The sequence below is a fragment of the Arvicola amphibius genome, chromosome 13, assembly GCF_903992535.2.
Source record: "Arvicola amphibius chromosome 13, mArvAmp1.2, whole genome shotgun sequence".
Taxonomy (NCBI): domain Eukaryota; kingdom Metazoa; phylum Chordata; class Mammalia; order Rodentia; family Cricetidae; genus Arvicola; species Arvicola amphibius.
The window spans coordinates 60,607,614-60,677,148 of NC_052059.1; the positions used below are offsets into that span (position 1 = coordinate 60,607,614).

Sequence of the window (69,535 nt, forward strand, 5' to 3'; positions counted from 1 at the left end):
AAGAGTAACAGGAATACTTTAATGGTTAAAGAGGGGAAACTTACACTATAAGAATGGGAGTTCCAAAATCCGATAGGTCAGGAGGGCACCACGCAGAGAGAGCATGCACCAGCACCTCCCGGTTTTTTCTTTTTCCTTTTTCCTTTGGTTTTTCAAGGCTGGGTTTCTCTGTATAGCCCTGGCTGGCCTGTAAACTCATTCTGTGAACCAGGGTGGCCTCAAGTCAGAGCTCCTCCTGCCTCTGCCTCCCGAGTGCTGGCATTAAAGGTGTGCACCACCACTGCCTGGTTTTTTTTTTATTATTTTTTATTTTTTAGTGATTTATCCATTATTTTATGTGCTCTGCTGTTTTACCTGTGTATCTGCGTGAGGGCATCAGATCCCCTGTAACTGGAAAAGTTGTGAACTGCCCTGTAGGTGCAGAGAATTGAACCCTAGGGTCCCTGGAAAAGCAGCAAGTGCTCTTAACCAGTGAGCCATCTCTCCAGCACTGAAACCTAGTCTTTAAATAAAAATAAATTTAGGCGGGGCTGGAGAGATGACTCAGAGGTTAAGAGCACTGTCTGCTCTTCCAAAGGTCCTGAGTTCAATTCCCAGCAACCACATGGTGGCTCACAGCCATCTGTAATGGGGTCTGGTGCCCTCTTCTGGCCTGCAGGTATACACACAGACAGAATATTGTATACATAATAAATAATTAAATATTAAAAATAAAAAAAATAAATAAATTTAGGCCAGGCAGTGGTGGTGCATGCCTTTCTTTAATCCCAGCACTCGGGAGGCAGAGGCAGGTGGATCTCTCTGAGTTTGAGGCCAGCCTGATCTACAAGAATTAGTTTAAGGACAGACCCCAAAGATACAGAGAAATCCTGCCTCAGGGGGGAAAAAGATTAAAAAAACAAAAACAAAACAGGTTGGAGAGATGGCTCAGCGTTTAAGAGCACTGCCTGCTCTTCCAAAGGTCCTGAGTTCAATTCCCAGCAACCACATGGTGGCTCACAACCATCTGTAAAGAGATTTTGTGCCCTCTTCTGGCCTGCAGGCACACATGCAAACAGAATACTGAGAATACTGCATACATAATAAATAAATCTTAAAAAAAAAAAACAAAACAGCTGGGTAGTGGTGGCATACATCTTTGATCTCAGCACTCCTGAGGCAGAGGGAATTGGATCTCTGAGTTTGAGGCCAGCCTGGTCGACACAGCAAGTTCCAGGATAGCCAGGACTGTTTTACAGAGGAGAAACCCTGTTTTTGAAAAGCCAAAAATAAACAATTAGATAAATAGAGCCTGTGATGCTTGCTCATGCCTTAAATTCCAGCACTTGGGAGACAGAGGCAGGTGGATCTCCATGAGTTTGAGGCCAGTCTGGTCTACAAGGTGAGTTCTAGGATAGCCAGGGATGTTATACAGAGAAATCCTGTCTCAAAAAAAAGGAGGGGGGGACTGGAGAGAAGGATCAGGAGTTAAGAGCACTGACTGTTCTTCCAATGGACCTGGGTTCAGTTCCCAGCACCCACATGGCAGCTCACAACTGTCTGTAACTCCAGTTCCAGGGAATCCGATATGCATGGCAAAACAACACATAATAAACAAAGATAAATTGACTCAGGTGGGGTACACATCTTTAATCTCAGCACTCGGGAAGCAGAGGGAGTTGGATCTGAGTTTGAGGCCAGCCTGGTCTTCAGCTAGGGCCGAATAGACCCTGTCTTGAAAAAACAAAAAACAATAAATATTTTGTTCTTTTTTTTTTTTTTTTTTCAAGACAAGGTTTCTCTGTGATTCCCTGGCTGTCCTGGTACTCTGTAGACCACACTGGCCTAACTCACAGAAGCTCACCTGCCTCTGCAGTGCTGGGATTAAAGTCCAGCATTGCCACCACCTGGCTATAAATCAATCTGTGCAGAGTCCTGTAGGAGAGAAAAGGAAAACCTGTAGACCTGTGTGTGCCCTTCTGAAACACCTATTATTCTAACCCAGGTCTGTGGTACAAAGCCCATTTAGTGAAGGTCCACTGTTAGGTTTTCTGGAAAGAGATTAGGAGGGAAGGAAAGTTTGTTAGTGTCTATGAGGTTAGAGATGGGGTTCAGGTTAAGAGCACTTGCTATTCCTGCAGAGGAACCTGGCTCCGTTTCCAGCACCCACATCAAACGGTTTACAGCTTACTCCATTTTAGTGAATACAGTGCCTCTAGTGTTGAGGGTACCTGATCTCACATGCACATACCTACACCTACATACACAGTTAAGAAATGCTAGCCAAGGAGCTGGAGAGATGGCTCAGAGGTTAAGAGCATTGCCTGCTCTTCCAAAGGTCCTGAGTTCAATTCCCAGCAACCACATGGTGACTCCCAACCATCTGTAATGAGATCTGGAGCCCTCCTCTGGCATGCAAGCATACATGCAGGCAGAACAGTACACATAATAAATAAATAAATTTCTAAATAAAATGTACCTGGGTGGTGGTGGTACATGCCTTTAATCCCAGCACTCGGGAGGCAGAGGCAGGCAGATCTCTGTGAGTTTGAGGCCAGCCTGGTTTACAAGAGCTAGTTCCAAGACAGACTCCAATGCTACAGAGAAATCCTATCTCAAAAACCAATAATAATAATAATAAAATGTTAGCCAAGTGGGATCATGCACTCATTTTATCAAAGAACTTGGGAAGCTGAGACAGGTGGATCTCTCAGCCTATATGGAGAGACCCTACCAGAATCAATCTGACCAGACTTTAATCTCGACACTTGGGAGGCAGGGGCAGGCAGATATCTGAGATCGAGGGCAGCCTGGTCTACACAGTGAGTTCCAGGGCTACATGGAAAAATCCTGTTTTGAAAAGAAGCACACAGGGCTGGAGAGTTGACTCAGCAGCTAACAGAACTGCCTGCTTTTTCAGAAGTCCTGACTTCAAGTCCCAGAAACCACACTGTTTCCAATGATGGGATCTGCTGTCCTCTTCTGTCTGGTGCCCACTTCTGTCATTCAGTCATATATGCAAATGAAGTACTCATATACATACATAAATAAATCTTAGAAAACAAAACGGAAATAAAAGTAAATATAATTTCTTAAATTGTTAGTTTCGGAGCTGGAGAGATGGCTCAGTAGTAAAGAGCACTGGTTGCTCTTTCTGAGGACCTGGGTTCAATTCCCAGCACTCCCCATAGTGGTTCACAACCATCTGAAGTACCAGTTCCAGGAGACCCAACTTCCTCTGACCTCTGCCAGCCCTAGGCACACCTGGCTGTACACATACATATATGTAGGAAAGATAGTCATATACATAAATCTAGAAACAATGAAAGATTGCTGCTCCCTACGCCGTCAGTAGCCCCCTTGTACACTTGTCTGTTCTCGCTGGGGGAGATGCCGCTGTTGAGTGCATGCACCAGGTCAGGGACTCTCCAGACTCCTTCCTAATACAAAGGGCCTGACAAAGGAAGATGGAAAAGAAATTGCCGTAATAACTGAAAGATTGATTTCTCGTGGCAGTTCACATTTCCAAGAGACAGGCTCTTGAAGGGAAGGCTGACATTTTTCCTCCCTCCACATATAGCTCAGTATCACCAAAATCTGAGTCCTCTGGGTTAGTCTGGGGTCTAAGCAGGATCAAAAAAAAAAAAAAAAAAAAAAAAAAAAAGCAAGCAAGCACTCCTGGAGATCTGTGCACTTTCGCTTGCTTGTGAGCAGTGCAGGGTAAAGACTGGAAGTGCCTTATGGCAGCTCCACATCACGCAGGCAGGGGCTGTGGGGGTAGAGAGTGCTGCAGGGGACCATGGAGGAGGTGGGGCCTCACAGTTACTGAGTGTTCCCTGGTAGGCAAGACCGAAAGGTCAATGTCTCTTGATATCCTCAGCTAGCAAATGAGAAAACCGTCAAAGCCATTTGGGGAAAGGAAAGTCACATCCTCTGAGGGGCAGTAAAACAACTGATTGATTCTGGCCCACAGAATCCACGTGGCATGCTGGGAGGAATTAAGAGGTGAGATGAAACCTGGAGCCATTATGTCCCCGTCTCCTAGCACTTAAGAGGTAGAGGCAGGATTAGGAGTTCAAGGCTGTCCTTGTCCATGGAGCAAGTTTGAGGCAACCCTGGGTTACAGGAGGCCCTGTCTCAGAAACAGTGGCAGCAAAAAAAGGTCGCATGGAGAAGAAGCCTGAAGTGAGGCGGGGCAGACAAAGGGGGCTATGGAGGGAAAATGGGGACAGTTGTGAGGGGAGTAAGGAGGGGCTGTTCCTCTTGTGCCCAGAGAGACGAGAGTACTGGGTCAGTCACAATCTATTTTAGTAATGGGTGATATTAGGTGGCTTTGATTTTTTTCCCCTCTTATTTTGCTCTTTTCTTACAAGTTTCCCCTCCTGCCAGGGCCATAATACCAGAATAAATATGACTAGCAAGCACTGACCGTATGATACAAGGACTTTATGATTTAAAATATACACATCCTGCCAGGTGGTGGTGGCGCACACCTTTAATCCCAGTACTCGGGAGGCAGAGGCAGGCGGATCTCTGAGTTCGAGGCCAGCCTGGTCTACAAGAGCTAGTTCCAGGACAGGCTCTAGAAACTACATGGAAACCCTGTCTCGAGAAACAAAACAAATTGGAATATATATATATATATATATATATATATATATATATATATATATTCCACTGCTTTGTGTTTGTTTCTTACTTGTTTTAAAAAAGTTCTGCTTTCCTCAGGGAGCCAGAATCATATTGGGAAAGCTCAAGTATAGTAGGCAAGAAGAAAGTGCAAACCCAGCAACCAGAACCACCCCAGGGGCAGCTGCTCCTCCTCCCTGACCCAGGCTGCTCCTCTTGTTTCCTCCTCATCCCTCATGACTCCACCAGGCCAGGCCTCAAAACCATGTTCTGGCTTCCAGGGGCTATGCCCTACCGAAGCTTATCTGCTTAGCATTTGTTAGTGGGTCAGGCAGAAGAAATTCTACTCACATCAGCTTCTTGGCTTATTTAACTCAACTCATTTCTCCCAGAAGCTTTTGCTTTGAGTTAGGTGCTTGACCTGACTCGGTGCTCAACCCTGCCTCGTTCCGGGTAATCTGTCACTAGACATGAATTGCTGACCTAGTTTATTTAAAAGAAAGAAGACAGTCATGTGTTCAAGGCCAGAGAGATGGCTCCCGGATGGTGGTTTACAAGCATCACATCCCAGTCTCGGGGGATAGGATGCCCCTTTCTCCCCACCTCCCATCCCAAAATAAAATAATTCTTTTTCTTTTTTTTTAAAGTATCCATGGATTCAGTCTCATCAGATTCCCCCCCCGCCCCAGGCTACTCACCTTTACTTGATTTCCCCTTTCTGCTCTGCTTTCTTGCTTTCCAAGTTTTGGGGATCTGGGAGATGCTCATTGGGTGCTTGGAACCAAGGCTGATGACCTGAGTTGGAGCCTCCTGGAACACACATGGTAGAAAGGGAGAACTGACTCCCGCAAGTTGTTCTCTGACCTCCACACCAGCTGTATATCACACTCTCACACAATAAACAAAAACTAATTTGTGTGTGTGTGTGTGTGTGTGTGCGTGAGTGTGTGCGCGCATGTGTTTAGGTCAGAGGGCAACTTGTAGGATTTAGTGTGTGTGGGCTCCTAAGCCATAGTGCGCATGTGGAAGTGTGTCAGAGGACAGCTGGGGGAGTCCCTCCTTCACTGTCTGGGTGCTGGAATTATCCGGTGCCTTTACCTGCTGAGCCATCTCTCCACGCCATCCCTCTCTCTAACTGAAAAAAAAAATCCACTTTGGGGAGTGTAGCTTAGTTGGAGAATGTGTGCTTATTTAGCATGAGCAAGGCTATGAGAAAGAAAAAAAAACAATAAAAGTAGTAGTTTAGTCCACAGAATGTGTTTGTTTGTTTAGTGTGTGTGAGCCCATGTACTGGTGCAGAGTGTAAACATGCAGGCGGACATACATGTGAAGCCAGAGATCGGCCTCAGCAGCCATCCCCTGGAAGCTGGCCACCCGCTTCTCTCACTAGTATCGCATAGATCAGGTTCCTAGGGCTGGCCAGCAAGACTTAGCGATCTGCCACCTCTACCTCCACAAGGCTGCGGTTCTGTGTACAAAGCCATGCCCAGCCTTGTGTGTGGGTGCCAAGGATGGAACTCAGGTCATCTGGCTTAAGCAGCAAGCTCTCCACTAAGTGATCTGTTTCCCCAGCCCCACTCCACAAAGTTTCAATAAGAAACAGTCAATAAGCAAGCACTGCAGGTAGATCTTAACAAGAGGCGGTCACCACTCGCTGTGAGGCACCCAGACAGCCACTATCACAGAGGAAATAATGGAGGGTGGAAAAGGACGCTAGACCTAGGGACACATCAGAGATAAGGAAAGGAAAGTAACAGAGTAACGTGGACAGAGCAAAGATGGAGAGACACACTGGCTGGCAGAGCTGGACACAGGGTTTTGGGGGAGGGAGGGGGTAAGAAGACTGAGGAGGGCAGCAGAGAGTGGACGCTAATGCACTGTGAAACATGTTCCCCTGGAGACAGATACATTATAGCCACACATAGTGACATGCCTCTGTGTGTGCTGCCCCGTACTGTCACAGTCGTTTACACTCTGTGAGAAGCTGTGTCAACATTGCTCCTGCCAAGTGGAAAGGTTTCTCTGTGTAACAGCTATGGCTGGCCATCCTGGAACTTGCTCTGTAGACCAGGCTGGCCTAGAACTCAGAGCTCCACCTGCCTCTGTCTCCCGGGTGCTGGGATTAAGGGTGTGCACCACCACCGCCAGGCTAGTTGTTGTTTTTGAAGCACGGACTCATTGTATAACCCTGACTGTCCCGGAACTCCCCAGTAGGCCAGCCTGACCTTGGACTCATAGAAATCCACCTGCCTCTGCAGCCTGAGTGCTGGAATTTAAGTCACGTGTTATTTTGCTTGGCCCATTTGGATACTTTTGAACAGTTTATTGGGATGTTCAAATGCCTTTTCTCCTAATGCCTCAGTGTCTCATGGCCAAACATAGCACACACATAACTAAGCCCTTTTTTTTTCTTTTTTTATCTTTTAATGCTTTTATTTTTAAATTTATTTTTATTTTATGTGCATTGGTGTTTTGCCAGCATGTAAGTCTGTGTGGTGTTGGGTTCCCTATAACTGAAGTTATAGACAGCTGCAAGCTGCCATTTAAGTGCTGGGAATTGAACCTGGCTCCTCTCTGGAAGAGCAGTCAGTGCTCTTAACCTATGAGCTATCTCTCCAGTCCCCATATTTTTATTTTTTATGTCTGTGGTTGTTTTGCCTGCAAGTACATCTGTGTACCACGTGTGTGCCTGATGTGCACAAATGCTAGAAGGTGCTGGCTGGCCTGGAACTGGAGTTACAGGTGATTGTAATCTGCGATATAGGTGCTGGGTATCAGCCCTGGGTCCTCTGGAAGAGCAGCCTGTGCTCTTAACCAATGAGTCATCTCTCCGGTCTTCCCTGGTAGCCAGGCTGATTTAGAATTCAATATGTCGTCCAGATTGGCCTCGACAATCTGGGTGACAGTAAACCTGTCATTCTCCCAAGTGCTGGGATTACAACATTGAGCCACCATACCTAACTTCCCCTTTTCTGATATAAACTCATAGGTCAGGGGTTCAAGTGAGGTGGGGAAGACAGGAAGTCCCAGGAAGACTGAGAAAGGCCTTGGGTTCAGATACTAAAGAAAATAAATAGGTATAAGCTGGACTTGACGTTATCCTTGGGGACTAAGATGGAGGGGATACCAGGTGTGGTGGCTCACACCTTTAAACCCAGCACTTGGGGGCGGGGCAGAGGTAGGTGGACCTCTGAGTTCAAGGCCAGCCTCGTCTACCGAGCTAGTTCCAGAACAGCCAAGGATCCACAGTGAAACCTTTTCTCAAAACAAAACAAAAAAACAACAACAACCAAAAGAATTTAGTGCCCAGTGGAGGAGATCGCTTGCTCAGTTCGTGAAGGCCGCCAAACCTGCATCAAACCTGCAGACATGGCTTTTATCCTCTAGACCCACAAGGTGGAGAGAACCGACTCCTGCAATTGTCTCCTTACTGTCACACAGGCGCTGCGGCACGCGAGAGCCCCCACAGTAAATATCCGTGTTTTACGTTTTACGTGTGTGTGTGTGTGTGTGTGTGTGTGTGTGTGTGTGTGTGTTGCGAGCGGTTTAGAACAAGAAGGTGCGGTGAGACCAGTTTATGGGCTGCTTAAAATCCAGGTTTAAGCAAGGGTCTACATGCAGGAAAACATTTCGGTTTCTTCAGAATATGGTGTTAGCCCAGTAGGGGACCGAATCTAGCTCGGGCTGTTCAAAAACAAGCCCCAAAGTGTAAAGCCCGGTGTAAGGCTACTTTGCCTTTCACTTAGACAGCGTTACACTCATCAGTGATCACGTCGAGGTGGGCTGCTAGGCAACATGTGTGACCCAGAGACATTGCCCTGGGAAACCAAGGGTTGAGGCCCAGGCCCCCCCCCCCCCCGACCCTGACGCTCAATCCCAGTCTAGAAGGTCACAGGTAAGGAGCTACTTGGCCGAGTTTGGCAAAGTCAGAAGGCGCTCAGTCACAGGGCTGTTCTTCTGGGTCAGGTTTTACAGGGAAAAAGCGAGACACGAAAGGTGAAGGGTGAGAAAGGGTAGGACACAGCGCAGCGCGGCCAGATCCGCCAGCCAGCGGCCCGCGGGGGCCCCCCGGGCGGACGCCTCGGGCGCGGCGCGTGTGCTTGCGGGCGGGGCGGCCGGCGGCCAATCCGGGCGGGCGTCCGGGAAGGGGCGGGGCTTGCGAGCTCCGGCTCCGCGAGTCCTCCTCTTTTGCACACACACGAATACAAAGAGCCATACGACCTTCGGGTATCCTTTTTCCATTTTTTTTTCTCCTTCATCTTGCGTGTGTTTTCAGATTTTTTTAAAAATAGAGATCTGTGGCAGTGCTGGGGTGAGGAAACTGTTGCTAAGGGGAATCTGCTCTTTTCCCCATTTCTTTTTCTATCTCTCTTTCTCTTTCTTTTTCCTGGTCAAGGTTTAAAAATATACCAAGTTGAGAAGCAGGATGGTCGTGTGCAACCGTTTCCAGACAAATTTACAGAGAATTTTTTTTCTTTTTGCTATCACATTTTAAGGACTGGTAAATTTTGTGCTTGAAGGATTTTAAATTTTAGTCGCTTGGGGAAGTATAGATTTGTTTTTAATCGGGCTAAAGGGATAATGTAAATTTCTACCACAGGCAACAGAGAGATTTGAGGCGCCCTCACAAAGCCGTTCGGCATGCGTTTTACACACACTCCCTCAGAACCAAAACCAATTGGCGAGGATGTGGCAAGTGTGCAAAACCAATAGATTTAATATACTGGGATATTATAATTGGGACACTCTTTTCCCTGGAGAGAAGGGAAAGCCCTCTGACGGTGTATCTCGCACACAGAATTTCATGAGGACGTGTGTGTGTCTGTGTGTGTGTGTGTGTGTGTGCATGTATTTAAAGCAAACCACTTCCTATAGATTATTTTTTGTGTATATGTAAAGTATGTGTATATGTGCCATATCAGATTTTATTTTTCAAGTGTTTTCCTTTGGTTTTATGTGTGTAAAGCAAACCCTACGATGTAATATTTTTTTCCTCTTGTGTTTCCAAATGTAATCAAAACAGGATTTCATATGCCAAGTAAAGCTTAGAGGAAATCCTGCTCTTGGCTTTCTTAAGAACTTCCATCCTATTGGAATTTACCTTATTTTCTGCTCCTTTTTTGCTCAGATTAGTGAATAATTAAATAATTGCCCCAAAGCATGCAGTCAGCCTGCTTGGCAGATGATGGTAGGGAAGTTATTCGATCTGTAAAGTTATTCCAGCCCCCTGCAATGGCTTGTAAGTGCTTTTGCCTTCTTACTGCTTTCTCGTTCTTAAATGTACAGCTGTGTATATTTTGGCCTCTGCCAGTAGTTTTGGAGAGAGATGTTCAAAGAGGAATTTTCTGGCTTTTTAACAAAGTGGACTTTTATTGGTTGGGATTTGTTTGAAAAAACTCCAGAGGTAGGAAAGTGGGGGTGAAAATTGTCTAGTTCAGTTATCGAACTGTTTGGGGCAGGGGGGCCAGAGGAGTCAAACAAAACATAGGAGGGATAAAGAAAAATGCAACGCAATTTTGTGTTCTGTAAATGCGAAGCTTCCCCCATATCTCGCAAGTTTCGGGAAAGAGTGCGTTAAAGTCCTATTTCCCTGGGGCAGAGCCTCCCCTTCCTATAGCTGTGTAGTGTGACGGTCTAATAGGGAGTTATACAGGATATACCTGTGTTCAGTCTGTATTTGAAGATTGTGTGAAAACATTAGTGTATGCGGAGAGATCAGGGAACGTCACAAATGTAACCGGGAGAGTCAAGTCCAAGTTCTCACTACAAGACCTCTTAGCTAAGTGTTGTATGCACAGTCTTTAAAGACACCGAAACAACACCTGCAGTAAAATTGGTACCAGGTCTTAAATTCATAAGGAAAATGGCTCTGCTTGGATTCTATAGACTTTCTATTTATACTATGTGCATTTTTATTTCCCAACAAGACCTTCCACAAGTTTAGACTTGCATTTCCTTGAAATGTAAAAGATTCTATGGACCTTAATGACCACAGCAACATGATAATTTTTATGCTTATCTTTTAAAGTCTCAGGCACCACGGCAGGCTGTCACCTATCACGTAGTTCCTTAAGAGTAGTTGCCAGGCAGCTTAGACATTCGGATCTTGCAGCCTAGGCTCATCGCCTAGGAATCCCACCCTCCCGTGGATTGGCTTGTTTGGTTTGACACTTTTACCAAAGCAAAGCAAATCTATAGATTTTGCTGAGAATCTAACAGTAAAAGATGCAAACTGAACTAAGGAGGAAGGAAATGCTACTTTGCAACTATTATCTGAGAGATGTGTAACTAAGGCAGGCAGGAACCCAAAATCAGCCCGGCCAAATGTATGAAAACACTTTGCGGCCTCCGTACTTCGGTCGTGTACACACAACTGTAGAGCAGCGCGTAGCAAAAGCGAGTAAACAGCCAAAATGGCGCCTGGCGTCCTTGAAAAAGCCTCTTGAACGTGTTCCTCCCTGAGAAGGCCCCTCCCTTCCCGGATAGTTGAGTGACAGGGAACTGGCGCCAATAGCGTCCTTGGTCCTACACCCCTTCGGTTCAATGGCCTATCAGCGCGAGCCGGAGGGCGAGCAGGGCGGTGCCCCCACTCGTGTGCGCGCGCCGGCGGGTACACGGACGCCGCCTTCTCGCGCGCCTGCGGCACACGGGTGGAGCGGTCCTGGAAGCGTGGAGCTGGGCTCCGGGTGGGCTGGGCTGTCCTTGAGGTCCACTCGTGAGTCCCCCGAGGGCGGGCAGACCCCGGCCTGGAGCTGCGCTGCCTCCCTGGGAATGCTTCGCAGCCCCTGCGCCACCTTTGACTGATCACCAACATTTACCGAAGGCGCTGCGTGCACGAGATAAAAGCCCTGGGAGTTAGTTTTACATTTTTCCGTTTCTCCACAAATACAGTAAAGTCCTCAATGTCAGGTATATTCTAGGGAGACGGAAATCTTAATCTTACCTCGCTGCACTTTAGCCTGTTAATTTTTTTTTAAAGACTGCCATATTGACTTGAAAACTCTTTTGACAAATAGAGCATAGTGTCTGTAACTCTAGCTCTCTAGATTCTAGTGCAGGATTGCCACGGTTTTGAGGCCAGCCTGCTCTGCGTAGTTCCAGGCCAGTAAAAGCTGGAGAGTTGACTCAGCCGCTGTATAGGACTCTGGTTCAGTTCCCAGCACCCCACATGGTATTCATAGGCATCTGTAACTCCAGTCCCACGGGAGCCAGTGCCCGCTTCTGACTTCCTTGGGCACCAAGCATGGCTGTGGTGTACTTACGTGAACATAGGCAAATATTTATTTTTAAAAAATCTTCTAAAAAATTTAAGGAAAAAGGAATTACATGCTGAATTCTGTCACAAAAGAATGGAGGGGAAAGGCACCCCCCACTCCACCCTACCCCCCACAAACTCCTCTGGAGGAGAGAAGAGAGTGCAGTTTTCAGATTACACGGAAGGCTTTAGTCTAAGAGCCGAGGCTCTGCCTGGCCTCTGTTTTGTGCCTGGTAATGAGGTCTTAGATATCTTGTAGATCATTAGACCCTTTTGTTTGCTTGTTTTTCGAGACAAGGTTTCTTTGTGTACTCCTGGCTTTCCTGAAACTACCTCTGTAGACCAGGCTGGCCCTCTGCTTCCAGAGTACAGGGATTAAAGGTTTGTGCCATCACCACCTGGCCTAGACTGGTCACTCTTAAATTATAGGGAAAGTGGATTTTATGGCAACTGCTCATTTGCGGGTGTTATGTGGTAACTCGTTTCTGATAGGAACGGGTTTTAAGAAGACCATTTTGTTCCTCGAAATGGAGGCAGCAGGGCTGACCAGCTGAGGAGGAGCTTTAAGTGATGAGTTTCTTTTTATTCCTAAGAGTGAAGATTATGATAGGAATTGCCTATCACACTTAAGAAAGTTCATTTCTATCCTGACCCTGAATGAGTCAAAGGCGCATTGTAAGAACATATGTCCGAAGAATACCAAATCATACCCAGCTATTAAATAGTGAGAAACCTTTTATTTTTCATAGTTTGGAGGTAAACTCAATCATGTAGAAAATTCAAACTCGGAAAGAGAAGAAAGCAAGCAGAGGAACGGCCAAAAATATGATATATTTAGTCTGAACAAAGATGCACGTGGCTTGGGAGGAAAGAGATAGTTCAGATTATGGATGGCCTCTCCCTGAACTTTTGTACGTAAAGGTGAAATTTTCATTTTTTGTGGGTTTTTTGGTGTTGGTGGTTATTGTTGCTGCTGTCTTTAGTATATGTGTGTTTTTGTTTGTTTTGTTTTTGTTTTTTTTAGACGGGCTCTCTCTGTGTAGCCCTGGCTGTCCCGGAACTCGCTCTGCAGTTCCTCAAACTCACAGAGATCCACCTGCCTCTGCCTCCTGAGTGGTCAGATTAAAGGTGTGCTGTGTGTGTTACTTTTGCTTTGGACTGCGGCTGTTCTGCTCCGCATTCAAGGCTGGTCATACCATGGCTGTTCTTCTGCCTTAGCCTCCCCAGTGCTGAAACTACAAGGACTCACCGAGCCCAGCTCAGTTCCTTTTTTCCCAATCCCAGTTTTTGCATCTTTGCCTGTTTTATTTGTATGGAGATTATAACAGGGCCTGAAGAGATGGCCCGGAGGTTAAGAGCACTGTACTTTTCTAGAAGACCTAAGTTCACATCCCAGCACCTGTGTCAGGCGGTTCACAACTAATTGCAGCTTCAGTTCTTGGTCCCAGTGTCCTCTCCCGCCGGAAGGGTACCATCCTCAACACACACATGTACACACAAATAAATAATTTAAAAAGTTTAAAAAAGATTGCTCATAGCCGGGCGGTGGTGGCGCACGCCTTTAATCCCAGCACTCGGGAGGCAGAGGCAGGAGAATCTCTGTGAGTTCGAGGCCAGCCTGGTCTACAAGAGCTAGTTCCAGGACAGGCTCTGAAAAAACTGCAGAGAAACCCTGTCTCGAAAAACCAAAAAAAAAAAAAAAAAAAAAGATTGCTCATATAATAAATACCTACATAGATCTATAACATACTGACACAGGGTCAGTACCCCACAAATAGCAGCTTAATGATATTATAGTTATTGTTCCTACCACCGAGATCAACCCTAACTCTAATTTGCTTGTTCTGGAGGTTGTTCTTTTCTTTTTTTTTAATTTTTTTTTGTGGTTTATTTAACTTTATTTTATGTGCATTGGTGTGAAGGTGTCAGATCCCCTACAATTGGATCTTCAGACAGTTGTGAGCTGCCATATGGATGCTGGGAATTGAACCCGGGTCCTCTGGAAGAGGCAGTCAGTGCTCTTAACCACTGAGCCATCTCCCCAGCCCCTGTTATTGAGACAGAGTTTCAATATATATCCTTAGTTGGCCTGGAACTAGCTATGTAGATGAGGCTAGCCTCTGCCTCCTGAATACTGACTGGGATCCAGGACATCTTGTCACCATGCCCAAGATGAATTTGTTTGAACTCTTATTGATTCTTTGTGGGTTTCACGTCACACACTCGGAGCTCACTTATCTCTGTCCCCTCGAACCTGCCCTCCCCGATCCCGAAATCAAAACCAAGTTTAAAAGAAAAGCTAGAAACAAAACCGAAAAGAAGGAGACTCTTGTCGTGAAAGCTTAGTGTGGCCCGTTGAGACACAGGTCACCCTTTAGCACCAGGGCACCATACTGTTAGTAAAGGAGTGACAGGAATCAAGAAAAGGAGGAAATAGGTCTTCATTTTCTTCTGTGGTCTTTTCTTCTTTCCAGGTGTCCTCCCTTTTCCGTTACCTCGGTTGTAGCGGGGGTTTGGAGATGTCCTTGCTTGGGTGCAAGAAGAATGCTTTGGATCCTCTGAACCTGTACTCATCAGAGTCTTTGCTCTGCTTCTCTTTCAGTGAAGGCTGTGGTTGGAAAGCACGGGACCCGCCAACAGAAGGCTGAGGAGGAGCAACCATGGACTTTGAGTCTCTTCATCCACTAGCTTCCACAGATCCCACAGTCTGGAGCCCCAGCCCTGCTGACCACCTTCCATGAGAAGGGAAAGTGAATCTCGAGGCCATTGCTTACCTGGTGAAGGCCAGTTCTCAGGAACGCTTGTGAGGCCGTCCGGCAGTGTACACCCGGTTATCTGGAACACTTGTGAGGCCGTCCGGCAGTGTGCACCCGGCTATCTGGAACGCTTGTGAAGCCATCCGGCAGTGTGCACCCGGCTATCTGGAACACTTGTGAGGCCGTCCGGCAGTGTGCACCCGGCTATCTGGAACACTTGTGAAGCCGTCCGGCAGTGTGCACCCGGCTATCTGGAACGCTTGTGAAGCCTTCCGGCAGTGTGCACCTGGTTATCTGGAACGCTTGTGAGGCCGTCCGGCACTGTGCACCCGCTTATCCGGAACCCTGGTAAAGCTGTCCAGCCGAGTGCACCCAGTTATCTGCATCCGTCAGCTATGTCCTTCAGCGCCACCATTCTCTTCACCCCGCCCAGTGGCAGCGAAGGCAGATGCTGCTGCTGTGCCTGTAAGAGTGAGACTAGCCAGGGCAGCTCGGGTTCTCAGGGTGGGAATCCTCCTGCCAGCACCCCTATCACAGTGACAGGACACGGCCTGGCGGTTCAGAGCACTGAACAGCTCCTGCATATTATCTACCAGCGGGTGGACAAGGCAGTGGGTCTGGCTGAGGCAGCCCTGGGTCTTGCTCGCGCCAACAACGAGTTGTTAAAACAGCTCCAGGAAGAAGTGGGTGAGCTACGGCAGGGGAAAGTGTGCTCCGCCGATGAAGATGGGGAGAGCCGGGCCCACAGTCCACCACCCGAGGAGCCTGGACTGCTCAAGGGGAGTCCGGGGGAAGCCTGCAAGACACTCTCTGCCATGGAGGAGGAGTGTGACAGCGTGGGCAGTGGCGTGCAGGTGGTGATCGAGGAGCTGCGGCAGCTGGGGGCTGCCTCCACCGTGGGGCAGGGGCCTTTGGGCTTCTTCGCAGCCCCCCAGAGAGATCTGCGGCTCCCGGGATGCGCTCTGGCTGCGGTAGAGGGAGCCCCTCTGCTCAACCCTGTAAGTAACCCTCTTCCCCCAGCCCCCTCCTGTGGTTGATCTGCCTGTGGGGATAATGAATCGTATGCCCTCCTCTCTTTCACATTTTAGCCCATTCTTTCACCTGTATCCGTGATAAAACAGAAGAGCGCCCACCACGTTTCCCCCACTTTCAGGGATATCATACCCTGCACTCTTGTGTTCGCCCTGAGCGTTTTTGGCAGGAGGCCGTTTTTTTGGTGCCGGTAGTGACGTGGCGCTTCCCACCTTTTCAACTGCTCCAACATGGCATCTTTTCCACAGCAGTCTCGGCTGCTCCACCAGCTCCGCCTTTCCTGGCGAGAATGCCTGCCATGCACAGACGGCTCGTTCATATTTTATCACGGCCTTCATTTTGCCAAGAAGGGCTGCAGAGCAGAGATGTGGAGAGGAAGAAGGGCAAGGGCGGAGCGCGCTGTGGTGTGGGGGTGGGGGAATAAGGATACTAAAGGCAGGTAAAGGGAAGACATGGAAATGTGGGGTTTGAAGAAGGAGGAGGAGGAAAAAGTAAGGAAGGAGCATAAAAGATAGGTAGATCTAGCCGGGCGGTGGTGGCGCACGCCATTAATCCCAGCACTCGGGAGGCAGAGGCAGGAGGATCTCTGAGTTCGAGGCCAGCCTGATCTACAAGAGCTAGTTCCAGGACAGGCTCTAGAAACTACAGGGAAACCCTGTCTCGAAAAACCAAAAAAAAAAAAAAAGGAAGAGAAAGAAAGGAAGGAAGAAAAGAAAGAAAGGTAGATCTAAGATCTAAGAGAAATGCTGGTGGCTTCAGAGATGGCTCTGCAGTTAAGAGCACTGGCTGAGGTCCTGAGTTCAGTTCCCAGCAACCACAGGGTGATTCACAACCATCTATAATAGGATCTGATACCTTCTTCTGGCATGCAGGCATAAATACAGAGCACTCATACCTAAAAAAAATGCACTCATGCTGGGCGGTGGTGACACAAGCCTTTAATCCCAGCAGAGCTCTGTGAGTTCAAGGACAGCCTGGTCTACAGAGCTAGTTCCAGGACAGGCTCTATATGCACTCGTACCTAAAAAATATAAATAAAATAAATAAAAAGGTAGATCTAATACTAGCAGTGATGGCATGGTGGCGGACACCTCTAATCCCAGCACTCTGGAGGCAGAGGCAGGTGGATCTCTGTGAGTTGTAGGCTACCCTGGTCTCCAACGTGAGACAGGACTATTACACAGAAAAACCCTGTCTTGAAAAACAAAATAAATAAAATAAAAGTAAAATAAAATAAAAATGGAAAGAAAAAAGAAAGGTAGATCTATGTGGGAAGAGGAGGTACTGCTTATTTGATGATGCTGATGCTGACAGTGATCGACAGAATCTCACTCTCTAGCCCAGGCTGGCCTAGAACTCACTTAGTCCCCGCTCTTCTCAGATTTGGGACAGTTCTTCCACCTCAGCCTCCCAAGTGCTGGCATGACAGGTGGAAGGAAGCCAGCATGCCTGCTTCCAAGAGAGTTTTATCTAGGGACAGATAGAGCGAAGGGTAGGCAGAATACTGGGGTGGTGGCACACACCTTTAGTTGCTTTTCAAGACTTAGTTTTTTAATTTTTAATTACACGTCTGGGGGGCAGTGTGGACGTGAGTGCAGGCGCAGGGGGAGGCCAGAAGGGGGAGCTAGAGTTACAGAATGCTAACTAGCCCCTCAGTGTGGGTGTTGAGAGCAAACCCAGGTCCTAAATACTGAGTCAGCTCTCTAGCCCCCTCTAATCCCTTACTTTTTTGTTTGTTTGTTGTTTTTATTTTTTGAGTTTCTCTGTGTACTCCTGGCTGTCCTAGCTCTGTAGACCAGACTGGCCTTGAAGTCAGATATCCACCTGCCTCTGCCTCCTCCTAAGTGCTGGGATCAAAGGTGTGTACCACCACCACCACCACCACCACCACCTCCACCACCACCACCACCACCACCACCACCACCTCCACCACCACCACCACCACCACCACCACCACCACCACCACCACCACCACAGGCTTAATAGCTTGCTTTTAATACCATCACCCAGAAGGTAGAGGCAGATGAATCTCTGTGAGCTGAAGACCATCAGGATGTATATGGTGAGTTCCAAGTCAACCAGGACCATGGAACCCTGTCTCAAAAAAACAAAGAAACAAAAACAAAAACAGAAAAGACTAGGAACATAGAGGTGGGGTGTGGCAGTGACAGGAGGGTCATCATGAGTCTGTGGCCAGCCTGGGTCATAATAAGTTCCAGGCCTGCCTAACTAAATGTAGAGATACTGTCCCCTCAAAAGAAAAATAAAACAAAATAAAAATTAGCTGAGGGGAGTCTGGGGTGATGGCTCAGTGGTTAAGAATGCTTACTGCTTTTCCAAAGGACCTGAGTTCAGTTCCCAGCATTCTTGTCAGGTGGCTCATAAGAGTCAGCTCCAAGGGATCCGATGTCTCTGGCCTCCTGAGACCTGTGCTTACATGTTCATATCCACACACAGACATACACACATACACATAATTAAAAATAATAAAAACATGTCTTTTAAGAAGGTTGGGGCAGCCAGGCGGTGGTGGTGCTCGTCTTTAATCCCAGCATTTGGGAGGCAGAGACAGGAAGATCTCTGTGAGTTCGAGGCTAGCTTGGTCTACAAGAGCTAGTTTCAGGTCAGGCTTCAAAGCTACAGAGAAACCCTGTCTCAAAATAAAATAATAATAATATTAATAATAATAATAATAATAATAAGAAGAAGAAGACGAAGAAGAAGGAGGAGGTTGGGTCAGAGGGTCAGAGAGTAGAGGAGGATGGAAATCGAGCATATTCTGGGCAGAAAAAAGAGAGAAATTACACAGCACTATTTCAGTTTTTCAGTGCTCAGGGGCCGTCTGAAGAAGGAAAGCCTGACTACATAATAGAACTGCAGAAAGACACCCAGAGAAGAGAAGGAGACCCAAGGATGGCAGAGATCACAGAGATAGGGAATTACAGATGCACTACACTCAACAGCCAGAGGGGAGTCTTCAGCTCTCCCCTACTCCCTGTCTGCCCTCTCTTCCCTTTTGGCCAACACTGTAACAATACCCAGTAAAGAGAAAAGATCCAAACACACAGTGTGAACGAGAGGGTGGGAAGTCCCAGCCCATCTGCTGACTCTGAGGAACGAGCATCCAGACCTCTTCCCTAGACACTAGCCTATCATAGCAATTGGCTGTCGCTCTTCTAAAGGCTTCTCTTTGTAGTCACGGTCACTATTCCTCACTCTGCCTGCCTGGCCTGGGCCTGAGACAGGAAACAGGAGGACACCCGGGCCAGGCAGTGCTCTGCACTGGGGATGCTTTCAGGCAGGAAAGGCTTCCAAGCTGACAGGCTGGAATTAGCTTTTAGATTTCACAGTAGGGAGAGCAGCTCACAGGTCTGTAAATCTCAGCTGCCTCCTCCGCATCTTTCTGTACGTGTGTGCTTCCCCCACTCTCACTGTTTTGTTTTCTTGGCTGCAAAATCCCCGCTCCTCTCCTTCTCCCCGTCTGCTCCCGCCCTCCACCCTCCTCTTCCTTGCCCTGTGTGTCCTTCACCACAGCACGGGCTTCAGCAGAATGCTAAGGCAGAGACTGTGGGGTGTGGCCTGGTCCAGACCAGCCCCTCCATGGAGCTAGAGGGTAGGGGAGGTGTCTGTTGTGTGGGTGACCTCCCCTCTAGGGGTTCTTCACTTTGCAGTTCCCTGCTTTGCTCTCATCTTTCCTCTCATTTCCCCTTTTTATTGTGGTTACTGTTCAGTTTTCTTGGCTCTCCTGGAACTGCTCTGTAGCCCAGACTGGCCCTGTACTACTCAGAGATCCACCTGCCTCTGCATGTGCCACCACTGCCCCCCGAGATACATTTCTTATATTCAAGAATATGCCATAAGTAACTGTTCACAGAGAAGGCCAAAGCATGCCTCGTTCATGGAAGCTGTTTTGTGATAACAACCCAACAGTACAGGTCCTGTTCACATAAGAACAATCAGCTCAGGGCTAGAGAAATGATTCAGGAGCCAAAAGCACTGGCTGCCCTTCCAGAGGACCCAGGCTCAAATCCTTAGCACCCACGTGGTGGTTCACAACCATCTGTAACTCCAGTTCCAGGAATCCAACACCCACTTCTGGCCTCCACAGGCACTGGATGTATGTCTGCGTGCACAGACATACACGCAGGCAAAACACCCAACACGGGGAAAGGAATGATTTGCCGACTTGCCTGATGTTCTCATAGACTCCAGGGAAAAAAGCCGTTGACATGACAGACAGTTGACCTGGCCTCCTCTACTTTGTGTGCTACTCTTGGCCGAGAATGGTGGTTAAGCGGGTCCCCCTCTGCCTGGCTGTTAATAGACTGTTCTTGTTCTTAGATGGCGGACGATTATGTAGCCTCTGAGGGTGCAATACAACGAGTGTTGGTCCCTGCTTATGCCAAACAGCTTTCACCAGCCACACAACTGGCTATCCAGAGGGCATCCTCAGAGACAGGACCAGAAAGTGGAGCCAAGCTCCCGGGAACCCGCCCCGAGGATATACTTGGTTCAGCAGCCCTGGACAACGCCCTGGAAGAGTCGGGCCCCGGCAGCACTGGGGAACTGAGCCGTTCTATGGGATTTATCAGCTCCCCATGCAGGATCCGTGGGACTGGGCAGAAAAACTCCAGGCGCAAGCGTGATCTGGTGCTCTCCGTAAGTGAGCTCAGTTTCAATCATTTTTTTTCTTTAGTTTGAAAGAGTGGGTTGACTTTAAGCCTCCAAATAGAATGAATAGTGTCCTAAATCCTACTGGAATGGGAGAGGATAAAAAGAGACATTATCCCATAACCTTGAGCATGGGCAGAGCCTTTTCCATTGCCTTTAGGCTTGTCTAGAGAGAATGGTGTCTCCCCTTTAAAGAGAAGAGAATTATCTCCTAGTGTTCTCATAGTCCTGATGGGAAGATCTTAAAAGACTGAGCAGACTGACCACCAAAGGCTCACATTTTAGCCAGTGTGCAGGGTAAGTAATGAAGGACATCTTCTGTGGGAAAGCTAGATTGTCCTGAAGCAGTGTCAAGCCCCACAGAGGCACTGAGCCACCAAGCTTAGTGCCGTCTGTCCAGTCACAGAGCTATTGGCAGGACGAAGGGACTGGCTAGGAAGACTGCCTGCTATTTTGTTGGAGAGGCCAAGAGTCCCATGAAGAACTAACTGATAGGGCAGTGGTTCTCACCGGGAGGAGCTGCCCTCCGGGACAGGTATAACCAGTAGCCACTTTTTAGACTGTTATCGCCGGTCGGTAGGCAGAGCGAGAATGCTTATATCCAATGGGTAGAGGCCAGGCACTCTACGGCATGTTCCACAATGTACCTTTCAACATGTCAATAGTGCAGAGACTGGGAGACCTCTTCTGCATGAGTATAGTCTCTTGGATCAGCTGTGAGCGCAAGAGCTTTGTGGGGCTTGGGGGCTTTGTTTTGTTTGTTTGAAACAGGATCTTGTGACCCTCAGACTTGCCTCAAAGTCACTACACACAGCTGAGGCTGGCCTTGAACTCACAAGTGCTGGCTGGAATTATAAACATATACACCACTCTATTCACCACACTCTTGAGTTTATTCACTTATTTATTTAGAAGTAGTTGGAGTTGTTAAGTATTAATCAATTAATAAGAGGTAGGGGCTCATTACATTAGCCCTAGTTGACCTGTAACTTGCTCTGTATACCAGGCTGGCCTCAAACTCAGAGATCTACCTGCCTCTGCCTCCCTAGTGCTGGAATTAAAGGTGTGCGCCACTGCCACCTGTCAAAACTGGATCTTAATTAATGTTTTTCAATTGTATCTGTATGTGTGTGTGTGTATACCACATGTGTGCAGGAGTCTTCAGAGGCCTGAAGGTGGTATATTCCCTGGAGCCAGAGGTATATGCTGTTGCGAGTATCCCAGTGTGAGTGTAGGAATTGAACCTGGGTCCTCTGGAAGAGCAGCAAGGGATTTTAACTACTGAGCCTTATCTCCAGCCCTTCTTAATGCATTAAAAAAAGGAAAGAAGGCAGGCAGTGGTGGTGTATACCTTTAATCCCATCACTCAGGAGACAGAGGCAGGTGGATCTCTGTGAGTTCGAGGCCAGCCTGGTCTACAAGAGCTAGTTCCAGGACAGGGTCCAAAGATACAGAGAAATCCTTCCTCAAAAAACGAACAAACAAAAAGATTTATTTTTTTGTGCATGCATGTGTGCATTGCGTGTGTGTATATGTGCTCTGCGTGTGTTTATGTATTCTCAGAGGCCAATAGAGGATTCCTTGGAGCCACAGTTGGAGGCAGTTGTGAGTCACCTGACCTGGATGCTGGGAACTGAACTTGGTCCTCTGAAAAAGCAGCAAGCTCTTTAGTTTAGGTTTTGAGTACTAGTGTTAGGAGAAAGGAAGGTACTCAGGAAGACACACTTGGAGAACTCCTGTAATCCCAGCCCTTGGGAAGCCAAGGCAGGAGAATACTGAGTCCGAAACCAGCCCAGGCTGCAAGGTTAGTTTGCAGCCAGCCCTGGCACAATAGTAAGGAAGGCTATTTCAGAAAAATAAAGGAAAACAGATTATTGAGCAAGACTACTGGCTTGCAAGGGAATAATGGTTATAGGGCCTTACAGTGGTAATCTTGAGCTCTGGAAGGAGCCCAAGAGCTCACTGATCTGTTGGGATGCCTGTGGATGCTGCAAGGGACCCTGTGGACCCCAGGGACCAGACCAGTATCCTTGACTCTTTGGAATGGTGCAGATGCCAGCCACCCTAAGAGAAGACTTATTTTTAGCTCACTCAGGAGATAGATGAGCCAGCAGCCTTTACAGTCTTAACACCGACTGTCTCTACTGTCTAGTACTTTCCCTTTGTACTTCAAGCCTGGTTGGATTTTTTTATCACCTGATCTCTTCCAACCTCCTTGTCTTAGAAGATAGGTGACTCCTTTTCTTTCTTTGAGAAGTTACACTTCTCACTTTCTGTGAAATTGTTCACCTATTCCTTTGTGAGTGCGTACATTTGAACTTCAGTTTTTTAAAGATTTCTTCCTTCCTTTCTTTCTTTCTTTCTTTCTTTTTTTCTTCTTTCTTTTTCCTTTGATTTTTCAAGACAGAGTCTCTCTGTGAAACAGTCCTAGCTTTCCTGGAACTCGCTTTGTAGACTAGACTGGCCTCGAACTCACAGAGATCCAACTGCCTCTGCCTCCCGAGTGCTGGGGATTAAAGGTGTGCTCCACCTGGCAAGATTTACTTCTTATTTTTATGTGGTTAAGTATTTTACCTTTGTATATGTATGTGCACCGTGTATGAGCCTGGTGCCCACAAAAACCAAAAGAAGAGAGCTGGATTCCCAGGTCTGGACTTGTGGGTGCTGGGGAATCCAGGTCCTCAGCCAGTGTTTTCAATTCTCTCTAGCCTCCTCCCACCTTTTTTTGGCTTTTTCGAGATGGTTTCCCTGTGTATCAGTCCTAGCTGTCCTGGAACTAGCTCTTGTAGACCAGGCTGGCCTCGAATTCACAGGGATTCACCTGCCTCTGCCTCCCGAGTGCTGGGATTAAAGGCATGCTCACCACCACCCAGCGTGCCAACCACTGCCCAGCGACCCCACCCCTTTTTTCAAGATTAATTTTTTTTAAGATTTATTTATTGATTATGTATACAGCATTCTGCCTCCATGTATGCCCGCACACCAGAGGAGGGCGCCAGATCTCATTACAGATGGTTGCGAGCCACCATGTCGTTGCTGGGAATTGAACTCAGGAACTCTGGAAGAGCAGTTAGTGCTCTTAACCACTGAGTCATCTCTCCAGCCCTCAAGATTTATTTATTTATTATGTATATATGTATTCGGGTTCTGCCCGAAGAGGGCACCAGCTCTCATTATAGATCATTTGTGAGCCACCGTGTGGTGGCTGGGAATTGAACTCAGGGCCTCTGGAAAAAGCAGCCAGTGCTCTTAACCGCTGAGCCGTCTCTCCAGCCCCTTCAGCCTCTTTTTTTATTTTTTTATTTATTTTTTATTATTATTTATTTATTTATTTATTTATTTATTTTGGTTTTTCAAGACAGGGTTTCTCTGCAGCTTTTTCTGTTTCACGCAGTCTAGGCTGACTCCTGACCCTCTGTGTTGTTGAAGCTGCCCCTTCCTCCCAAGTGCTGGGATTATAAGTATGTGCTATCATGCTTGGTTCATAGAGTGCTAGGCATGGAGCCCGGGAGTTCATACATGCTAGGCAAGCGCCCTATGAACTGAGCTGCATTCCTGTTTACAGTCCCATTAGAGAGAGGGAGAGCTGTAGTATGTCGTTTATGATGGGGAAGCACGTTTGTCACAGAGAATCTGCGGCTGTCAGAGGATAACTCTGGGGTCAGTTCTCTCTAATTTTCACAGGTTCCAGGAATCAAACTCAGGTTTCGGGGCTTATGTGGCAGATGCTCTTACCCACTCAGCTACCTTGCTGGCCTCTGGTTTTGTTTGTTTTTAAATGTTTTATTTCATTATTCTAGACTTTATTTTATGTATGTGGATATGGGTGGGTGTATGTCTGAGCACCACATACATAGTGTTCATGGAAATCAGAAGAGTGTGTTAGATTCCCTGGTACTGGAATTATAGATGGTTATGAGCCACCATGTGTGTGCTGGGAACTGAACTTAAATCCCCGGGAAGGGCAACAAGTGTTCCTATCTGATGAGCCATCTCTCCCTCTAGCCCCCTTTTTTGTCTTTTTGATCCAGGCTGGCCTGTGGCTCACTATGTAGTTCAGACTGGCCTCAGATTTGTGGTGCTGAGATTACATTCCTGAGCCACCATGCTTGGCTTCTAAGTGGTAAAAACAAAACTATGTGGAACTTAAGGCTAATAGAGCACCAGTGCTCTTCCTAAGCTGGAGGCTGGAGCCACTGAAAGCTGATGGTGCTTTCCTATGTGAGCTCTCAAGATGGGGAGAGGCTATGGGTTTCTGAAACTACGGGGGTTATCAGTTTTCATAATTGCCACTGACTTCAGGGGCTTGGGCTGAAAACATAATCAGAACAAAACTAGATGTACCAGAAGTAAATATAAATTTGAAACAGAACAAAACTAGATGTACCAGAAGTAAATATAAATTTGAAACCTTTCATTAAAACTCAAAGTGTTAGGCTGGAGAGATGGCTCAGAGGTTAAGACACTGGCTGCTCTTCCAGAGGAACAGAGTTCAATTCCCAACAACCACATGGTGGCTCACAGCCATCTATAATGAAAGCTGTGTATACATAATAAATAAATAAATAAATCTTAGCCGGGTGGTGGTGGCGCACGCCTTTAATCCCAGCACTCGGGAGGCAGAGGCAGGCGGATCTCTGAGTTCAAGGCCAGCCTGGTCTACAAGAGCTAGTTCCAGGACAGGTTCTAGAAACTACAGGGAAAAAAACAAAATTAATCAATCAATCAATCAATCTTTAAGAAAAGGAACAACTCAAAGTGTCACTGGGCAGTGGTTAATTCCAGAACTCGGGAGGCAGAGGCAGGCGGATCTCTGAGTTCAAGGGCAGTCTGTTCTACAGAGAGTTTCAGGACAGCCAGGGCTACACAGAGAAACCCTGTCTGGAAGAAACAAAAACAAAAACAAAGAACAACTAAAAATGTTGAAAACGCCAGTTGCAGCATGAACCCTATGACTTGGTGAGAGATGTGGGGTGACTAAGGAAGGTAATCTTCAGATTTATTCCCAAGCACAGAGCTGCACTCTGGGAAGTAACACTCTCTCTGGCTTGGTCCCAGTGGATGGCTTAGCCTCGGTTCTGGTGCTCCTTTGCAGGCAGACACAGACTATCCCAGAGCCCATGCCTGATCCCCAGGACTGAGGCTGTTTAGTCCAGACCAGAAGTGAGACGGTCTCTCACTATGCAGTCCTGGCTGCCCTGGAATTCTGTATGAGCAAACTCACAGAGATCTTCCTGCTTCTCCCTCTCGTGTGCTGAGATTAAAAGCATGTACCACCATGCTGGGTACAATAAAACTAAATTTAAAAACGTACTTATTTTTATGTGTATGGGTGTTTTGCCTGCATGTGTCTATACAGCATGCACATGCCATGGAGGACAGAAAGGGCCTCAGAACTTCTTGAACTGGGGTCAAGGACAGTTGTGAGTTGCCATGTGGGTGCTGGGAATCAAACCCAGGGCCTCTGGATGTGCAGCCAGTGCTCTTAACCACTGAGCCATTTCTCCATCCTCCATTAAAACTCTTTAACTAAAAATGTTCATTTGAGGGTCAAGCACGTCTTTAATCCCAGCACTCAGGAGGCAGAAGCAGGCGGATCTCTGTGAGTTTGAGACCCTTCAGAGTGAGTTCCAGGACAGCCAGGGATATATATGTAGAGAGATCCTGTCTCAAAAAAGCAAAACAAAAATATGCCATAGGACTCACTGTGGTAGTGTGAGGGAAGCAGAGACAAATGAGTTTGGGCCTAGCCTAGACTACATAGAGAGTTCCAAGCCAACCAGGGCTACATAATCAGATCCCTGCTCCCCCCAAATGTTCGGAACAGTTAGAATAAACTGGCTCAGAAAGGAGACAGATACCTGGGAGATGGCTCAGGGTTAAGAAGGTGTGGGTTGGATTCCTAATACCCACATGGCTCACAAACATCTATAACAATAAATCCAGGAGATCTGTTCTCTCTTCTGACCTCTGTGGGCTCCTGCATACATGCAATGCACATATGTATATTCAGGCACATACACACAAACATGTACAATTAAGTCAAGTCATGCATTTTTTGAAAGCAAGGGAATAGATGTGTATGAGGAAAAGTAACAGCTGCTTGGTGCCGTGGAAGGAAGTGCTGGCTGTCTCCAGGGCGCTTCCAGGTGCCATGGAAGGAAGGAAGGAAGTGCTGGCTGTCTCCAGAGCACTTTCCAGTTTCCATTTCTGTTGTTTTCAAGTCTCATGTGTGCACTTCCCAGACTTGTGAGAATTTTTTTTTTTTTTTTTTTTTTTTTTTTTTTTGGTTTTTCAAGACAGGGTTTCTCTGCAGCTTTTTTAGAGCCTGTCCTGGACCTAGCACTTGTAGACCAGGCTGGCCTCGAACTCACAGAGATCTGCTTGCCTCTGCCTCCCGAGTGCTGGGATTAAAGGCGTGCGCCACCACCGCCCGGCACTTGTGAGAATTTTTAATTTTCTTTCCGGACTGTCCTGAAACTTGCCCTGAGGACCAGGTTGGCCTCAAACTCAGATAGTCACCTGCCTTCTGAATTCTGAGGTTAGGAGAGATGGCTCAGTGGTTAAGAGCACTAACTGCTCTGAGTTCAATTCCCAGCAACCACATAGTGGCTTACAACCATCTGTAATGAGATCTGGTGCCCTCTTCTGGCCTGCAGGCAAACATGCAGACAGAACACTATACATAATAAATAAACCTTAAAAAAATAAAGGCATGTGCCAACACACATGAATACTGGGTCATCAACTTTAATAGATAATTTCAGAATACACTTATATTCAAAGAAACACAGATAGCTGGGACACAGGTAGCTGGGTGTGGTGGCACATCTCTATAATCCCAGCATTCAGGTAACAAAGGCACAAAGAGCAGGAGTTTAGGACCACACAGGAAATTTGAAGTCAGCTTGGGGTACATAACACTTTGGTTAAAAAGAAAAGCTAAAATTATACAGCCTTAGATAGCTCTTTATCAAGAAAGGACATATTAAAAAAAATAGTGCTGTGGCAGTTTGAATGTACTCGGTTCCCGTAATCTCATAGGGAGTGGCACTATTAGGAGGTGTGGATTTGTTGAAGCAGGTATGGCCTTGTTGGAGGAAGTGCATCATTGTTGGGGCCGGCTTTGAGGTTTCCTAGTTGACTTCCTGTTGCCTTCTGATCAAGATGTCACCAAAATCATGTCTGCCATGCTCTGTGCTATGATGATAATGAACTAAACCTCTGAAACTGTAGGGAGCCACCACAATTAAAAGTCGCCGTGGTCCTGGTGTCTCTTCACAGCAATAAAAACTTAACCAAGACAAATGCCGGGTGGTGGTGGCACACGCCTTTAATCTTATCACTTGGGAGTCACAGGCGGGCAGATCTCTGTGAGTTCGAGGCCAGCCTGGTCTACTCAGAGTGAGTTTCAGAACAGCCAGGGTTACACAGAGAAATCCTGCCTTGAAAAACAAACAAACAAATAAACCCCCAAAACAATGGTGCCTAGGAACTAGAAATGGTATGATTGGGACAGAGAAGAACCCACACACGGGGATGATGCTTTTTTACCCTAGGGACCAGAGGAAAGTTTTCCTGTCTACTCCTGACCTGATTCTTTCTCCCTCCCCTAGAAACTGGTCCACAATGTGCATAACCACATCACCAATGACAAGAGATTCAATGGATCTGAAAGGTATGGGCTCTCGAACCCGTGCTTGGCTGAGAGGGAAGTGGGCTTGGGGGTGGGTGCTGGCTTCTGTCAGGCCAAGGAGTTCACAACAAAGCTTATTCATTCTAGGCGTGTCTGGTTCCTCTGGCTCCTCAAAACTTGTCTGCCTTATTTTTTTCCCTCCTCTGTGACAGCATTAAGTCCTCTTGGAATATTTCAGTAGTGAAATTCCTTTTGGAAAAGCTGAAGCAGGAACTGATGACCAGTCCCCACAACTACACAGATAAAGAGCTGAAAGGTAGGGGCTTGGCCTTCCCTCTGCTCATGCTCTCTGTTTGTCCCTGCTACTCCCCGGCTCTTTCTGGGAGGGAGGAGGCATGGGGATGATTGAGATGGTGTTTAAACAGCACATGGCAGTTAATTATGGTACCTCACACCTGTGATCCCAGGGCTGGAGGCTGAGGCAAGGGGACCACTTCAAGTTCAAGGCCAATCTAGGCTATATACAGAGTTCTAGCCAGCTTGAGCTATGAAAAAATGAAGGAAGGAAGGAAGAAAGGAAGGGGAGAAAATAGTGTTTGTGCATTTAAAAACCTTATTGTTAATGTTCTCATCTAGAATTTATTAAGGATTACTTCAAATTGCCTTCTTCCCCTACTCAGTTTAAAATGAAAATACAAAAAGGACTAGAGTTCTCTTACACATTGTGCTTCCATAGGGACTGAATGAATATGAGGTCAGGACTCAGCCTATTATTATCATTACTATTATTATTATTAGACAAGGGTCTCACTCTGTCACTAACTGTCCTAGAACTGTTTATGTAAACCAGGCTGGCTTTGAACTCACAGAGACTCACCTCCTAAGTACTGGGACTAAAGGCATGTACCACCATGCTGGCTTTGTTGTTGTTGTTTAGATTTATATTTCCTTGTTTTATGCTCATGTGTTTGCACATCTGAGTGTGTGCATGTGTATCACTGTGTGCACGAGCCTGCTGAGGTCAGAAGGCACTGAATGCCCAGGAACCGAAAGGACAGATGGCTGTGACCTGTTGCGTGGATGCTGGGAAATCAAATCCAGTCCTCTGGAAGACTAGTCAGTTCTCTTAACTGCTGAGCCATCTCTCCTGCCCCACTCCTTTAAGAAAACATATCACAATGCCAGGCAGTGGTGGCACACGCCTTTAATCCCCACACTTGGGAGGCAGGCCAGCCTGGTCTACAGAGCGAGTTACAGGACATCCAGGGCAGTTACAGAGAAACCCTGACTTAAAAAGCAAAACAAAACAAAAAAAGCAAAATAAAATGTATTACATGTATGTATTTAGTCTGTGTATTGTGTGTGCATACAAATGCTCATGTGTAATCATCCACCACAGTGCGCATGTATAACTCAGAGGACAACTTGTGGTAGCTGATTTGTGCTTCCAGGGATGGCCCAGGGTCATCAGGATGTCCCTGAGTACTATGTCCTGGGAGAGATGGCTTAGTGGTTGAGCGCTCACTGCTCTTCCAGAGGACATGGGTTCGATTCCTAGCACCCACATGGCAGCTCACAGCAGTCTGTAACTCCAGTTCCAGGGGATCTGATGCCTTTTCTGGCTTCTGAGGGCACTATACACATGTGGTACACAGATACACATGCAGGCAAAACACCCATACACATAAAATCAAATCTCAAAAATAAAAAACCACTATGCTCTTAAGTTTTCTGCTTTCCTTCCTCTCTGTCACCTGTACCTATGGCTGAGGTCCTATGGCAGCTGCAAGGCAGTACTGGGATTTGTTGGCAGGAGGGCAATAGACTTGATGCTAGAGTTTAATGCGCAGGGGCAGTTGGAGTCGTCTCTTTGCAGTGAGAGATATTTGGGAGGAGTTAGTTTTGGAGATGAAGGTGGGCAAAAGGCACTGAATCCAAGGGGATTGAAAGCCCGGCCTGCCAAATGGTAATTCTAACCTTCCACTCGGGAGCAGTGTGGGGGCTGGGACCTCTGCTCTAGAAGGTCCTCCTCCTCCTCCTCCTCTTCCTCCTCCTCCTCCTCCCCTCCTCCTCCTCCTCTCTTCTTCTTCTTCTTCTTCTTCTTCTTCTTCTTCTTCTTCTTCTTCTTCTTCTTCTTCTTCTTCTTCTTCTTCTTCCTCCTCCTCCTCCTCCTCCTCCTCCTTCCTCCTCCTCCTCCTCCTCCTCCTTCCTTTTCTTTTTGTTTTTTTTTTTTGTTTGTTTTTTTGAGACAGTGTTCCTCTAGCTTTGGAGCCTGTCCTGAAAAACTCTCTTTGTAGACCAGGCTGGCCTTGAACTCACAGAGATCTGCCTGCTTCTGCCTCCCAAGTACTGGAATTAAAGGTGTTTGCCATCACTGTCCAGCTGAAGGTCCTGCTTCTTGTTGTCTCATTCCCCCAGGAGCCTGTGTGGCCTACTTCCTTACTAAGAGGCGAGAGTACCGCAACTCTCTCAACCCTTTCAAAGGCCTAAAGGAAAAAGAGGAGAAGAAACTTCGAAGTCGCCGATACCGGGTAGGTTTCTAGGCCTTCCTTTTGAGATTTAAAACCCTAGCCTAGACACCAATAAACGGTAATGTGAAGAGCATGGCAGAGGAGCTGAAAATACGGTTGACAGACTGGAGGGTAGACAGACAGATGGAGGGTGAGCTAGCAGATCTGACGAGGACTGGGTACATTTAGACACAGATTTTACGTGTCCTTTCTCCCAACATAAACGCTTTCTACAAACCCTAGTCTGTTTCTCCTCCTAATCTCTGTCCTGGCTCTTACCGTAGCTTTTTGCCAACCGGTCCAGCATCATGAGGCATTTCGGCCCTGAGGACCAGCAGCTGTGGAAGGCTGTGACAGAAGAGCTGATGTCCGATGAGGAGGACAGTCTCACTGAGCCAGGTGTGTGGGTGGCCCGCTCCCCCCGCTTCAGGGCCCAGCGCCTCACAGAGCTCTGCTACCATCTGGATGCCAACTCGAAGCATGGCACCAAAGCCAACCGTGTATATGGGCCTCCCTCAGACAGACTGCCTTCTGTGGAAGCCCAGCTCCTTCCACCCGAACTTTACAATCCCAATTTCCAAGAAGAGGAAGGAGGCGGAGGCAACGAGAAAGGACCTGTCTCTCCATCCTTTGACCAGCCTCACAAGACCTCCTGTCCTGACTTGAACTCATTCATTGAAATCAAGGTGGAAAAGGATGAATACAGTCTCTAACAAGGGTCCCTCTGGCTCCTGTCACTCTCCACATACCAGAAACGGGTGGCTCAGAAAAATGAGGCACCTCCTGCAGTCAGAACAAGCAAATCTGCTTCTCTTAACATAGTGTCTACTTGAAGTGGAAGCTGGAGACTCTAGTGAGACAGCAGAATTCACGGGGAAGGCAGGGGAGAGGCCCCGCCCCTCCGCACCAATGGCAAGCCCGGAAATGCTTTTTTCTTAAGTATAAACAGTGCCTCAGAGGAGCCTGGGATGGGAAAGGGGAATGGGCCAAAGAAACACGAGGCCTTGATACATGTCCCGATCTCTGATTTTGTTTGCTCCCTTTTCACCCCCCATCCCCCACTCCATTGTACCTACAGCTCAGGAGAAACACTGCGGGTCCTGTGCTGACCTGGAAGCAGAACAGACCAGCCAGGGAAATACTGCCCCCTGGTGGGAGGTTTCAGTCATGGGCTTTCTCTTCTGAGCAAGGGAATATGGGCTTACTGCTATTTGGAACTAGGGTCTAGATGTGCTAGTTATTGTTTGAATTTTTTAAATGATAGTTATTATTTGTTGGATTATATGAGAAAATTTTATTATTCCCATATTACATGTGATCAAATTAAAACTTAAACATTTCTCTTGTTGCTGGACATAGTGACTCATACTTAGAATCCCAGCATTTAGGAAGCTAAAACTGGAGGATCGCTGTGAGTCCAAGGCCAGCTTGGGCTATCATAGTGAGTCCCTGGCTAGCCTGGGCTACAGAGTGAAACCCTGTCTCAAAAAAAGAAAAAAAAAGAAGCAAGCCAAAGCCAAGCAGTAGTGGTGCATGCCTCTAATCTAGCACTCAGGAGGCAGAGGCAGGGGGATCTCTGAGTTCAAGGTCAGCCTTCTCTACAGAGCTAGTTCCAACACAGCCAAGGCTACCCAGAGAAACCCCGTCTCAAAAAGCAAAATAAACTAAAACAAGCCAGGCATGGTGGCACATGCTTTTATAATGCCAGCACTCGGGAGGCAGACACAGGTAGATTTCTCTGAGTTCCAGGCCAGCCTGGTCTACATAGCGACAGTGTGACCCTCTCTCAACAAAAACAAGAACAACAAAAGGAAACAAGCAAAAAGCCACTCCATGTCTCGCTGACAGCTTCTCTTCCATTCTTGGGATCAAGCACACACTGTTTTGTAGCTATTTCTCAGTCTTGTCAGCCAAGCTGTATTTTGAGGAAGGTGTACGCACATGCATTACAAAAGGATAAAGAAGTAAAATGGCTTTAAACTCATTTTGTGATGCAGCAAATATTAAAACTGAGTGAGATGGTCTATGCTTGTAATTTCAGCGAGAGGGAGGCTGAGGCAGGAGGGTCACAAGTTTGAGGACACCCTGTCTCAGAGAACACAAAACAAAACCAAACAAAACCCAACCAATCAGAGATGGACCCTGGGGAGATAAAGGGAATGGTATCAGGAGACCAAGGTTTTCCTCAGTTACATAGCAAATTCGAGGCCATCATGGTCTATATGAGACTCTGTCTCCAAACAGCAAAAGCTGTAATCTGGTCCCTTACTAGGTGTCATATACCGTGTTAGGGCCTTGGGCACAAAGTTGCTCGGTTCAGATCATTAGGTTTCATTGTACAGTGAGGAAGCTAGGCAACAGGATAGGCAAGTGAAAACCCCTGATAAGGGTGGTCACAGAGGAGGGCGGAGGATGCTAGTGATATACAGCTGGGTGGCTAACGTTCTTTAGCAGCTGAGAATGGCCTCTCAGACAGTGATGTTTAAAGACCTAAAAGAGGGGAGGCATTAATCAGGACAGGGGCAAAGGCCAGGAGAACAAGCTAAACAGAAGATCAGTACAAAAGTCCAGAGGCAGGAGTGAGCGCAGGCAACAGTTCCTTCTACTGCAGATGGTTTGAGGAGGGCACCATGCTGAGCCAAGAGTCTGGAGAGCTTATGCCATCTACAGACACAGACGAACTGAGGGGCAGTGAGAACTCACAGAGCCTCCTGCTTCTCTTCTCAGGTCACCTGGCTGGTTTTACATGGTGTTGCTAGTCAAACCCAGGGCCTCCTGCATGCTATGCAAATACTTCCCCAAACAAGCTATCTCCCCAGCCCTGGCTGGAAAGTTTTAAAGTCAGGAAGTGAGACGAATCATGTGGCCTCAGGGTAGCGCATGGCTGGAGGAAGCGAGCCTTGATGGTAGCCTGGCTGTAAAGGCAGCCACAACTGAGATGTTTAGGAAGCAGAGTCCATACGACGTGACTTACAGGATTGGGTCAGGTTTGGGGTTGAGAAGGAAGAGATGGCTGCTCTTCCAGACAACCCAGGTTGGTTCATTTTCCAGCATCCACATCGTAACTCACAACCGCCTGTCCCTCCAGTTTCAAAGGATCCGATGTCTTCTGGCCTCCTTGGGCACCAGGCATGCACAAGGTGTGCAGATATACACATTAAGTAAAATAATAGTTAGAGGGAGGGGTGCGGTGCGGAGTGAGAAGAAATAGGGTCAAGCTTAGGTTTCTAAGTTAGGCAGCCAAGCAGTTTATGGCTCTTGCTCAGTAGGAGCTGTGAGAGTGATTGCAGGCGGCCAGGAGAGGCCCCAGGTTAACAAAAATATTGGGTGCTTTTGAGGCTGCCAAGGAGAGGCATTAGCACGAATGTGGGGTGATTGTTATTGGCTTGTTTTTGTGGTACTGGAGGTTGACTTTCGGACCAAGTACAAAGTAAGCGCTAATTGCACCACTGAGTTATACCCTCACCCTCAGCACTCTCTTTACTTTTTTTTTTTTTTTTTTTTTTTAGTTTTGCGAGACAGGGTTTCCCTGTGTAACAGTCCTAGCCGTCCTGGAACTAGCTCTTATAGACCAGACTGGCCTCAAACTCACAGGGATTCACCTGCTTCTGCCTCCTGAGTGCTGGGATTAAAGGTGTGTGCCACCACCACCCGGCTTCTCTCTTTACTTTTTATTTTGAGATGAGGTCTCATTACATGGCTTGGGCAGGTCTTGAACTTATGATCCTCTTGACTCAGGCTCCACCTGGCTAGTTATCTGAGTTTTTAGTTTGTGTTAAGAAGCCATCTGTATATGTAGTTTTGGAGCTGGAGAAGGCTTACAGAAGTCAGACCTGGTGGCATATGCTTGTAATCCTAGCACTCAGGTGGCAGAGGCAGGAGGATTTAGTGTTTGAAGACAGCTTGCAACAACCAAATCCTGTATCAGAAACAAAGGGCCATCTGGATGACTTACTGACTCCGCTGCCAAGCCAGACAACCGGAAGACCTTCATGATAGCAAGAGAGCTGTTAATGTCCTTCACCTGAGCACCAAAGCAAGCATGTGCGCGCGCGCGCACACACACACACACACACACACACACACACCAAACAAAGTGATAATGAAAAGTAGCAGAGGGCTTGTGGCACTCCAGCAGCAGTTCGGGTCATGGAGGTCATGAGTTCTACTGGGCCACACCCTACCAGAGCACCTCACTATCCTTTACTAGTTTCTGCCTCCTGCTATCCCCGTGCACAGCTGTTTGTCTCGGCTGTCCCCACTGTTGCCTTTGAGTGGGTCTTTTTAGGAGCTTCAGAACTCTTCCTAAGACTCGCTCTTTTGGGGCTAAAGAGATGGCTCAGGGATTAAGAGCACTGGTTATTCTTCCAGAGGTCCTGAGTTCCCAGCAACCACGTGGTGGCTCACAACCGTCTATAGTGAGATCTGATGCCTTTCCTGGCATAAAGGTATACATGCAGATAGAACACTCCTCATATACATAAAATAGATAAATATTTATATAAATAAATGAATTTCCTCTTTCACCAGGGGTGACTTTAATCAGCATTTGGGAGGCAGAGACAGGAGAACCTCTGTGGGTTGATGCAGCCTGGTCTAGCTATCATTTCAGGATAGCATAGAGACTCTGTCTCAAAAAAATAAGAGCTGGAGAGATGGCTTAGTGATGGCTCAGTGGTTATGAGCTCTGGCTGCTCTTCCCAAGGACCCAGGTTCAATTCCCAGCATCCACATGGCAGCTCACAGCTGTCTGTAACTCCAGTTGCAGTGGATCCTTCACACAGACATGCCGAAAAACCACCAATGCACATAAAATAAAAATAGTTAAAAAAACAAAACCAATTAAATAACAAATAAATTACTTTCAACTGCATTCTCAAAAGTCAAAACTGCTAAACATTAGAGGTGTACATACAGCTCAGAGAGGCCTGGAGGAACCCAAATCCTCATTCCGTCTGTAGGTGGGGGTGGGTAGGACCTTTTTTTTTTTTTTTGAGACAGGGTTTCTCTATAGCTTTGGAGCCTGTTCTGGAACTAGCTCTTGGAGACCAGACTGATCTTTTTTTTTTTTTTCTAATATTCATTTATTTATTGTGTATACAATATTCTGTCTGTGTGTATGTCTGCAGGCCAGAAGAAGGCAGCAGAACCCATTACAGATGGTTGTGAGCCACCATGTGGTTGCCGGGAATTGAACTCAGGACCTTTGGAAGAGCAGGCAATGCTCTTAACCTCTGAGCCATCTCTCCAGCCCCCGACCAGACTGATCTTGAACTCACAGAAATCCACCTACCTCTGCCTTCCGAGTGGTGGGGTTAAAGGTAAGCGCCACCACCACCTGGCCCTTATCTTGGTTTTAAGAGGTTGCTCATAACAGGTTGCAGCCTGATATGTTACCTCATTCCTGATGTTTCCAGCCTGGGAGGAAATTTCAAGAAGAGAGAAAAGCTGTAGGCTTGACCAGGGACAGGCTTATTATCTGGGAAATAAATGAGTTGTGGGAGAAAATGCAGCTTTTACAAAGAAACCACCTTCCTGCTTTCTATGTCATTTGATGTGGTTTTGAGACACCTGTAGCCCTGGCTGGTCTAGAACTGACTGTAAACCTGGCTGACCTTGAACGCACAGAGATCCTCTTGCCTCTGCCTCCCTCCTGGCCTTATTTTTGTGTGTGGGAGAGAGAGAGAGAGAGAGAGAGAGAGAGAGAGAGAGAGAGAGAGAGAGAGAGAGAGAGAGGAGAGAGAGAGAGAGAGATATGTACCCTAGGCTGTCCTAAAAATCACTACATAACCTAGACTAATCTCAACCTAGCCATTCTCCTGTCTCAGGCTTCTAAGTGTTGTGAATATATTCCTATGGTCACTGAAATTATATAAGGTGCCCAAAATATTTAGATGAAAATAATATGATCGATTTGCGTGTGTGTCATCTTCATAGTACCAAACACAAAAGGAAGCTGGGTGTAGTGTATACCTTTAATTCTAGCACTTACGAGGCAGAGGCAGGTAGATCTCTGAGTTTGAGAATGACTTCCAGGGCAGCCAGAGGTACACAGAGAAACCCTGTCTCAAAAGGAAAACAAAACAAAACAAAACAAACAAAACTACCTCAACTGTTTTTCTTATAAGAAAAAAAAAGCAAAAAAAATATTTTTACCATTTCCTATCTTTTACTATCCAATACGCTTTTTTGGATAAAAATCAACCGCCTGGTGTTTAGTTTTAATCAAGTGCATCTTCTTTATTTTTTTCCAAGACAGGGTTTCTCTGTGTAACAGCCCTGGCTATCCTGGAACTCTCTTTGTAGACCAGGCTGGCCTCAAACTCACAGAGATCCACCTGCCTCTGCCTCCTAAGTGCTCCCAAGTGCTGGGATTAAAGGTGTATGCCATCATGCTTGGCAAATATTTATTTTTATTTTATGTACATTGGTGTTTTTGCCTGCATGAATGTGTGTGAGAGAGACTGTTGTTTTCCCTGGAAGTGGAGTGACAGACAGCTGTGAGCTACCACGTGGGTGCTAGGAAGTGAACCCAGTCCTCTGGGAGAGCAGCCAGTGCTCTTAACCGCTGAGCCATCTCTCCAGCCCTCTGTCTCTATTCTTACTGGTCATTATCACCTCTTTCCCTTTTCACCCTGATCACTTATATCTTCTATTCCCCCTAAGTTAATACATTTTCCCACCAACCTCTTGTGGCCAAACCATGGGGGAGGATCAGAGTTAGTGTTTGCTTGGCTGAAAACCATACTTTTGATCTCTAGCCACCTAAAATATTTACTAAAAGTTTCACTTCCCAACACCAGGGGGTGTTTCTCCCAGTTCATCTCTCTCTGTGTCTCTGTCTCTCTGTCTCTGTCTGTCTCTCTCTGTGTCTCTCTCTTGTCTCTCTTAAGGGTGCATTAGTCCTAAACCTTTTCCTCCGTGTTGTTAGCACACACTAAATCTTTCTCCGTCCCTCTTGAGGCAGGGATCAGCCCCAATCATTTTCCTTGCACCTTTTCACATGAGCACATAAATCTTGTATCCTCCCACCGCACCATCAAAGAACCGTGGGTCCAGAAAGTTCTTTTTATTGTAGTTTATCTGTGTCATTCAGGCTCTCAGGACCAACTTGTCCTTTTCCTGTTGTAAGAATCCGTCGGTCCCTGCAGCTCCCACATTCGTGCCTGTGATTCATATCCTCTCAGAGTTATCTTTACATGCAGGTCTCTGAGCCTCCTTTATAGCCACCTCTCATCTTCCTGTTATGGTTAGCTCCCTATCCTGTGCCACCTCTCTCCATCTCCCCCTCAGTCCTCACGTCGCGATGTCTGTGCAGAACATGCCCCTTCTTCCCATCATTGATGGATACATTCCACAGTGCCCCTCCGCACATTCCAACTGTAAACAAAGAGTTCCCTTTCACTCATCCCCTGAACCCTTTCCTGTTCTAACTCTCGAATCTTATGGTCGCAGCTGCTCAGTCTGCCCCTTGACTTTTCACGTCCTGCCGCCGGCCCTCCACCTCGGAGGCAGTGTCCTTCCTGTGATGCAGAAATCCTTGCGCGGACACTCCAACCCCGGGTGCACACCGCGCTCCGCCCTTCCCGGAAAGTAGATCCGGCTAGGCAGACAAAAGTTTGGAGAAGTTGGGTTCGGGCGAGTGAGAGCAAGGGGGGCGGGCCGGCCGGCGGGGCGGTGGCGCAAGCCGACGCGTGGACTAGGGGACGGCTGCTGCCTGCCGTGGGCCCTGCCAGCCGCGAGCGGACCCTCTCGCCGGGGCATGCTTCGGGATCGCGGGAGCCCGGCACCTGGGCCGCCCGCTGAGCCCTCGTGCGTCTTTTGGACCCCGGGATTCCGAGACCTGGGGAACCCAAGCCCGGCCTTGGGCCTTAACGCTGCAGCGTGCCGGGCGGGGAGGGGGCTGCAGGCCCCAGATCCGAGGGCATGGAGCGGTTAGGGGAGAAAGCCAGTCGCCTGTTAGAAAAGTTGAGACTCTCGGACTCCGGCAGCGCCAAGTTCGGCCGCAGAAAGGGCGAAGCGAGCCGGTCTGGGTCTGATGGGACCGCAGGAGCAGGCAAGGGGCGCCTGAGTGGGTTGGGGGGACCTAGGAAATCAGGACACCGAGGAGCTAATGGGGGGCCTGGGGATGAGCCTTTGGAGCCGGCCAGGGAGCCAGGGTCCCTGGACGCCGAGCGGAACGCACGCGGCTCCTTTGAGGCGCAGCGCTTCGAAGGGTCCTTTCCTGGGGGGCCGCCGCCCACTCGAGCCTTGCCGCTACCTCCGTCGTTGCCTCCTGATTTTCGGCTGGAGACCACGGCCCCGGCCCTCAGCCCTCGCTCCAGCTTCGCCAGTAGCTCGGCCAGCGACGCGAGCAAGCCGTCGAGTCCCCGGGGCAGCCTGCTGCTGGACGGGGCGGGGCCCGGCGGAGCCGGAGGTAGCCGGCCGTGCAGCAACCGGACCAGCGGCATCAGCATGGGCTACGACCAGCGCCACGGGAGCCCGCTGCCCGCGGGGCCGTGCCTATTCGGCCTCCCCCTGACTACTGCCCCGGCGGGCTACTCCTCTGGAGGGGTTCCGTCCGCCTACCCGGAGCTCCATGCCGCCCTCGACCGACTGTGCGTTCATCGGCCCGTGGGGTTCGGCTGCCAGGAGAGCCGCCATTCGTACCCACCAGCCCTGGGCAGCCCCGGAGCTCTAGCCGGAGCCGTGGTGGGAACAGCGGGGCCCTTGGAGAGACGTGGGGCGCAACCCGGACGGCACTCAGTTACGGGCTACGGGGACTGCGCCGCGGGGGCCCGTTACCAGGACGAGCTAACAGCATTGCTGCGGTTGACGGTGGCTACCCACGGTGGGCGAGAAGCCGGTGCCCGTGGGGAACTCTCGGGGATTGAGCCGTCGGGTCTGGAGGAGTCCCCTGGTACTTTCGTTCCAGAGGCCTCCCGAGCCCGGATGCGGGAGCCAGAGGCAAGAGAAGATTACTTTGGTGAGTAGGAGAGGTGAGGCTAGGGAACCGAGAGACCCGATAACGCATGCGGTTTCCCAACACCCCGACGGTCCAAATTGCCAGTGGCCGGGGGTTTCAGGCGGAGACCCCGGACTAGAAAAGATGCCAGAGCGATGGGAGAGGGCCGACCCTAAAGCACTTGCTCGTTCCTGCCTGCCAGGTTTCTAATGGGACCAGGCTACTGATCCCTGACAAATTCAATTCCTGATTTTCTCGGGAGTCTCATTTTTTCTCAAGCAGCGGAGCACCTAGGCTTATCGCAGTAGGAGGCCTTGTAAGGAGGAGGCGCTGCGGGGCCCGGAGAGCATCCTCCCGCGCCCCCTTCGCGGCTGGGCTCCTGCAAGCTCCGGCGTGCCGCGCCCCCACCCGCTCCTTGCTCCGCCCGTAGGAATCCAGGGAATGCGCGGGGGGCGGGGCGGGCGGCCGCGTGCGTGCCGACTCCTGCCCTGGCGCTCCAGGTGCCGTGGGCGGCGCCCGCCAGGCGGAGGGGTGGGGAGCTTGGGCTCGCGTTGGGGGATGTTTGCTAGCTCCGGCGTAGTCGTGGCTGCTGTCGGGGAAATGGAATCTGGGTGGGAGGACTGAACACCCTAGAATGGAAAGCGGGCACTTAAGTCTTGTCCCGTCCGCTCTAGTCCTGGTGGTGAGGTGTGTACCGGGGGCCTTTTAAAATAGGCAAGTGTTGGGAATATTTTAACTAAGTATTACAGCGAGTACCTATCAGCCTGTTTTCCCCAGCCTCCGAAAGTCTGGGCGAAACCAATGACCACTTGGAGACCACTACCCCTGGATAGATACCTGCTTTGCGTGACTACCAGGCATTCATTGACTGAGTACCCCCTAATAATCTTGACCATCATACCGGAAGAAGTGGTTCTACTTTCCTGCTCCTGTTGAGGAAACCTGGCCACAGCCTCTCTCCAGTATTCCTTTCAAGAAGTAGTGATCGGTTGTTAAAGCTAGGCGGTGGGATGTTATCAAACCCCACAGACCTTACTGAATTATATAATGTAGTTCTGATTTGAATCGAGGAAACTCACTCCTGACTCTGGGGCTCTCAGGTGTTCCAGGGACCCTCTGTTCCCCACCGTCCGTGTTCCTCCTCTGTTCCACACCCCTCTCCCCATGGGTAGAAATATGAACAGAGAGAAGGATAATTGTGAAGAAGTTCAAAGGTAGTACCGAGGTAGGCTGGAAGGGCCTGAGAATTCAGCGCGCTCTGGCGCGCGCGCGCGCACACACACTTTTTGACTTACTCGGGAAAGAGGGGCAGAGCAGATGATCTAAATCACTTTGCTCAAGGTAAACAGTGGCGATGTCCATTTAACAATTTCCTTTGGAGACCCACGAGAGAGCTGGAAAAGAAGTCTCATTGGCTAAACCGTCAGAGCCCAAAGAAAGCCTCAGAAAGTGCAGTAAAATGGCAGAAAGACGCTAGGTGTGGATGTTTTGTGAGCGAAGGGGAGGCAAACGTGCCCGAGCAGCTTCCTCTTTCTACAGTGTCCGCGGCTCTGACGGGACCCCCGGCATGGCAGTCTTGGGCAAATTCCTCTGGTCATGAGAAAGGAGAACACCTTTTGAACTCAGAGATGAGGCCAGGTTGCCGCTGACAGAGCCCTTACAGCAGACTGGCCTAGTAGTAGCCTTCTACTTTTACTGTTGTCTCTAGTTAGGGGGCCCTCTTGGCTTCAACTCTGCCCAGCTGCCAGAGGGTGGGAACAGGACAGGCCCGGGCCCATCAGTTGCTGCAGCTGCCGCACCAGCTCCCAAAGCCCCTGGGCAAAGACTGGGATGGGCCCCGACAGGCAGGGAGTGTGGCAGTGTGCCGAGGGGGAAAGGTGGGGCAGGCCCGTTGGGATCTGCTCCCCAAAGACAGGTCTTAGCCCTCAGTCATGGGCCTGGAATTGGGGAGTGGAGGGAAGGAAGAACACACCCAGGAAAGGCTGGTTCCAGAGCCAGGTGTATGCATGTTAGTGGAGAGTCCCGGGGAAGCGCAGCTAAGCCCCGTTTCACGTGTCAGGAAGGCCATGATACGGTCTGCCACACTCCCCCGCCCCATCCTATACATTCCTGGCCCCTGAAGCCCCAACTGTGTTTTTATTGATTTCCCTAGAGGATTGTTTACGTGGCCCACCGGCACAAAAGGCCCTTTGCTGGGCCAGATCGAGTTTTATGGTTGGTAAAAACTGAAGTTTTTACCTCGTGGGCCTGGATTGTTTTGGCTATGAAGTTTTTCCAGGTGCCGCTGAACCCGTGTGCTTGCATCTCCATCGCCCACCGCTTCTCGCTTGCTCACTTGTCCCAAAAGAAACAAAGCATCTTGAACAATTTTTTTTTTTTAGGATTGGGTTCTGTGCTAAGCGCAAAATAGGTGTTTAGAGAATTTCCACGAATTAAGAAGATAGATCTGCCGAGTCAAGGGCTGCACCCTATTTTTTCCTTTCTTCTTCTTCTTCTTCTTCTTCTTCTTCTTCTTCTTCTTCTTCTTCTTCTTCTTCTTCTTCTGCTTTTTGTTTTTGTTTGTTTTTTGCGACAGGTCTCATAGGTTTCAGCTGTTGTGTAGCCTAAGTAACCTCGAGCTCCAGGTCCCTCTCGCCTCTGCCTCCTGACTGCTGGGTTGCACTGTACACTACCACAGACATTTCCTTGGTGCCAGGGGTGGAACCTGGGCTTTACACTCTGTAGGCAACCATTCTACAAGTCGAGCTTGCTTTCCCGTTTCTGGTCACCCTCTCTTCTCAAACGTTAAGGGAGCTGTGTCCTTTGTCACGTCAGTCAAGCACATTTGAGCAAGCTTGGGGTGCCTAGATCCGTGCTGAGGAATGGGGGGGGCGAGACACTGACCAGCTCTTCCCTTGCAGGCACCTGCATCAAGTGCAACAAAGGCATCTACGGGCAGAGCAACGCCTGCCAGGCCCTGGACAGCCTCTATCACACCCAGTGCTTTGTCTGCTGCTCCTGTGGTGAGTGCACCTGCTGCAGCCCCCTCGCCCCCACCCCCACCCTACCCCCCCACCCTTTCATGGAATGAAACACCTGTCAGGGCCCGCAGCTGCCCTAGCTCCTGCATGCCTGTCTGAGTGCTACCTGACTTCCCTCCCTGAGTGGGGTCTGCTTTTTGGGAGTTCTCTTGTCTTCCAGCCTTCTCTCTTGTGAACCTTCCTTTTTCTTGTGCCTCCCTGCTGGCCCAGCCTTGGGCTCCCGCCCCACCTCTTCTCGGTGAGGTTTGGTCTTGGGCAGCAGAGTTGCCTGGGGCGACAGTGAAAGACTGGAATGTGGGAAGGGCGGGTGTGGGCTGGGGGAAATGGGTAGCTGGTGTGGGGGGGTGGGGAGGAGGGTTTTCTCTTGGCTGGTCAGAGTTCAGCCACCTCACTAGAGTGGAGGCCACCAGGCCATGCCAAGCTGATGACATCACACTCCAGGAATGTCTGCTGCTGCTGTTAGCTCAGGAGGCCCTCTGTGGGGGTGCTCCCCCCCCACCACACCCTCCCTCACCTCTCATTATCCCTTCTCCACTGCTTACCCATTCTGATTCTTTGGCTAACCCTGTAATCTCCTATCTCTGCCTGTCTGACTCCAGCGCTCAGCTTTTCTCTTCCTCCCCCCCAGCTTCTGCCTGCATCTCTCTGGGCTGTTCTGGCTGTCCTTTTCATGGGCCTCTTCCGGGTATGTCCTCTCCTTTCGTCTCCCAAGTCATTTAAGTGAGCGTTTCTAGCCGACGGAACCCTCCCCCACCTCCACACACCTTGCTTATCTGTGACCACTTAGTTCGTACAGGGTAGCTCTGTGGATGTTGGTCCGAAGGGAAATAATGATCCACCTGCCTCTGACCCTGGAGACGCCTGCATTCCTCTAAGCTCCCCTACAAAGCAGTAACTCCCAGCTGTCCTGACCGCCATAGGGACAGCATGTGGCAGGAAGGAGCTAGACAGATGTGAGAGCCAGATACTGACTGGAACAAAGGAACCTAGGTTAGAGGTCCCAGAGGGCAAGGTCTGGGAAGGGTGCTCAGGCAAATAAATCAACCTGGTCCTAGCGCACCAGCCTGCCTGACCTTGGCTTGGCTCTCAAGTGGCTCCCTGTGCACTGGGCCCTGAGGAGGTGTGGGAAAGCAGGAGCTAGAGGAGCAGGGAATAGAAACATTGTTGGGGGGGACTGGAGAGATGGTTCAGAGGTTAAGAGCGCTGACTGTTCTTCCTGAGGTCCTGAGTTCAATTCCCAGCAACTACATGGTAGCTCACAACCATCTGTAATGAGATCTGGTGTCCTCTTCTGGCGAGTATATGCAGACAGAACACTGTATACATAATAAATAAAAATCTTTAAAAACATAAAAAGGGAAAGGTTGGCTACAATGAGACCAAAGCCAATTAGAATTGTATTATATGGGATTTTTTCTTCATTTTTTTCCTCTTTGAGGCAGGCTTTACTATATAGGCCAAGCTGACCTTAAACTCTTGATCCTCCTGCCTCAGTCTCTATATACACATGGTGTTTTTGTCTGGGAAGGAAGACTAGACAGTTAGAAGGGAAAGCTGTCCTGTGCAGCACTGGGGAGCAGGGACCAGAGGCGGAAAAGCCCTGCCTGAGAGCCCCAAACCTAGGCTCCAGCCCCTTCTCTGCTGCTCCTAGGACGGACTTTGCGCTGCAAGGCTTTCTACAGCGTCAACGGCTCTGTCTACTGTGAGGAAGATTATCTGGTGAGCCAGGAGCGTCGCTCTGCCTGACTCTGGGACAGTCTCGGGTGGCGGCCCACCCACTGGGTTGGGGTCCATCGTTTTTTTGTCTTGGTGACACCCCTTCTCCCTTCTCCAGTTTTCAGGGTTTCAGGAGGCAGCTGAGAAGTGCTGTGTCTGCGGCCACTTGATTTTAGAGAAGGTAAGAAATGCACCTCAGCCGAGACCTGGCCATGAGGGGAGAACTGGTGGCTTCGTAAGCATGAGAGAAGGCGGCTGAGGGACCCTATCTCTCTCTAGTGATCCATGTTCTCACCGTTCGTCCCCAGTCCTGTCCCACGTTGCTACCCCTGTGTCCATGAGAGCAAATCTGTAACCCTAGTCTCACCCTGCTGGGCCTGTGATCTGTCGTCCCCCCACCCCCAACACCAACTGTACAGACACATCCTGCCCTCCAGCCTGAGCTAGGTGAGCATTGCTCCCTTTTCTGCTACTGGCTGGAGGCAGTTGGAGCTCTGTGAGTTTGAGGCCAACTTGATCTACAGAGTGAGTTCCAAGACAGCCAAGGCTGTTATGCAGAGAAACCCTGTCTTGAAATCCTTCCCGCCACACACAAAAAAGGACTCAATTTAGATTGGTGATTTTTGTTTGTTTGATTTTTTTGTTTTGTTTTTCGAGACAGGGTTTCTCTGTGTAGCTTTGGAGCCTGTCTTAGAACTCACTCTGTAGACCAGGCTGGCCTTGAACTCAGAGATCCCACTGCCTCTGTCTCCCACAGGCAGGGATTAAGGGAGTGTGCCGCCATTGCCCAGCTAGATTTGTGATTCCTACCTATGGCCATCCAGTAGATACCTGGGAAGGATTGGGGGAAAAAAATAAAAATTCTGGCACCTACCTCAAGTTGTAATAAAAAGGTTAGGTGTGGCCAGAGGCGGCAGTTCTGTTGGTTGAGCGAATGCCTTACATGAACTGCCTTGGGTTCCTCTTCCCTTAGCACTGTACATCCCAGACGTGGTGGTACACGCATGCCTGTTATTTCAGTTTTCTGGAAGTAAGGCAAGAGGGTCTGGAGTTCAAGGTCATCCTCTTACATAGTTTTTAAGGCCAGTCTAAGATACATTTGACCCTGTCTCCAAGAAATAACAAAAATCCACGGGCCTGGAAGTTTCTGAGACCTTTGTTAGGATTTTTTTTTCTGCCTTTATTTTAAGACTCCTTGGTCCCCTCAAATTATGTAGCATTCTTCTAGGAGGACAGGAGGGGGTTGGAACATAATGGGTAGCTGAAGCCCAAGACAGAACGGAGACTGATCCTCCTCCCACCCTGCGAGCCAGATCCTACAGGCCATGGGGAAATCCTATCACCCAGGCTGCTTCCGCTGCATCGTCTGTAACAAGTGCCTGGATGGTGTCCCCTTCACCGTGGACTTCTCCAACCAGGTGTACTGCGTCACTGACTACCACAAGTGAGTCTGCCCTCGGGGGGAGGTAAGATGTGGTCCTGGGCCCAGGGGTCCCTCAGCCTCAGCTGATCTGTGTTTCTCTCTTTCAGAAATTATGCCCCAAAATGTGCGGCCTGTGGACAGCCCATCCTCCCCTCAGAGGTCAGTGTGTCTGAGTTCCACAGGGCAGCCAGTACTGCTGCCTCTTGGGAAGAGATGGGGACATGCGGCCTAGCCTCCCTTGGGAAGTGGTACTTCTGAGGAATGTACATTCTGGAAGATTCCCGTGTGACTCTGCTCTTGGGGTCACCACCCTGACCTAAACTTCCGGACCCAGGAATGTCAGATAGTCTTGCTGGGCCTGTGCTCCATATCTTCTGTCCCTGTCCAGAGAACAAGGCTCTCAAGGTCACCAGATACAGGGACTGAAATTATCCTTCAGCTGGTAAAAATGGGGTCAGAGACTATTTAAGCTATGTGTGGAGGGGGTATGCCTAGGAGAAAAGCCAAAGGCCTCTTTCTTAGACCGACTTGTGCTCAGCCACGCCTTTCCCCACCTTTCCCCCCTTCCCCTGCTTCTCTACACACGGGGGGGGGGGGGGGGGGGGGGGGAGTAGGGAAAACCCCGCCCCTATATGGAGGGAGAGCCGCAGGCTTGGAGGCTACTGTCCTGGAGCCGTGCTGTGGTTAGGGGTAGCATTCTGGTAGGGGGTTGCTAAAACATCTCAAAGCTACATGGGATTGTATCTAACTGCAGAGAGGCCTTTGTAGGATCTACCTGTTGGAGCGGGAGGGTTTCTGTGGATGGGACGGTGACTTCGGGGACACTATGCTGCACTCACCCCCGTGGGGCTCTCCGTGTTTCAGGGCTGTGAGGACATTGTGAGGGTGGTATCGATGGACCGTGATTATCACTTTGAGTGCTACCACTGTGAGGTCAGTATCAGTGTTCAGGGCTGATGGAGGGAAGTTGGGGTTTGGGAGGGGAACTGGGCATCTGTGGAAATGATGCGGGACACTGTTGTGACCTGTGTCCAGTCTCTCTTGTCCTCTGGTAGCTACTCTTCTGGTCCTGGTTGTTGATGTGGTTTTGAATGTGGCTTCCCCAAGAGTGAACTGCTGGAGGTGGAGCTTGTGCCATTATCTCTGCAACAGCAGCGACCCCTGGTGTCCAGATGGAGGGCTTCTTGGGTTTTCACTTCCACCCTCCCTGCCTGGCCACCATCTCCCAGTCATTGGCTAGTCTGACATTGAGCAGGACAGACTCCCAAGATGGCCTCAGTGTGGGGGGGAAGCCTGGGCTGTGGTGAACTAGTTGTCTTCTTCCTTAGGACTGCCGCATGCAGCTGAGTGACGAGGAGGGTTGCTGCTGCTTCCCTCTTGATGGACATTTGCTCTGTCACGGTTGCCACATGCAGCGACTCAATGCCCGACAGCCCCCTACCAACTATATCTGAGCTGTAGTTCCTGCTGCCGTCACCCCTGTGGAGAAATGCTCTGGCCAGCCGAGGCGAGGAATGCACTCTGCAATCCTTGTGAAGAGGTCTCTGGGGAGGCCCCAAAGGCCAGAGACCCAAAGATCCTAACATTCCAAATAGGCTGCGGAGGAGGAACCTTCTGATTGCCAGGAGGGTGGACTGGCCTTCATCGTGTGCCGCCTGTGCCGCAGCGATTGCCCCAGCACACACGGGCGGGTGTCAGTACTTTCTGAACATCGGGTTCTGATATATATTTCCAGTGTGTGTTTCTGTAGAAGTCGAGCAACATTCCAACGCTGGCTGGATCACACGAGAGGACATCGCAGAAACCACCCCCAGTCTGTTGTACCCAACAGAAGGGTCAGCCAGGCCTTTCCCACAGTGTCCTATCTCTGTCTGCATGAAGGGCTGGAAGCCCTGGACTCCATGATGAGTCATTTCTCGGCTGTCTCCCTAAGGACTAGAGAGCTCCCCGTCTGTCTGCTGGGATGGGGACCAGCTCTGGGGGGGCCTGCTGCCTGTGATGCCTGTTTCTCAGGGACCTGGGGAGGCTGAGTAGGGCCTGTCCTTGGTTGCTGTTTTTCTCAGTTGCTAGACATAATGAGCAGGTCTCTGTGTGTGATACTTTCTGGGTGGGATGTCCAGGAAGCTTCAGGCTAGCCCCACTGTGGTTTAAATGCACTGAGCCCTCTAGCCTGGCACATGTGGATACATTTGTATCCATGTGTGCAGCCCCCTCTGCAACCCCTTTTTTCTCAGGTGACTTTTACATTTAGTTCCCTAGCAGTAGTTTACCATTTGAGGCCCACCTCTTAAAGGGACCGTGCATTGGACCTGCTACAGCCCTGCAGCTCCAGGCTTCGGGGAAGCTGGAGAGAACAAGATGGTTTGACTTGGTTCTAGTCCGCTTAAGTGAAGCTTGAGTTCACCCAAGGCCGATATGTTAAAGCACGTTCACTTGTTGGCTGAAAGTTTGGTTCATTTGTTGTCAAGAGCTCAGTCCCCTTTGAGTGTTTCTATAGTGTGCTGTTCTTTGCATCGCACCGAGCATTCAGTGTTTCTGCCTGTCCGTCAAGAGTACCCCAGTTATTAGCACCCTCCATTACCAACCTTGTGGCACTTTGTAAGTGATCAGACTTCTCCCTGCCTCCATGGGTGTCTTTTCCTGCTTCTCCGACACTTAAAAAGAAGTTTAAATCCTAGCAATAAATAATAATTGGTACCGATATTTGGCGAGTGTATTGTGTTTGTTTCTTACTTTGGTATTTATGCCTTGAAGATGTAAGGGAGCCGGGCAGTGATGGCACATGCCTTTCATCCCAGCATTGGGAGGGAGGCAGAGAGTTCAAGGCCAGCCTGGTCTACAAAGCAAATTCAAGACTGCTGTTACACAGAAACTCTGTCTTAAAAAAAAAAAAAAAAAGGAAAACAAGAAAAAACATAATGGAACTCCTTATAGTTTTGGTACATTGGTCTGACTTTTACATTTTTTTTTAATTTTTATTTTTTATATGTTTGTTTTCTGAGAATTGCAAGGATAGGGTCTCCAAGTGAGGAAGAGAACAGATAAATACAGTTGGGTACCAGCTGGAGGAAATGTATTTTCAGAAAAACATCCTGAAATTTAAATTGCTTGTTGTTCAGCTGAGACTTCTGAACTATTATTGAATGAGGAACTACAAGGTCCCGGGAGAGTGGGACATTTTTCCGCTAGGCTGGGGAAAGAGGCGAGCTTGTGGATCTGGACACTCAGCCTCTTGGTTCTGAACTTCCTAGAGGAAACTCATCCACTGTACTTTTGGCTTCCCTCCGTTCCCACCCATGGTCTCCTTCCTATCTCGGTCTGTGCTAATACTGCCTGAGGCTCCCGGAGGGATAGGCTGCAGCAGGGGAGCAACCAGCTACCCTGTGTCAGCACAGGATGCCCAGATTGCCCCTCGATATTTATCCTTACTGTTGGTGATTGCTGGTAATTGGTAAGATGGTGTGGATACAGCAGTAGTAGCCCTCACTTGGCTACCTCAGACACTCCAGTTACTAACATACCAGTACTACAATGGAGAAAGGGGAAGAATGCTAAGTTAGGGTCTCTCTGTGAGAAGAAAGTTGCTTCGACAGCTGATCTGAGCTCTTTGCTCTGGACAGCTCTGGTCACAACCCAACAGGGATAAACCCGGGGGGACCGGTGAGGTGGTTCAGTAGCTAAAGGCTACTTGGCTGCCAAGCCTGCTCGCCTGAGTTCAATCCCCAGAAGCCACATGGTAGAAGGAGAGAGCTGACTCCCACGAGTTGTCTGGTCTCCACTGGTGCTGTAGCATAGGTACACGGAATAAAAATGTCGGCAAAAACGAGTGAGAGTAAGACGGGACTGGGCCCATGGGCTGGTGTCTGTGGTTCCAGCATTCAGGAAGTAGATACAGGAGAGCCGAAAGTTCAGGGGTCTGGAGAGACTAATAGTTAATAGTGCTTGCTGCTCTTAAACAGGACCCAGGTTCTGTTCCCGGCACCCACATCACAGCTTACAATCTTTGTAACTCTGGTTCCAGGGGCTCCAGTGCCTTCTGACCTCAGATACCAGGCATGAATGTGTTGCATAGACACATGTAGGGGAAACGCTCATAAGAATAAAAATAAGTAAAAAATATTGGCTTCTAGCATAATAGCATGTACCTGTAGTTCTAGCATGGGGGTGGGGCTGAGACAGGAGGATCAAAAGTTTGAGGTCAACCTGGGCTCAAGGCCGATGGCTAGGTTGTAGCTCAATGGGACAGTGTTTGCCTAGTGCACACCCCATCACTAATGGGTGGAGGTGGGCATGGGGGGGGGCGTGACGCGAGTTTGAGTGGTTTTCTTTCTCTGAGAGTCTTGACCGCTGCCTCCTGGTGCTCTTGAGCCAGGAGATTGGAAAGATTGCACTTATAACCAGGACCCTTCCATAGACAGTGAGCTGTTTCCCGGTGCATGAGCCTGCTGTGTGCAGTTTTTCAGACTGTATCTTTTACGCAAAAAGAGAGCAGCTGGGTGTGACGGCCCAACACTTAGGAGCAGAGGCAAATGGGTCTCTATGAATTCGAGGTCAGCCTGGTCTACTGAGCAAGTTACAGGGCAGCCGGAGCTATGCCAAGCAAAACAAAAACAGCAAAACAAAACAAAGTAAGAAAGCACAAGGACCGGAATGTGAGGCAGAGACAGAAATTGGGGTTCAACCTGAAGGTCAGAAAAGCAAAACAACCAGCCACTACCTCAGTCCAAAATGGCAATCCTGCCTCCAGGAATGTCAGAAGAGAGACTGAGCCTGAGAGCTGTCTCTTCCCATTTTATATCCTCTCTAGTTCTGGGATTAAAGGTGTGTGTCACTGCTGCTTGACCTGTAAGGCTGGCCTATGTGGCTGTTTTACTTTTCTGATCCTCAGGCAAGCTTTATTTATTAAAATACACATGAAATGCCACTACAGGAATGTAAAAGATGAGGAAAATAAAGGTTAGCCAAAACTTTTTGTTTAAAACTCAAAAAATTTTTGAGAGTCTTTAATTTCTTTTTTTTTTTTTAACGTTATGTGTTTTGCCCGTGTGTAGGTGAGTGCACCACCACATGTACCTGGTGCTCAGATAACGGGAGAAGAGGAAGTGCTCAGGTCCCTGGCACTGGGGTCACAGACTTTTGTGAGCTGCTATGCAGGTGCTGAGAATCCAATCTGGGCCCCCCTGAAACAGCAGCTAGCAACCCTTAACTGCTGAGCCATTCCTAGCCCTTGTCTTAAATGTGTGTGTGTGTATTTGTGTGTGTGTGTGTGTGTGTGTGTGTGTATGTATGTATATGTGATGTGTGCACAAAAAAGGCCAAAAGAGGGTGTCAGATTCGCTGGAGTTGTGAGCCACCTGATGTAGGTGCTGGGAACTGAATTCAGGTCCTCCGTAGGGCATTTAAGCATCCTGACCTCCTGAGCCATTGCCTCTCTAGTACTGGAAAACATTTCATCCACTGTGTTTTTGAAGCACCCATACCTGAGGCTGACCTCACTCAGCTAGCTCAGTGGCCTTGTGATGAGGCTCCATAGGCATCTCACCAACCTCAGTCCTCTGTGTCCTGTCTGTCCCTGATTGACTTTGCTGATTGGGTCTCAGCCACGCCAGTCACAAAGAGAGCCTAGTATATTCACTGTCAGTCTGGGCTATAAAGGAGTAACTCTTGGTCTTGAAAATAAGAGTAGATTGCTAGGCTGGGCATGCCCGTAATCCAGCACTCAGAAGAGAGGCAGGGAAGTCTCGAAATTGAGGCCAGCCGGGACTACATAGGGAGAATTTGTTTCTTTCTATTTTTAAAATATTGATTTTATATGTATACACCTCATGCATGCCTGATGCCGGCGGAAGTCAGAAAAGGCATCAGATCCCCAGGAACTGGAGTTACAGACAGTTGTGAGCCACCATGTGGGTGCTGGGAATTGAACCTGGGTCCTCAGGAAGAGCGGTCAGTGCTCTTAACCACTGAGCCATCTCTCTAGCCCTCCTGAGGTTCTTTGGAGATGTTACCTTCCTTGGCTTTAGGAGCTTCCTACAGGATGGAATGGTTTAATCTCCGAGGAAACCATTACATAACCATGCTTGGAATTGAATCCAAATCCAAATCTTCTCTCTGCATAAACTGCTGCTCTCTAGTCCCTCCTGATTTTTTTTTCTTTTTTGAGACAAGGTGTACTGATTGGTTTTGTGTGTCAACTTGACCCAAGCCAGAATCATGAATCATCAGACAGGAAGGAGCCTCAGTTGAGGAAATGCCTCCATGAGGTCCAGTTGTAAGGCATTTTCTCAATTAGTGATGGGGGGAGGGCCCAGCCCCTGGTGGGTGGTGCCATCTCTGGGCTGGTGGTCCTGGGTTCTATAAGAAGGTGGGTCGAGGAAACCACGAGAAACAAGCCAATAAGTAACACCCCTCCATGGTTTCTGCATCAGCTCCTGCCTCCAGGATCTTGCCCTGTTTGAATTCCTGTCCTGACTTCCTTCAGTGACGGACAGTGATGTGGAAGTGAAAGCCAAACAAATCTTTTCCTCCTCAATGCTTTTTGGTCACGGCATTTCATTACAGCAACAGAAACCCTAACTAAGATGTGAAGTTTCACTTGTAGTCTTGGTTGTGCTGGGTCTCATACTGTAGACCACCCTACCCTTAAATTCCTAGAGATCTGCCTGTCTCTGTTTATCAGGATTAAAAGTTTGCTCTACCGTGCCTGATTCTATTTTTATCTTATTTTTATAATTGTAATTTTTAAAAAGATTTATTTATTTATATGTATACAATGTTCCTCCTGCATGTATGCCAGCAGGCCAGAAGAGGGCACCAGATCTCATCATGGATGGTTATGAGCCACCATGTGGTTGCTGGGAATTGAACTCAGGACCTCTAAAGAGCAGCCAGTGCTCTTAACTGCTGAGCCATCTTTCCAGCCCATAATTATAGTTTTTTAAAAATAATTATTTATTTATGGGGGAGGGGCATGTGCCTGCCATCACCTGTGTGTGGAGGTCAGAGGCCTACCCTCTGGAGTTGATTCTCTCTTCCAACATGGGATTGGGGGAGGGAGTCCAGCGATTGAATTAGGGTCAGCAGGTCAAGTGCCTTTACCCACTGAGCCATTTTGCTAGTCCAGCAAATTCTTTTTACTGTGTATTGAATATTATTTTGCCTCCAGCTTGACTCGGAAAGGATGAGCTGGTTGTGCGGCAGGAGTTGATCAGGAGGAAGCTGATTAACTTTAGTGGGTGAGAGCCAAACGGCACGGTTTTGGAGAATAGTCTCCTTCCTTCTAGAATGAAGACAGACGGACTGGGGAGATGGCGCAGTGGGTAAGAGCACATGCTCTGGGCAAGTGTGAGGATTTGAGTTCCAGTCCCTGGCATCTGCTGAAGTGGTTGGCATGGCTGTGCCACTGCCACCCAAGCATGGCGGAGACAGCGCCTACTGCATCTCTGAGGATCGCTGGCCAATCAGCCAACACCGAGCAGTTTCTGCTGCTGAAAGACCCTATCTGCAATTGATAAGACAGAGTAACAGAAGACACTCTGTGACCTGGACTGGCCCTGTGTGTATATGGAACGTACTCATGTACATGTGTCTCATACACACACATCACACACGCACACATATACACACATCACATACATATACCATACGCACATACATATACACATATCACACGCATATAACATACACCATACACATATCCAAACACACACATCCATCATACACACCAGAAGCAAAAAATAGCATCCCTTGGTGATACGACTCATTCAGGGTCAATGATGCTTTATGACCTCTGAAGGTGAATGAGGGGCCTCTCACTTCTTCCCAACACCCCTTACCATAGTGGCACCACCATAGGTAAATGACCCAGGCTTACTTATTGTAAGATAAACACTTTGTTATGACATTTTTGGGAAACCAAGGGACACAAGCAACAGAAATTAAACCTCTGTTTGGGAGCCCGGCAGTGGTGGCGCACACCTTTAATCCCAGCACTAGGGAGGCAAAGACATGCAGATCTCTGTGAGTTCGAGGCCAGCCTAGGCTACAAGAGCTAGTTCCAGGACAGGCTCCAAAGCTACAGAGAAACCCTGTCTTGGAAAACCAACCAACAAACAAACAAAAAAGCTCTGTTTTGGTCTGTGTCTGTTACATTGTTAATTAGAACTAACTGTACTTTGATCAAAACAAAGGAAATGCACTGCTGGAGGGTTCCTGCCCTTGAAGGGGAACAGTCTAGCCAGGGAGACAAATACACACATAAAACGACTTGAGATTATAAGCAACTTGCCAAGGAGAGTGTAAAGTAATTGATTGGTATGAATAAAAGACCTAATAGCCCAGGGTACAGCGTGCTGATGAGCGAGGCTATACGGCTTGACTGCAGATCAGGAGGTGCCAGCCCACAGTATAAATCCTGTTGCCAAGTGCAGAGTCTATGTATAGAGAGTTTAATTGTTTTTATTAATGCCGGGTATTGAACTCAAGACCTTGTGCATACTAGTCAGACTATCTGAGTGTGTGTTAGGAAGCAGTGGTTCTGGAATTTAGCCCAAAGCCAATGCATCCTAAACATACCTCTCTCCCTCGTGTGTGTGTGTGTGTGTGTGTGTGTGTGTGTGTGTGTGTTTGTAGGAATCCAACCTAGGGTATTACACATACTAGAGAGGCACTCTACCATTGATCTATATCACTATATCAACAGACCTTTCTTTTCTTCTTTCCTTTCCTTTCCTTTCCTTTCCTTTCCTTTCCTTTCCTTTCCTTTCCTTTCCTTTTCTTTGCTTTTTCCCCTTTGAGACAGTTTCTCTGTGTAGCCCTGGCTGTCCTGGAACTCACTCTGTAGAACAGGCTGGCCTCTAACTGCCTCTGCCTCCTGAGTGCTGGGATTAATGGCATGCACCACATTCACCCCAAACCAGGCCTTTCTTTTTAACTTTTTATTTTGAAACAGGATCTCAATAAATTGCCAAGCAGACCTTCAATTTAAGATGTTTGTATCTCAGTTTTTCAAGTAGCTGAGATTTCAGGAAGGCGCCATTGGGCCAGTATATTCTCATTCTGTCTCTCAAACTTTTTTCTTAAGTTTTATTATTATTTGTTTTGTTTTGCTTTTTTACTCTTGTCTTTTTCAGATCGGGTTTCTCTGTGTAACAATTCCCTGGCTGTCCTGTCCTTAAACTCACAGAGATCCATCAGTCTCTGCCTCCCGAGTGTTGGGATTAAAGGTGTGTGTCACCCCTGCCCTCCAGTTTTCTTATTTGAAATTGTGTGTGTACAGACATGTGAGCGCAGGCACCCATGGAAGCTGGAGGTCTTCGAACCCCTGGAGCTGAAGTTACAGGCAATTGTGAGTTGCCCAGCATGAGTGCTGAGAACAGAACTCAGGCCCTCTGGGGGCTGGAGAGATGACTCAGTGGTTAAAAACACTGACTGCTCTTCCAAAGGACTCATTCAATTCCTAGCACCCACATGGCAGCTCTCAACTATCTTAACTCCAGTTCCAGGAGACTCAACACCTGTGGCAAAACATCAATGCACATAAAATAAAAATAAATAAAAAATTTTTTAAAAGTCTGTATATTTATGAAATAAAAATACAGGAAAGAATAAAGAATATGTACTAGGGAACATGCTGGCCCATACCTGTACTCACAGCCCACGCCTGTACCCACAGCCCACGCCTGTATTCACAGCCCACGCCTGTACCCACATCCCACACCTGTACCCATGGCACTTAGAGTTTATGCCTAAGTCACAGTCACATGGGTCAATCACTTGAGTGTTACAACTTGAGTGTTGTAACTGCCTTAGCTATCATGGGTGAATATTGTAAATTAGCTGAACTAAATTTCTCATTGGTAAATAGAATGTGGAAAGTACACTCAATTGCTAGCTTCCTCTTGCTTTTGCTTTTCTTATCATAAGACTTTACTCTTAGGAGGTGTTTCAAGATCACAACGTGAGTTCTTCCCAAGCATGAAACCTCAAGTGCCCTTGGAATGGCCCGTGTCTCCCAGTTAGTGTATGGATTGCAAGGGAGAGCCTCTTTCATCAGCAACTTAGCTTGCTTACCATCTAAGTATCATCTATTTATATCTATCTATCTATCTATCTGTCTGTCTGTCTGTCTGTCTGTCTGTCTGTCTGCCTGTCTGCCTGTCTATCTTCTATCTATCCTATCTCTATATCTATCATTTATCTATCATCTATTTATTTATCTATCATCTATCTCTTATCTTCTATCTGTCTTCTATCATCTAACTATATCTACTATCTATCTATCTTCTATCTATCTTCTATCTTCTGTCTATCTATCTTCTATCTTCTGTCTTCTATCTATCATCTAACTGTATCTACCATCTATCACCCATCTCTCTATAATCTATTTGTTTCTATCACCTATTAGTCTATCTGTTGTGTATAGGTGTTTTGTCTGCATGTATTTCTGCACATCACGTAGATGCAGTGCCATGGAGGCCAGAAGAGGGTGTTGGGTCCCTGGCACTGGAGTTGCAGAGTCTGAGCCACCATGTGGGTGCTGGGAATTGATCAGGGTTCTCTGGAGCAGCCACAGTGCTCTTAACTGATGAGGCATCTCTCCAGCCCCCAGGGAAATGCTTTCATCGACATGGCACAAGATTTCAATCAAGTCACAACGGCGTGCACGCGGTTACAACAGGATCTGTGTGCAGTCTGCTTCATGCCCGGCTTTTAAAAAGCCTTCCTCTCTCGAAAAATTTCCCTGCACAATCTCATCATCCTTAAGCAAAAATTGTTTCAATCTGTCCTATTTTTGAGCCAAATTTCTTTGCTTTTCTTTGAGATCTAAAATTTCTATCAGGGCTCGTTATATTCCAGCTTTCCATAGTGTCTCAGGGTGAAGGTAGACACCCTGCGATCTGCTTAGTTTTGGTGAACAGTGAGCAAGCCCTTGAGGCTATAAGGGGCAGGGCTTAAAATTCCCTCAGAAGTGCTAAACTGTGGCTAAAATGGTACATTATAAACATCTGTCTTGAAATTCGTGTCATAGGTTGATTACATATTTTCTTTTATCTTCTTGTTTTCTTCTCAAACCGTGCACTTACAATGGCCATGACATTTCCTAGCTTAATCATGAATCTTTGTCACTGTGAATACCCTCATTTCCAGTGAATGCCTTGAAAACAGTTCCCTGAAACTTGCTCCTCAGTCCGTGACACATGCAGACACTCTGAGCGGTACATCTGATGTTCAGAACTTCTTCTGAGCAAGTGGTTTAAAAGCAGACTGATTCTGAAGATTTATTGTTATCATCTCTTGTTACTGGTTTTGCTGATTTTTGTTTATTGGGAGCCACTGAGTCTGGTCAGTCTCTGTGGGTGCTGTAGAGCATCCATCTCTCTCTCTTTGGGTTTTCAAGACAGGGTCTTTCTGTCTTTCTGTTTAGCCTTGACTGTCCTAGAACTAGCTCTGTAGACCAGGCTGGCCTCGAACTCACAGAGATCTGCCTGTCTCCGCCTCTGCGTCCCGAGTGCTGGGAGCTGGGATTAAAGGCGTGTGCTATTACAGCCTGGTTCTTTTTTTTTTTTTTTTTTTAATTTTTATTTATTTATTTATTTATTTTTAGCCTGGTTCATTTTTGTCTTTTTGAGACGTAGTCTAGGTTGACTAGTCTTTGACTTTATCCACTTGAGTTCTAGGATGGCAAATGAAAGCCACCATGCCACCATACTAGTCCAATGACTATTTTCATGTCCCGACTTTGCAGCTAGCCATTGAAAACCCATACTTTTAGTGTCGAGCACAGTGGACTTAAACTGTCCTGTAGTATCACTAATAGAATACTAAATATTGGCTGGGACTCTTTCTTTAGTGAACCATTTTGTTTCCTGGCTAGTATGGGAGGCAGAGTGCGTGCAAGAATCCTGTAAATTTCCACTCATTTCTGCAATGTTAAACAGTGCACCAAAGGACTATCCAAGTCTAAAAAGTTCTACAGACTGTTCTCAGATTCCCATTTACACATATCACCAAGTTAAAATGCACAGAGGTGCTATGGGACAATGGTCTTGTAATTTGTAAAGATTTGTCACTTACTAATTTAATAAAATGCTGATTGCCCAGCAGCCAGGCGGAACGTATAAGTGGGGCGACCAGAATAGGAGAATTCTGGAAAGAGGAAAGGTTCAGTCTGCAGTCGTCACCCAGACACAGAGAAAGCAAGATGATAATGCCTCACTGATAAAAAGTACCAAGTCACGTGGCTAACACAGATAAGAATTATGGGTTAATATAAGTTGTAAGAGTTAATAAGAAGCCTGAGCTAATAGGCCAAATAGTTTATAATTAACGTAGACCCCTGTATGTTTCTTTAGAACTGAATGGCTACAGGACTGGGTGGGACAGAAACCTCTGTCAACACAAGGTTTTCAGAAGCCTGGGTTAACAGCAATGTCTTGAGAACATTAACTGAGGATAGATGCTCTGCCTAGTTTTTGTCTTGCACCCCACACACAGCTGGCAGGAATCTAGCTGAGATGTATCGGGGCACATTCTTGGCTTCATCATTAAGGAGCAGTTAAGAAACGAATGGTTGTGTGATGGAGGAGAGTTATCTGTCTGTGTTACTTTCATTGGTTAATTAATAAAGAAAACTGCCTTGGCCCTTTAAGAGACAGAAAATTAGGTAGGTGGAGTAGACAGAACAGAATTCTGGGAGAGTTGGGGAGACACTTCAGGCAGTCGCCATAGTGAGTCTCCATGCTTCTCCTCTCCGAGATGGACACAGGTTAAGATCTCTCCTGGTAAGCCACACCTCGTGGTGCTACACAGATTACTAAATATGGGTTAAAGGAAGATGTGAGAATTAGCCAATAAGAGGCTGAAACTATGGGCCAGGCAGTATTTAAATGAATACAGTTTCCGTGTAATTATTTCGGGTGTAAAGCTAGCCGGCGGCCGGGTGGCGGGACCCAGCCCTGCCGCTCCTTCTACAGTTGTGCTTTGTATGTGGAGTGTGGCAGAGCAAAAGGTGAGATCAATAGCACAGGGAAGACAGCAGCCTATAAAGGCCGGACACTGCATGGACCAATGAAGCAAGTGCTGAGGGAGTGCTCAAAAATTCATTCTGTCAACCAGTAAGGCCCACTACATCCCACTTGTGGAGGTAGGTGTTTGGGGGAAAGGGAGGAGGAAGCACTTCCTTGAATATAAACCCAAACAAACTAAGCTTCCAGAGATTTTATGTTAGCTTCAGAAACAATCAGGCTGGTTTGGGTGGTACACACCTTTGATCTCAGTAGCCAGGGTCACATAGCAAGGTAAGTGACCTGTCAAAATAATTATGGTGAGCAAAAGACCAGACCACCAAAAGAACACATTTAATTTATTCCACTTACGTAAGATTCTAAAATAAATTTACTTTGTAGACTACTCTGACCTCAGCTCATAAGATCTGCCTGTCTTTGTCTCCCAAGGGCTGGGATCAAAGGTGTCTGCCAGCCTATAGTTTATTTATTTGTGTGTATGTTTGTTTGGTTTTTGTTTGACAGGGTGGCCCAAAGTGGGTGCTCAGAACAAAACTTAGGCGTTTGGAGAGGGCAGCAAGTATTCTTGCTGAGCCGCCTCTCTAGCCCTGTCTGTTAGTTTGTTGGCAGGGTCTCTCTATGCAGTCCTGACTGTTCTGGAACTCATTCTGTATGTCAGGCTGGCCTTGAGCTCACAGAAATCTACTTGCCTCTGCCTCCCCAATGCTGGGATTTAAGGTATTTACCACTGTGCCCACTATTTTTATTGTATTTTTTATTTTTAAATTTGATTATTTATTTGGGTGAATAATCAAATGTGAATTCAGGAGGATCAGTTCAAGGCTAGCCTTGGGTTACATTTGTAAGTTTAAGGCCTGTCTCAAAACAAAGCAAAACAAAAACAACAAAACAATCACATATGTTTGTATGTATATGAATATGCATGTATCTATTCAGGATAATGGCGATTGAATCCAGGATGCTACACTTTCAAGTAGCAAGTTCTCCATCACTTGACAACATCCCCAAGCCCTCTTTTGTTTCCTTTTGAGACATGATCTCACTGAGTTGCCCAGACTGTCCTCAAGTTTGGGATCCTTCCTGCTTCGGCCTCCTGAATGCTGGGAATGGTGGTGTGGACTACCGTGCTGGTCAGTGATGTTCAGTCGCAGGCTTGTGACAGTGCGCAGTGGCAGCAAAACCCTTTAAATATTTTACGCCAAAATGCCTCAGTGAGGCTGTGTTCTTTAAAAATACATACACACGGGAAAGGAGGTTGGCAGGAAGCATGGGGCAGAGGTGGGGTTCTTGCTTAAGGTGGTCTGATTTGAACGTTCTTTTGCAATTCTTTGTCGAATTTCCATTTTTGTTTGTTTTGTTGAAGGGGGGGGCTCTCTATGTAGCCTTCAATGTCCTGGAACTCAGTCTGTAGACCACACTGGCCTTGAACTTACAGAGGATTGCTTATCTCTACTTCTCAAGTGCTGGGATTCAAAGTCTGTGTCGCCTTTGCCTTTGTTGCATTCCTGACTGCTAGGATGCTGCTCTGATCTTCCCAGCCCTCTAGTGTCTAGAGGGCTGACTCGTCTCAAAGAGAGTTCATCTAGTCACCCTTCCGCGCATAGTTTCAGATGGCCTCGTTCCTGGCACCTCCATAGCCCTTGTCTCTGCCTCAATTTGCTGGACTCTTTCATTTGTCCTAAATGTTTTCAATTTTTTTTCTCTCCTTTCAGGTGCACCGAACATAAGACTGATTTCGCAGTCTTTCCTATCTCTTTCTGCAGAAAAAAAATGTCTGTTCCCTCTTGAAGTTTCTCTGGTATTTATAATCTAAACTGCCCTTTCGACACCTATTTACTGCCTTGGATTATTTCCTTCGCATGTGTATCTTCTCAGTAGACTGTGACTTTCCTCGGGGTAGGAATTAGGTCACATTTATCTTTGTGTCTTAGTAAGGCACCTCACTTTCATAGTCTTTCCCAGGCACATTCTGAGTCATTATCTCATTTGATCATGACACGAATATTAAGAGATTGGAGAAACTAGAAAGATGTTATTGCCCCCCTTGACAGGAAGGAGTCTGTAGCCCCAGGTCTCCTGGCTTGAAAGGGACAAAGAGGAAAGAGATAATCGCCTCTGGAGGTCTGTCCAATGCCAGGCTTGCACCGCTATCTTCTCCACCCTTCTGGAGGGCAGCCGTCTGTACCTTCACCTCTCAGGAACTTGTATGCCTTAGAGCCGCTTTGCCAAAACCTTGTAGTCCAGTACTTAAGAACAACTTGAAGATGAAATTTCAGTAGATCCCTGACCAGTTGAAAAATCTCCAAAGCCTGCTTGCTATTTTGTTCTGAGCATGTGTGTGTGTAGGCCCGGTATTTAATGAGGCTGCATTGCAGAACTGAGGAAGCATGAACAATTTTTAAAAGCCTTGGAAAATGACAGCACTCCAGCATCAAATACGAAACATGGGTGCTCTGAGCAAGGGCATAAAAAAAAAAATCTTTCCGCACTGGTTCATTCCTCTGTGTATAGGAGTGGAAGTCTCTACTTGTTTCTTTTTTCTTTTTGATGGGTAAGCTCAACCAATCACTTCTGGTTAGGGTGTGGCCACCTGTAGCCCAGGTAGAAAAACTGGGGTAGGTAGGCGTGCGCGTTTCTCTATGCGGTGCTCGCTGTGCTCATGGGACCATTTTGGATTTCGGACCTTCCACTCTTGTAGCGTGAGTTCCCCCCTTTTTCTTTTTTTTTTTTTTTTTTTTTTTTTGTTTTTTTTTTTTTTTGTTTTTTTTTTTTTTTTTTTTGTTTTTCGAGATATGGTTTCTCTGCAGCTTTAGAGCCTGTCCTGGAGCTAGCTCTTGTAGATCAGGCTGGTCTCGAACTCACAGAGATCCTCCTGCCTCTGCCTCCCGAGTGCTGGGATTAAAGGCGTGCACCACCACCGCCCGGCTCCCCTTTTTCAATTATTAAATTATATCTGTTGTTCTTGAGCTAGTCTGGTTATTGATCGTACCGACCGAACACGTCAACACTTTTTTGAACAGGATTTCTCAATGGAGCCCTGGATGGAACTCTCTATGTAGACCAGGTGTCCTCAGACTGAGAGATTCTCCTGCCTCTGTCTCCCAAGTGCTGGGGTTAAGGGCGGGCACCACTCTGATCTGAAGGAAGAAGTGGACAGTTCCATCTCCTAGAACACTTTGCCCCACTCCATCAATTTGTTCTCTTATGCAAGAGAGCTAATAATTGGGCTTGAGGGATAGCTCAACCATTGCTCTTCTAGAAAACCTAGGTTTGATTCTCAGCACCTACAGGGTGCCTCTAACCATTTCCAGGGGATCCCAGAACACCAAGCATAAAAGCGGAACATACACAGAGGCAAAACACCTACACACATAAATAACAGCAAAATAAATATAGCTTTAGAAAGAGACCTAACTTTGAAGCAGTTTATTTCTTATAAAATTTTCATTCAGATGGGGGCAGGGAAGGGATGGCCACTTCAACATGGTGCTCATGCCTGCTCTTGAACTCAGTCTCTGGAGTAGGTGGGATGAAGGGCCAGTAGTACCACCACATCCAGCTAAACGCCTTATTTTCTAAAATAACTCACTTCCTCATTGGTTTCCCTTAGTTTTGCAAAACCAGTATAGGCAGGAGTTGAATGAAGAGCAAGAAATGAAGGTGAGGGCGGGGCCGTTAACTTGGCTCAGCGGTTCAAGAAGCTTGCTGCCAAGCCTCTGACCTGAGTTCCACCCCCAGAACCTGTATCTGGAAGAACTGACGACTCCCAGTGTCTTCTGACTTCCATAGCACATGTAGCACTCACAATCAGTAAAATGTGATTTAAAAATAATAAAAGGGGAGCAGAGGAGGCTGGATTAAGAAATTCAATAGGGGGCTGGAGAGATGGCTCAGAGGTTAAGAGCATTGCTTGCTCTTCTGAAGGTCCTGAGTTCAATTCCCAGCAACCACATGGTGGCTCACAACCATCTGTAATGGGGTCTGGTGCCCTCTTCTGGCCTGCAGGCATACTCACAGAAAGAATACTGTATACATAATAAATAAATAAATATTTAAAAAATATTTAAAAAAATTCAATAGGCACCAGGCGGTGGTGGCACACACCTTTAATCCCAGCACTTGGGAGGCAGAGACAGGCAGAACTGTTCGAGGCCAGCCTGGTCTACACGAGCTAGTTCCAGGACAGGATCCAAAGCTACAGAGAAACTCTGTCTCAAAAAAACAACCAACCAATTTGTGATATAATAATAAAAGAAATTAATAAAGAAATTCAATAGCCAGGAGATGGCTCAGTGGTTAAAGAGCACTGACCTCTCTTGCAGAGGGCCTGAGTTCAAGTCCCAAGACCCGCATAAGGCAGCTCACAAGCGCCTGTAACATCGGCTCAAAGAGCTCTGACTCCATCTTCTGGCCCCCGTGGACACTGCACATGAGTGGCACATGCGCACAACCACACAAAAATTAAAACAGCCGGGATGCGATAGGACTTTCATTTCGACACTAGGGAGGTGGAGGCAGGCGGATCTCTTAGGTTCCAGCCAGCCTGGTCTTTATAGTTGCAGGGCAAGGACAGCCAGGGCTACACAGAGAATCCCTGTCTTGAAAAACCAAACTAAATAAATAAATCTAAAACGACAACACATTCGAGAGGAAGCCGGTAGAGGTGCGATTTGTTCGAGGACCCCCGAGGCAGGCCTGAGCTTCCGGGCTGGGCTGCTCCCTCTAACTATACCCACCCGTGCCTTAGCCCTCTCTTCCATTAAACGGGCAAAGCTCCGACTCCCCGGCGGTTGAGTCGAGCGCGCGCTCCCGGGGCGGGGTCTCCGTTCCCGCCCAGCGCAGCCCCGCCCCGCCCCGCCCCGCCCCCGGCCAATTTCAGACCCGTCCGGTCTCCGTTGGCGGGAGCGTCCACTCCCGGCAGCCCCCGGCTGCCACCCCGGGCAGCCCCCGGCCTCGGCTCCCCGTCGGCGGGGTGCGCAGGTTTGCCCTAGACGTCCGCGAGCTCGCAGCCACGCCGCGCTCGCCCTTAGGACTCCTTGGCGGCCCAGACGGTAGGTCGGCGCCTGTGAGCGCGTCCTGCATCTTGATTATCTCGGGCCTTGTAAGGGTCACCTCGTGTGAGAACACCTGGGAAGTCGATCTGCGTCCAGTGCAGCGTGCGGGACGGCTGGAGGGCTGGGCACCCCCGGGCGTGGGACCCCGGATGCCTGCGCAGGGTGGGGTGCAGCCTGAGGTCACGTCCTGTAGCCACTGAAGGCGGGCGGCTCCGCTGAGGACCCCGGGCCGGTTGAAACTGGCCCGCAAAACTTTATTTGTAGGAGTAGCTCAACAATAAACTGAATTGGTAAAACTGAACTTAACTAAATAGCTTTTGTTGACAAGTCGATTGTTATTCATTCTTAATGTTTAATCGTTATCGCGGTTTTGCAGGCGGAAGAGGGTTGGCATCTGAAAAGTGTTTCCCTTAGACTCACTGAGAAACATCAGGTTGGGCAGAGCCACAAACTAAGGCCTAGCATCGCACCTCCTCAGCTGCGTCCACGTTACAAAACAAACGGCTACTTGCTTTCATGTGACTCTATAAAAGGAGCGAATAAACCAATATTCTGTGGGCCTGAAGCATTAAGCCCTAATAAGCTTCAGAGTCAACGCTGCTGGGCAGTCACCTTTGGAGGAGAGGGTGGAGCAAACAAAACAAAACAAAAACAAAAACCGGGAATGAATGGGCGGACAGTGTTTGTGTTCCTGTTCCTTTTTCTCACTGCCCTCTGGTGATGACGTTTTTTTTTCCCCCCCCCCGAGTTACCCTAGGTTCTGGCAAAACACCCATAGCTGTGTCCCCTTACCTACTTACCTACTGCTCTTTCCTAGCGTTAAGGGAAAAGCTGTTGTGGTTCACCTGTCTGTCACTCCTGCCCTGACCAACAGCTCTTCCATGAGGGAACACGGTCAGAAAAACACTAGGAAATCAGAGAGATGCCCCTACAACTGAGCTGTCACTGGGGAAAAAGCACCCTTGGGCCCCCCTTCCCATTCCCCAGTCTCCCGGGAACATGAGTGCCACAGTTTGTAGGCACAATAGTAGTGGTGGTGGGGGGGTGACTTCCATTAGACCTTAGTGGATTGGGTGGTGGCCGGGTGGTTTCTTTAGAATGAGTCATCTTTTGGACAGCTTGGGAGACATTTTGTTCTTGGAATGTAAGGTGTTCTGGCACTTTGTCCATGAAATGCTGAAGAGTTTGGGATCCATGATGTCTGATACAGCCCTTCTCTGAGGAAGATGGGGTGGCGCACTTGGGAGGCAGAGGCAGTTGAAGAGGATCAGAAGTTCAAGGCTTGCCTCCCTGGCCCAGAGACTGAGACCAGCTGGGCCTGTGAGGCCGCCTGAGGCAGCGCCGCCTGGAGCAGCCAGGGGTTTGTTCGTCTGGCAGTTTCTTCCATTTGGTTCCATACAGGATAATATCAAGAAATTGAGATGGCATCTGGAGATTTCTGCTCACCTGGAGAAGGGGTGGAAATACTGCAGCAAGGTAAGGGTAGCTGTCCGCAGAAGGCTTGGTGACTTTTCTGGAGGTCTTGTCCAGATCCTTGCTTCTGTGATGAAAAGGGCTCACCCCATTTCTGAGGAAAGTGAAGTTCAGGAGATTTAGGAGGACTTCGTTTGAGAGTCAGGTTAGACCAGCTGTTCATACAGATTCAGTATCTGCTTCTGCAATCGATGCTTCATGCTATGCTGTATTGGTAGTCTGTTGCCAAGGTAACGGTGGCTGGCCTGTCCCTTAAAGGCTTCTTTCCTACTTGTGTTTTCATGTTTCTCCTGTAGCCCAGGCTAGCCAGCCTCCACCTCATAGTTTGGAGATTCTACGTGTGCACTACCACACCTAATTTTATGCCCGATAATGAAGATAAAAGATTTCTTAGTCTCTAAAATGACTTTGGATATAATAGTCCAAAGAGTAAACATCTTGGTGTTTGGTAGGTAATGGTAAAAGCCCCTGGGAGAGAGGTGGAAAAGGGGCCTTGAGCAGAAGGGGTAACTGGAAGACGCTGCCCCCTTGTGGCTTCTCTCTTGTGTCCGTGCTGACGTGCCCAAGCCGGTTACTCAGCTCTGCTACAGAGTTCTAGTGGTCAGCTGCTTCCTTCCGCCTTTCCTCAGCTTTGCTTATATAGTGACTGACTGAGGTCTCTTCCACAGTGGAATTTGCCACGTCTCTTTCCCTCTCTTCTTCAAGAACTCTAATGATAACGCCCAGGCTTGATGGTGCATGCCTGTAATCCCAGCATTTAGGTGGTGAGGCAGGATCACAAATTCAAAGCCAGCCTGGGGCTACATAGAAAACCTTTAAAAAAAAAAAAATCCTAGTAACTTTGTATTATTGAGGTGTTTTGGTTACTGGTGGTTCATACTAAAAGGTCTCTCTTCCTCTCTCCTTTCTTCCCTCCCTCCCTTCCGCCCTCCCTCCCTCCCTCCCTCCCTTCCTCCTTCTCTCCCTCCCTCCCTCCCTCCTCTTGGAGCTGGGAAGCAAACCAGGTCCTCAGCAAGCACACACTCTACCCTCTACTCCTTGCATTTCCATTCACCAAAACTCTATCTTTGCAACTGGGGCTGTAGCTGGTGGTTGAGCCTGTGCTTAACGTGTGCAAGTCCTGGAGACCTTACTTTATTAGATACTCGTTTTCCTTTGATCAGTATCCTTATATACAAAGTAAATACTTTAAATACCTTTAAGTATCATTTCTGGTTTATTTGTGATTTGTATTTTGAGACAAGGTCTCGCAGTAGAACACAGGCTCCCCTGGAAGTCATGTAGCCCAAGTCGAACTCCTAGTTCTCCTCCTCCTGCCTCGATCTCCCTAATGCTGAGATTCCAAGTGTGTGCCACCACATCCAAATATTCACGGTTTTGTTTGTTTGTTTGTGTGAGGGCTGAAGTGGGCAATCAGAAGACATATTTCAGGAGTGGGTGCTCTCCTTCACCATGTGGTTTCTGGGACTTGACTCAGGTGGCCAGACTTGGTGACAAGTGCCCTGACCAGCTGAGCCTCTAAACGGCTACTGTTTGTTTTTGACATTGTCTCCCTGTGTTGTCAGGCTGACTTCAATGTCTTGGCTTTAAAGGCTGCTCCTCCCCAGTCTCCTTAGTAGCAGGGACTACAGGTGTGTGTCACCGCCCCTGGCTTCATTTTCCCCTTTAAATTGCATTCTATTTAGAGAATTTTCCTACTCAGAGCCAGGGTTGTCATTTTGTTTGTTTCGAAAGTGATGCCCAATGTTGCTTTGTCTGTCATTTTTTAAGTATGTGTCAAGCAGTTTCCTCCCTGTGCCCTGACTGAAGAGGACCTGATCCGGAACCCGAATTTCAGCAAGCTGTTACTTAGTCTCTCACAGCATATGGACGAAAGTGGTTTGAGCCTCACCCTGGCGAAAGAGCAGGCTCAGGTAAGGCCCCCAGGAGAAGGGATGGCAGGAGGAAGATAAAGAAAGCCCTTGAGAGAGAAGTCTCAGACAGGGGTTTTGTTTTATGTCGAGGCGTGGAATGAAGTTAGGCTGCGTAAGATGGCGTGGCTGAGGTACGAGATCTTACAGAGAATCATCCAAGAGCTGCTCGTGGACTATTATGTGAAGGCACAGGACAAAAATCTGACGTCGGAAGACAAAAAGGTGAGGCTAGAGAACTGGGGTGGTGTCGGTAATCAGAACTTCCGGGGTAGGCAGCTGTGGGAGGCTCTGGAAAGAGCTCAGTGCAGAATGTGAGGCCAGTCTGGGCAACACAGTAAGACCTTGTAGGAAGAGAGGAGAGGAGGAAAGGAAGCATGGCCCATGGGAGAGAGGAAGGGAGGGGAGAGGGAGATGGAACCCTAGTCTTCAGTTCCCTGACTCGGTGACTCACTTGAGGACTTGGAGAAAGTGTGAGAAGAGGTGCATGGGAGTAAAGAGGTGGCGATGACATTCTTTTGAGACAGGATGTAACCCTTTGTAGCCCTAGCTGACCTGGAACTGGCCATGTAGACCAGGCTATCCTCAACCTCATAGGAGCCTCTGTCTCCTATGTACTGAGATTAAAGGCCAAGTCAAAAGTGTTTTTGTTTTTTTTTTGTTTGTTTGTTTGGTGTTTTTTTTGTTTTGTTTTTGATTTTTGAGACAGGGTTTCTATATATCCCTGACTTTCCTGGAATTCACTCTGTAGACCAGGCTGGCCTCAAATTTGCATAGATAGACCTGCCTCCTTAGTGTTGGGATTAAAACACGCACCACCACTGCCCAGCTAAATCAAAAGTTTGTTTTCTGTTTGTTTGTGGGTTTTTTTTGTTTTTTTTTTTTTTTTTTTTGAGACAGGGTTTCTCTGGGTAGCTCTGGCTGTCCTGGAACTTGTTTTGCAACCTCAACTCACAGAGATCCACCTGCCTCTGCCTCCCGAGTGCTGGGATTAAAGGCGTGCGCCACCACCGCCCGGCTCCGGCTGTCAGTTTTATAGTCTGCCTTTTTATTCTCAGTTTCACGAGACCCTCGAACAGCGGCTGCTTGTAACCGAGCTGGCACAACTGTCAGGTCCCAGCCAGGAGACCGAGATGCCCCCGCTGCTAGGGTTCGAGAAGGCCGACCTCCTGGAGCTCATGCCACCCTCCCAGGTTGGAAGCAGTTCTCATATCTGTTGTCCGTCTGTCTCTCCATCTCTTTCTACAGGATCTCATGTACTTTCCTCAGGTTGGCCCTGAACTCTGGATCCCTTGTGCTATGCCTCCCACGTGCTGGGCTGCAGGTTGCACCGCCATGCTTGAGTTATGAGGTTCTGAAGTCAGACCCAAGGCCTCGCTCTAACAACTGAGCTACACTCCCAACTAAACATTCCCTTTCCTTTTCCTTTTTTTTTTTTCTTTTTGTTCTGTATTTATGGGTATTTTGCCTAATTGTATATCTGCGCAGCATATATGTGGAATGCACACGGAGGTCAGCAAAGGGCGTTAGATCCCCTGGACCTGGATTACAGTGAGTCACCATGTGGGTGTTGGGATTTGAACCCAGGTCCTTTGGAAGAGCAGCTAGTGCTCTTAACTGCTGAGCCATCTCTCCAGCCCCTAAGTTTTCTTATTAAGCTTCACTGTTTTTCTAAAAATTACATATCATCCGATCAGACTCAAGAAAAACGTCACACCCAAGAACGGAATATCTGAAATGCTACATCTAGAAATTTTGTTTTTCTTTGAAACTATAGCATTTATGTTATGATGGAGGCGCTGGGTCCATCACTGCCCTCTTGGATTTAGCTGGTGGTGTTCCTTCACAGAGCCCACGTCTGAGACCATGACAGACAGTTTCAGATGCCCCGTTTGCCCAGCCCTGGTAGTGTTTCTGTCAGTCTTGGTGTTCCAGTTACTCATTCTCTGCTTGGCAGGGTAGCCATTTACACCAGGCTGACTCCTGAGGGTGGCAGGCCTCAGAGTCGCCACAGCCACACAGCGTGTGCATCCTCATGAGCTACTTCTCAACACAAAGTCCCCATTGTCATTTTGCTCTGCCCCTCAGCCAGAGACTGGAAGAGTGGAATTCAGTGTTCGCATAAACAGCCCATGCTGATATTCTACTCTCCTTGCTCGCTCTCTTATTTTAAGATAGATACGAATGCTTTGCCTACCTGTATGTCTGACACCACATGTCTGAGGAGGCTAGGAAGGTGTTCGATCTCCTGGTGTTGCTTTCCCTACAGCACCCTGGCTGACCTGAGCCTGCTGCCACCTCGCTCCTGAGGCCCCGGTGAGCCTTGTGTCCTGCTGCTGCCTCTGCTGCCTCCATGTCGGGAGCCGAATGTTATTTATTTATTTATTTATTTGGTTTTTCGAGGCAGGGTTTCTCTGCAGCTTTAGAGCCTGTCCTGGAGCTAGCTCTTGTAGACCAGGCTGGTCTCGAACTCACAGAGATCCACCTGCCTCTGCCTCCCGA

The 69,535-nt window shown here is 48.1% G+C and overlaps 3 protein-coding genes across 8 annotated transcripts in view; all 3 read left to right on the forward strand.

Annotated features, from left to right (window-relative positions):
* Nucleotides 1-8,805: 8,805 nt before the first annotated feature.
* C13H14orf93 (chromosome 13 C14orf93 homolog) lies at nt 8,806-31,816 on the forward strand. 6 transcript variants are annotated; one of them, XM_038310100.1, is made up of 7 exons: nt 8,806-8,920; nt 14,466-15,617; nt 19,993-20,310; nt 27,939-28,000; nt 28,171-28,274; nt 30,377-30,489; nt 30,753-31,816. In XM_038310100.1, the coding sequence occupies exons 2-7, from the start codon at nt 15,015-15,017 to the stop codon at nt 31,179-31,181; spliced, it is 1,629 nt and encodes a 542-aa protein (XP_038166028.1). In that variant the 5' UTR covers nt 8,806-8,920; nt 14,466-15,014; the 3' UTR covers nt 31,182-31,816. The 6 variants fall into 6 exon arrangements, with proteins under 6 accessions (XP_038166028.1, XP_038166029.1, XP_038166031.1 ...); XM_038310101.1 differs by having other exon boundaries at nt 8,808-8,835; XM_038310103.1 differs by lacking the exon at nt 8,806-8,920 and adding an exon at nt 11,238-11,517.
* A 6,256-nt stretch (nt 31,817-38,072) lies between these two features.
* On the forward strand, nt 38,073-48,274 carry Ajuba (ajuba LIM protein). The gene is made up of 8 exons (XM_038310376.1): nt 38,073-39,433; nt 42,313-42,414; nt 44,084-44,151; nt 44,267-44,329; nt 45,462-45,592; nt 45,679-45,730; nt 46,436-46,504; nt 46,900-48,274. The coding sequence occupies exons 1-8, from the start codon at nt 38,395-38,397 to the stop codon at nt 47,023-47,025; spliced, it is 1,650 nt and encodes a 549-aa protein (XP_038166304.1). The 5' UTR covers nt 38,073-38,394; the 3' UTR covers nt 47,026-48,274.
* Nucleotides 48,275-63,470: 15,196 nt separating this feature from the next.
* The window catches only part of Haus4 (HAUS augmin like complex subunit 4), a 9,681-nt gene continuing 3,616 nt past the window's right edge, over nt 63,471-69,535 (forward strand). The window contains exons 1-5 of the mRNA XM_038310201.1: nt 63,471-63,647; nt 65,052-65,126; nt 66,894-67,036; nt 67,127-67,258; nt 68,092-68,226. Coding sequence (XP_038166129.1) covers nt 65,072-65,126; nt 66,894-67,036; nt 67,127-67,258; nt 68,092-68,226 — 465 coding nt within the window. The 5' untranslated portion in view covers nt 63,471-63,647; nt 65,052-65,071. The remainder of the gene's footprint in view (nt 63,648-65,051; nt 65,127-66,893; nt 67,037-67,126; nt 67,259-68,091; nt 68,227-69,535) is intronic.

Excerpts from the sequence above, each read along its gene's own strand:
- C13H14orf93 (XM_038310100.1), top strand. The coding sequence starts at position 15,015 with ATGTCCTTCAGCGCCACCATTCTCTTCACCCCGCCCAGTGGCAGCGAA. Across the intron at positions 15,618-19,992 it reads GAGCCCCTCTGCTCAACCCT|ATGGCGGACGATTATGTAGC; the intron begins GTAAGTAACCCT and ends TCTTGTTCTTAG. Across the intron at positions 30,490-30,752 it reads TTCGAAGTCGCCGATACCGG|CTTTTTGCCAACCGGTCCAG; the intron begins GTAGGTTTCTAG and ends CTCTTACCGTAG.
- Ajuba (XM_038310376.1), top strand. The coding sequence starts at position 38,395 with ATGGAGCGGTTAGGGGAGAAAGCCAGTCGCCTGTTAGAAAAGTTGAGA. Across the intron at positions 39,434-42,312 it reads GGCAAGAGAAGATTACTTTG|GCACCTGCATCAAGTGCAAC; the intron begins GTGAGTAGGAGA and ends CTTCCCTTGCAG. Across the intron at positions 44,152-44,266 it reads ACTGTGAGGAAGATTATCTG|TTTTCAGGGTTTCAGGAGGC; the intron begins GTGAGCCAGGAG and ends TCCCTTCTCCAG.